The sequence below is a fragment of the Martes martes genome (genome assembly GCF_963455335.1).
Source record: "Martes martes genome assembly, chromosome: 10".
Taxonomy (NCBI): domain Eukaryota; kingdom Metazoa; phylum Chordata; class Mammalia; order Carnivora; family Mustelidae; genus Martes; species Martes martes.
Genome location: NC_137898.1, coordinates 107,900,976 through 107,973,064, shown reverse-complemented (window position 1 = coordinate 107,973,064; position 72,089 = coordinate 107,900,976). Strand labels below are relative to the sequence as shown.

At 47.1% G+C, this 72,089-nt stretch overlaps 1 protein-coding gene across 1 annotated transcript; it reads right to left on the bottom strand.

Annotated features, from left to right (window-relative positions):
- Positions 1 to 36,505: 36,505 nt before the first annotated feature.
- Positions 36,506 to 59,368, bottom strand: POU2AF1 (POU class 2 homeobox associating factor 1; the record flags this gene model as incomplete). Its single annotated transcript, XM_080816400.1, has 7 exons — positions 36,506 to 36,820; positions 39,947 to 40,212; positions 40,296 to 40,338; positions 40,766 to 40,896; positions 58,844 to 59,002; positions 59,134 to 59,251; positions 59,342 to 59,368. The coding sequence occupies 7 exons, from the start codon at positions 59,366 to 59,368 to the stop codon at positions 36,506 to 36,508; spliced, it is 1,059 nt and encodes a 352-aa protein (XP_080672526.1).
- Positions 59,369 to 72,089: the final 12,721 nt, after the last annotated feature.

Genomic DNA, 72,089 nt, shown 5'->3' with positions numbered 1-72,089 from the left:
ATGATCTCCCAAGGCGGCTACACCCGAGTAAAGTGGTATGTGCCCATAAAAAGGTTTCCTGGCAATATTCACTGAATGTTTTCAAACTGTAGTGAAGGCATCTGTGAATTGGAAATCATTGACTTAGATGATGGTCCTTGGATCTTCGAGTTCTGGAAAATGACATTAAGGCTTTGTCAACACAGTACCAAACTGTCATCCCGATAAGGGGTTTTTGTTTCATTTTGGCACTGAGCTGGTCCCACTAACCAGTGTTTTGGGTCTGGTATAGGCATGAGAACTCATCTGGGTCTGAGACTGCTACTAAAAAAAGAAGCCCTCATACTTCAGAGAATTTGGATTCTCTATTCTTGGTGAACCTCACGTGTTTGAAAATGTGGTATCATTTAAACGCAGTAAGATTTCCATTAGTAGACACCAGTTGTTTGAGATGTCTTTTAGATACTCCTATAGTTTTTTAAACCATAAAAAGTAAGCTTTTTTTTTTAAATATACATACTTTTTTCTTTGGGTTTGTCAAAAGTCCACGTAGGTATCAGACTAAATTTTCAGGATATGAGAAATTAACTCCAAGAAAATACACACCAGACCCCAGTCACCCAGCTCCCTTCTGGCTTCCAAAGAAGGCTTTCTCAGTAATAATTGTAGACCAGCTTAAGAGAAAGCAGAGGGACATTTCTCCTCTGGGGATAAGACTTCAGTGAGAGTAGTTGTGTGTTTTGGAGTCTGCCAGACACGGGCACACTGAAAAGCCCAGTGGTACCTGTGTCTGGTTCGCTTTGCTCTCCACGGTTAAGGGTGTGGAGGAACATCCAAGGTGCCACCTGCAGCTTCGACTGTGGCCCACAGCAAGATCTGACGTGCAGGTGACTTGAAGCACAATGGGATTTTGTGGTTTAAGAACAAAGCGTCCTCTAAAGTAGGGTTACAACAAAGGAAGCCAGTGAAGCAAGGCGATTTATTGTTGGGGAAGAAAAAGGCAAATATAGACTAAGGTGTCCTGAAATCATGCGGTCAGCAAATAAAATTACTTCTGCAGCCCTGGGTTGGGCCGGGTGTTTTGTTGTGTTGCATTGTCCCCTCCCCACTGTTCTTACTCTTGAGTTTATAAATCCTCTCTATTCAGCTTTTTGAATCCTGTCTAACTGATCAAGCTCTTTGTTCCCTGGCTTTCTCTAGACCCCAGGATCGTCTTCGGATTCCTCCACTCTGTCTGGTTCCTTAGACTACAGTTACTCGCTGGCTCAGCTACCTGCGTGTGCTCCGGAGAATTACAATTCTCCCCCTTCTCTGGACCCCAGAAACTGTGGCTATCCCTCAGAAGAGTACTCCTACTCGCACTTGCCCTCGTACACTCAGTACGACTGCTTCCCCTCCGCCGGCCCCTCGGTCTGCTACTGCGCATCCTGTGAGGCAGAACACGCGGACACCCTCAGAGCGGCGGAGTGCTTTTCCTACCCCAGCACAGACTATGTGAACTTGGCCCCCTCCGCAGCTGTGGCCAGCGAGTTCTATAAAAGGGGAACAAACTGGGACGTCTGCTATAGTTAGTAGCAATTACATTACATTGGAACACGGCGTGAGTATCTCGGTCCTTCGGCCACACCAAATGACAACTCGAAACATGCAGCCTGTTAACAAAGTATCACAAAGCCCCATTCCCGTGTCACATTTCCAATGTTCTGATGCTCGCTTAGGCATTAGTACGAAGTCGTCAGATCTGGTCATCGTGCCACTCCTACTTTGTATGCTTACAGTTAAAATTGTTGTAGGGAGTGTTCAGTTTTCCTTTTCTATGTAACGAACAAATTCTACTTTTTTTAACTAATAAATTTTGTATTATTAAGCGTTGGCTTATTTTTTTTAATTTTCTGATGAGAGTTTCCAGTTGCTTTGAATAATGCCAATTAATTCTGGAAATCACCAATTACTTCTCAATATTTTAATCTCACTAATTCATGAATTTTAAATTAATTTGGCAAGATGCTTGGGCTGTCATAGGGATGGAGGGTAGACACAGCTGATGTGTGGTGGCTGAAAGCGAGAGGCAGCCTCACCTCCAAATGAGGGTGTACATCTTGGAGTCACATCAGAGAAAGACATTTATGAATCATTAGCTTCTTGTATCTAACATTAGTCAACGAAATGTTAATATGACCAAAAGGCACATCTTGCCTACAGCAATATTAACCCACAGATCATTCTTTTTCATGTCCAAAGTGTTGTTTTGTAAACTTTCTGGGCAAATACTTGATCTTTTTTTCTCTTGAGAACAGCCATGCTGTTGATGGACCACAAAGTCTGGAATTCGTTGTTACCTTAGATTTCCACATTTCCACAGTAAGTCCTTAAACATGCACTGTTACTCGTTTTTTACAGGTTGGTTGAGACGATCGACCACATTGTTCGTGACTGAATTTCACAGTTCACTGCCTCTGATTAATCCATTTGAATGAGCCCAACCATCATTCAGAGTAAAGAGGAGTCACTTAAGTTACGCATGTCAGAATATACTGTTCCCCCCTGTTTGCTGAGGGCATTGAAGCACAGGACCTAATCCCTACAGTGAGTCCCTGAAGTCTTGGGGTAGGGGGCGTTTTCCATGTCCCAAGCTTCCGCACAATGGCACCAATGGTACCATTGGTCCTGGCCACAGCTACCATTTTCCGAGCCCTCCCCGAACATCGGAGTTGCCTTCGGGTTTTCTCATCGGAGTTGCCTTCGGGTTTTCTCAGTCCTCTCTCCTCTCACGCAAGCTCCACAGCAACACTGATGGCAAAATCAGGAGTCTGAGACTCAGAGAAGTCAAGTCACCCACCCCATGTTACCCAGTCAGGAAGTACCCGGGCTTGGGTCTGAAAAACACCGGAGCTGTGCTTTGTACCCGCTCTCTGGAGGTGAAAAGTCTGAGCCGTCGTTGGTGGAAGACTGCTCTGGAACCTGTGAAATCGCCCCCCACCCCGTTAAACTCCCACTTCCTCCTACAAACACAGGTGTGTCCCCACACAGCCAGTCAGAGCTCTCCAGAAGGGCCGACTGTCCACAGATAGGAAGGTGCCAAGCACGAGAGCCGAGGCCCCCGCTCTGGGGACTGAAGGAGAGAAACTGACAAACCACCACCTCTGTGGGCCTCGTTCTGTCAGGAAGCAGAGAGGCTTTCAAAATGACATGCCTAATTGTCACCTCCCTGGGGACTCCACTAAGGCTCGGGCAAACAGAACAAGTTGCAACCTGCCTCCTGGGATAGTTGTGCCCAGGAAATAAAACAATCGCTGCCTTTCTGAGATGCCAATAAAATGAAAATTTTTTAAAGAGTTTCCAACTAAATGGAAACGGGCCTGGCATCGAGAAACATCTGTTGGGACAGACGGAAACCGCAGCATGCCATCTGCCCCACCCCACCCCGGCTGTCCCAAGGGACAAAGAGCAGAGAACCCAAAGATGACCAAAGGTTGACACAAAAATATCCTTTTCCTGTTGCCATTCTTCTTTCTTTCTTTCTTTCTTTCTCTCTCTCTCTTTCCTTTCCTTTCCTTTCCTTTCCTTTCCTTTTCTTTTCTTTTCTTTTCTTTTCTTTTCTTTTCTTTTCTTTTCTTTTCTTTTCTTTTCTTTTCTTTCTCCGCTTCTGTCTTGTGCCTTCCGGATCCGGTATCTTGCAGATCTCACAGGGACTGCTTGCTCCTTCCTTCTTGTTCTTTCTTCGTGTGTCCCTTACTGTTGGCCTAAATCTAGTTTGGAAAAAGATTCAAAAAAGACTGTGCTACGCGGGCTAACATAGCTCACGACACCTTAAACTGGTCTTGAAGAACTGACCAGCTATTTGGGCCAACAGGTCGACCGCACACGAGGAGGTGAATGAACACGGCCCATCGGTCCCCCAGGCACTAGCGCTCACACGGAGCAGCTCGGAGCCCTACAGCAGCAGGGAGAACACAGCCTGCAGCGCTGGCACAAGCCAGAGGGGCTCTCATCACCGTGTACCCAGAAGGCTGCAGAAAATCCAGATGCCTGTGCTTTGGGGTCAGAGAGGAGGATTCAGTAAGTCTGTGTCCAGCAGGATTTTTTTTTAACTCTTTATTTTGAAATTATAGGAAATTACAAAAATAATGTGTAGCCTTTATCCAGCTTCTCTCAGTGGTGACTGACCCTCGAATAACTATAGTATAATATCAATATCAGGAAGGTGACATTAGTATGATGCTAACCAGACCATAGATCTCATTTTTTTTACAGCATGCATTTATACGTTGTCGGTGTCCGGAGGTTTCTATGAATAAGCATCAGTATTTTTTAAACTCCCCTCCCCCAGAAGAGCCTAATACACAGCCAGGGCTGAGAACCAGTGGTTTTGTCCAATCGACCCTTATTCTACCGGCGAGGAAATCGAGTCCAGAGTAGCTAAGTGACTTGTCCAAGGACACCACTGTCTCTCAGCGGGGAAGGCAGTGAACTTTCTTAGTCCAAAGTTCTTCACCGTACGCGCAGTTGTTACAAGTCAACAAAGTGTTAAAAAAAAGTAGATTGTCTTAGGGCTGAAGCAAGAGAGGAAGGGGCATGTGCCTCATTTTTGAGGTTACTTTAAGGGACACACACAAAACACAACCTTGGGTAGCTCTTCCAACCTCGTCAGGTTGTTGACAGGCAATTGTTTCAAAATTCCACAAAAGCATGGTTCTTGGACAATAGTCCACATCCCCCCACATTCATTATATCATCCATGGGCTCCGACCTGAAGGGATCGCAGGGTGGGCGTCACATGGAAATTCTTTGACTTTCTGCGTGCCTTCTGCTTTCTTCCTGCTGCAAAGGGACTTTGCATGTTTGGGGTCACACGCCAGACTTAAAGCCACCTCCGGCCATGCTCTCCCTCTCTTCTCGTCTCCACTTGAGGCCCTGAGCTGGACAGGTGGGAGAGGTTGCCTTTCTGCGGCGCTCGGTGTCTTCACTTTGGGTGTTTTTTGGCCTGAATAAGGCACAAAGATGTTTCCTCCTTCGCCTGCAGCCTGCTCCCATGCGGTGAGCCTCAAACTGCTCTCTGTGTCCAACGCGGCACATTCCGGGAGCAGAAGCAGACGGGCAGTCCCGGAGGTCTCCCCGCGGCTACTTCCAGGCTCTCTGCTGGGGGTTTTCTGCGCTACTTGCAGCCAAGCTTTGTGAATGAGAAGATGAAGAGGATGAGGTCTGCCCCCCCCCCCGACATTCCTCAGGGGCCAAAGGAAGGAGCAAAGCGACAATGGGCTTGCCTGCCCTTTTCTGACTCTTGTCTTCTTTCTCGTGGAAATGACTGGAGAAGCGAGCGCTCCACGGTGAACTGGAGGGGGAGCCATCTGCAGAGCACGTAACTGAGCCTTCCCCTCTGGTCAGCCGCGGGCAGCCCGAGCCCCGGTCTGCCCTCCCATTCCACAGCGGGGGGAAGGTGCAGCCCCTTCCTGCAGCTGAAAGGGGAGGAGTAGGAGTCCAGCGTCCCAGACATTGACCCCATCGTCTCCACACAAAACAGTAGAGCCCAGACTTCAGAGCCCTCGAGCCAGACAGACCTGGGTTTGAATCCTGGTACCGCCACTTACTTGCTCTGTAATGTTGGACAAGGACCTTAACCTCTTTGGGCAACAATTTAGTGACCAAAACGCACAAATCACTGGGAGTAAAACCTACTCTCATTTTTGTCCTGGGGATAACTGGTGGAATGTTACTCTCCTTGATCACAAGAGGCTCACACCACAGGCATCATCCCAGGAAGTCCAGTGACATGGCATGGCCAAGCCCTCCAAGACCTTTCCAAATCCTCCAAGTTACTGACACAAGGGCCATCCTGTCTTGGATGGAATGGGGATTCTGGGAACACCGTCAAGGGCACAGAAGTCTAAAAAGGGTCATATTCAGCCCCTTGGGAAAGCCTCTCCTGCTTTTCTGGCTTTTATGTTTTCTCTGCACTTTAGGAGAAAATCATGCTTCTGCTGACATCAGTGGGTCACAACCACAGATGGGGTTCCCCAGCTACTTTGGGTCCACCAGACCACCCCCCTGCCCCTGTCTCACTTGGCTCCCATCATCAACCAACAGACTGAGTATTGTTACTCCATTTTATAGACAAGAAAACTGAAATCCAGAGTTGGAGTGAAATGCCCACGTCAGTAAGTGAGAAGACCATAATTCAAGCACAATCTGTCTAATCCCACAGTTTATGTCCTCGTTCCCCCAAGGGAGGTCCTAGATGCTCCTAGAGCAGAATTCTCCTGAGTGGAGAGTTCACACTGCTGACGCTGTTTCAGGTGTCCAAGGCGATGATCTCCATCCATGGTCAGCATGGTCCATCAGCAGAATGAGGACATCTTTGATTCTGGCAACAAAATGCTGAATCGGAAACGTGCAGAATGAAAGAGTAACCAAGAGACTTTGGTCAGATTACCGGAGCCTCTACGGGGAAAAGCTCCAGTATAGCTCCGTTTCACGTGATTCCTTGGAGCTGTTATTTTCAATGTCCTAAAGCGCAATCAGAAGGCCCCTTTAGGAAGCATTCTTGGGAAGAGCCTGGAGTCGCTCTTCCACATTCCAAAGGCATTAATTGTGCAGCTACTGTGTGTAAAATGCTGCCCCAGGCTCTCTGAAGGCGGAAGGGCCACGAGGACACCATCCCCGTCAACAAAACCTCCCAATGCTGCGTGAAATTCTCCTCCAGAAAATAAGCCAGAAGAGACGCAATTATGGAAGTGCCCAACAAAAACATAACAGAAATACAAGTGCCACGGGCTGGCAGGAGAAGCGTTTAGTGACAGCCGCCGCCGCCGTTCTTCCCCGCAGGGAGTGCACGCAGGTGGCTAAATGCGTTGGTTGAGCTCCGAACTTTCAAGGACCTCTTCCAGGGAAGTGACCCGGGAAAGGCGAAGACTGAAAACGGGGGAAGCTCAGGGGGCGAGATACTTGAAATGTACCCAGGGATTTGGTTTCAGCTCACCTTTGCTATTCGAAGGAGGCGTAGAAGACAGGACCAGCCACCCAGGGCAGCGACAAGCAACCATCAGCTGTGGAAGGTGCCCCAGGGGCAGCTTGAGCCACGGCCAAGGAGAGCAGCCCGGAGGGTGGAGGGAGGAAAGCGGGGCCCCTGCCTTGATCTCTGCAGCACGGGCACAGGCCACAAAGGACACGGCCTCACTGAGAGCGAGGCTGACACCTGCCTCGAGAAAGTCCCTGCATGTGCCCGGTGGGGTGCGAGTTCAGACACGGTCCCTAGCCTCGTGGAGCCCACAGTTTTGTCAAGGAGGCAAGGTGTCAGCGGTAGGGACCAAAATCAATGCCTAGACAGGGGGAGAGCTGGGGACAGAGAAGCTAGAAAAAAGGGAAATAGAGGAGGCAGAGGAAGTTGAAGGAAGGAAGGGAGAGAGAGAAAGAGAAAGCAGATGAGGGAAGGGAGGGAAAGAAGAAAAAAGGTAAGGAGTCCCTTCCCAGAGCGGGTCCCCAATACAGACTGGACAGAAAGGACGGACGTGGGGACGCTGGAGCGCCCGCTGGTGGGTGCACCCTGACGCCTCCAGGGAAAGGAACCCCCTCCCACCGCGTGAGAAAGGAGGGGGGGCATGCTGTCGCCCCCCTCCTCCGCAGGGGACCTTGACACCGCGGGTGGGGGGGACCCAGGTGCACTCAGAGGGACTTGATGCGTTTTGGCAGCTTGTGCTGGGAAGGGCAGACTGGGTTCCCTGTCCCTTTCTTTTTCTTTCTGCTTAAATTTTAATGAGCATATGAATCACCTGAGGAGGGATCTTGTTAAAAGTGATTGTTCATTAAATAGGTTTGGAGAGGGGACTGAGCCGCTGCATTTCTGTTTTTCTTGAGGTATAATTGACATATAATATACCCATTTCAGGTGTCCAAGGCGATGATTCAGTATTTGTATATGTTGCAAAACAATAACCATGGTAAGTCTCGTTAATATCCACAGCACACAGTTACCAAAAAAATTTTTTCTTGGGCGAGAACTGTTAAGATCTACTCTCTTAGCAAATTTCAAATACGCACGGGAGTATTGTTAACCAAGGTCACCATGCCGGGCCCTGCGTCCCCAGGACTTACTTCTTCTGTCACTGGAAATTTGTACCTTCTGATGGGCTACCTTTCCTTAAAGGAAGGCTTTGGGAAATTCTTTCTGTCCTCTATTCCTTCTACTTCCGCCTGTGAAGCTCGGGGAGATGACACCCCCCGTTAGGGCCGGAGGGTTGGAAGGAAGAGCCAGCCGGCTCCCGAGCCCCAGCTGGATGCCTCTGACAGGGCCAATCACACCACCGTGTTTCCAGCCCTGGACCTGGCTCGTGTGACCGTCCCCCGCCTCACCCTCTCCCCGACGTCCTCTCGCAGAGGGGTGCGGGGCTTTCGGTGGCTCTCCGGGCTGGCCGCAGGGCAAGGGAAGAGTAAGCCAAGGTCTCAGACTTCCAGGAGGCCTGATTGCAGGAATCCGCCCCTCTGGGTCCCGTGCGGTCCACTGGGAGGCCCTTGCTCTCTGGCAGAGCTCACCACAATCAGCTTCCAAGTGCTGGTGCGGACAAGTGCAAGGCCAACAGGAGGAAACGGTGCTAAGTTCGCGTTTTTAGAAACCCCAGCTTCTCCAGACACACTGACTTTTTTCTCCGTTTCCTGGAGAAAAATACAATTCTTGTTCGAGCCACTAGACCACCAAGTGGAAGGGGTCAGTCCGCTTTCTGAAACTCAGAGGAGAACCTCGAGTGAACTAGAACTAGCCGCCCGTCTCCCACCCAACCCTGCGTTGTGTGCACCTGACTAGGGCTTTGGAGCTGCAGGCTGGCCAGCCAGGGGTTTGGGAATAAAGTTGATTTCAGGCTGAACTGACCAAAATCAAACCCCCAGGCCAGTGAAGACTGTTCTTTAGAGACTCTCCCTAAAGCCAGACCCACCCTCCCAAAAAATGTCTCCATAAAAACACCGTGCAGTCCCTTGATAGTTTTTTTTTTGGCAATAACTGTCCAGAGAAGTTTTACAACCCTCTGAAATCGTCAAGGTACCTCTCTGCTCCATGGCAGGAGACCAGTGGTGCCTCATATAATTAGTCAACTTCTCATAAAACGTCGGACTTTTGGCCTGAGATTGTTCTCAGAGATACACTATGCAAATATCCAGCTGGTATCACCTGAGAACAGGAATTTAGTTTGGAAAAGCACAGGGATTAGGAAGCTGAAGGATGGGCTCAGGGTCTCCACTGGCCCAGAACATCTTCATGAGGGTCCCAGGAGTCCTGGCTGAGGTTTGCAACATGGGAGGCTCCATCCCAATGTGACACTTCGTTCTCACGCTGGGTTTCTTAGAAGTGATCTTGGGCAAGTCCTCTAAGCAGACTGAGCTCGTTTGCTCGCCGGGATAATAATGTTAATGACGCCAACCTAACAGGGCTCCTACAAATGCCAAGGGGAAAGGAGGGGTCAAGGGACGCAGGCCTCCTAGCCTGAGCAAGGCTCAAAGAGTGGGGAGGGGTGCCTGGGTGGCTCAGTGGGTTAAGCCTCTGCCTCCGGCTCAGGTCAGGATCTCAGCGTCCTGGGATCGAGCCCCACATCCAGCTCTCTGCTCGCTGGGGAGCCTCCTCTCTCTCTGCCTGCCTCTCCGCCTGCTTGTGATCTCTCCCTGTCAAGTGGATAAAATCTTTAAAAAAAAATAAAAAAAAAAGAGTGGGGAAGGAACCTGCCCAGGATCCCACAGTGGCGAGCTGCAGTTAAATTCAGGGGGGCCACACACACTGAGTTCTCCCCAGTAAGCCGTGGATACGATGGGCAAGAATCGCCCGCCGGCATCTTCACGTGATGGTTGCTGCGGTTCCCAGCTGGGTCCTATGTGTGAGCTAAACCCCCCTCGAGCCCCGTGTCAGCCCAGCGGTGACCTCTCAGGGGCGAAGCTGCATCACAGTCACACAGCCTGTCTGAGCAATTCGGTGAAGCACAGAATTTCCACCTGTTCAAACGCAGCACACAGTCCTTCGGGCAGCTGTGGATCTGGAGTTGGGGTTCCTCCAAGCGTGAACAAGGCGGATAGCATCAAGCCCCCCAGCACACTCTCGTACTCATCCCTGCGTCTTCCTCGCTGAGCACTGTTTGAGAGCTCAGAACTCTCACTATTCCAGGAGCAGCTGAAACCGTTGAAAATGGTGATTATTGGGGCACCTGGGTGGCTCAGTGGGTTAAGCCTCTGCCTTCGGCTCAGGTCATGATCTCAGGGTCCTGGGATCGAGCCCCACATCTGGCTCTCTGCTCAGCAGGGAACCTGCTTCCCCAACCCCCACCTCTCTCTGCCTGCCTCTCTGCCTACTTGCGATCTCTCTCTCTCCCTCTGTCAAATAAATAAATAAAATCTTTATTAAAAAAAAAGAAAATGGTGATTATTAATTTTTTGGAGCATGTGGCAAGCTAGGTCAGGGTCTAGAATATTTGATACTCAGAATGAAACTAAAGGTAAATAAGTTTTATCCATCCCATTTTATGGTAAGGAACAGGAGGCCTCGAGAGTCGAGGTGACCTGCCCAAGGACATACAACGGGGGAAGATGGGCAGGATTCAAATCCAGGTCCTCTTACAGCAGAACCAGGCTTGTCCCAGGAGGCCCGAAGCCCAGTTGGTGCTAAAGAGCAAGCAGCCGCCGAGGCATCGCCCCGAGCACGCCCGCCACCCCCTGCAGCCAGGCCAAATTCTCAAAAATGCAAACTCGAAGGATGGGCAGGATGCAAATGTGTACACAGCTCCAAGTGGATCAGCCCCGACCGAGACACCCCAGGTGGCCACTTGGCCATGGAATGTGCCCAGCCTGATAAGAAGGCAAATGCCTGGCACCTCGTGCGCCCAGGGCGCGAGTCAGGTTTCACCGCTGGGCTGTGGCAAGGCAAAAGTCACCCGTGGTCTCCACCTGCCCGGACTGGTTGGCACTGATGCCCACAGCCTGTCAGGCATGACAAGCCCAGTGGTGGGTCCCGAGGGGGCCTCCTTGAGCCTTGGGCAGCATTCCCAAAGGCTTCCTAGTGAGGAACACTTCCACAGCCCACAACGCAGCAAACCGAGCCTCCACCTCTCTGAACCCCACCCCTCCTTCAAGGTCAGCTCAAGCCTGTCGTCCATGGTACAGACTCCAGTGCCAACCAGCCACTTCTGGCCCTATGCCCTCGGACAGGTCATTCCATGCCTCGGAGCCTCAGTGCCCTCTTATGAATAAAGCAGGAGTGAACATGTTCACCTCCCAGGGCTCTGATAGGGACAGAGCAGTCCAGCCCTATGGAGCCCGGCCCATAGTAAGTGCTCAGTAAATGAGAAGTGTTTCCTCCCTCCTCCTGGGGGCGCTTCTTCCCTGCATTTCCATTCCTCTCTCCACCTTACCGTTCTGTCACACACTGGCTGGGATCTGTCATCTTTCTCTAGTCTTACGTTAGTCTTGTCTCTCCCAGATTGCCTGAGAGCCAAAAACAAAAACAAAAACAAAAACAAAAAAAAACAAAAACACACACACACAAAATGAAAAGAAGTAACCAAGACCAACCTTTCCCTTATGTCTGCGCCCACACTACGACCCACCGTTTTGCGGGTAGGTTGGGCTGCTATCGGTCCATAACACATCTGACGAAGGATTAAGCACTCCGTGAGAGTCTGTAAGTATGGTGTACTGCACTGTGTGGTGGGAATTTCATCCTGGCAAAGTGAAACAGGTGCTCTTCTATTCCATCTTACAGGTAACCGAGTTATCTGTAGGTTAGGGATGTTTAAATGAAACGCCCAGAGTCACAAGGACAGAAAGAGGGGAAAATCAGGATGTGAATCCAGAGCGCATGCTCTTAACTATTAACTTAATTAAAATTATGTACAGTCTATTCTGTTGGACCGGAGTGTCCCACAAAGAAATCCACAGGAATTGAAGGAAAAATAGACCAAAGGAAGAACCAAAATGAGTTCTAGGGGAGCCCCAGAGTTGCCTGGCATCTTTCTCTCTGATCCAAGATGGACCCAACTATCAACCAAGCAACAGCCCCCAACCCACTCGTGCTAAACCCACACACAGAAAACAAAGTGTCATATCCAAAAGCAGTGGGGAAAAATCCTCTTACTTAGAATTTTCTCATTGTTTTCTTCTTTATCCCCTTAAAGGACCTAACCGCCTAAAGGGACCACAGGATGGAGGAGACTCAAATGATTTCTACAGGGAAAAATAATCTTGCTTTTTAGTGATCAGCTTTATGGCAGGAACTGCCAAGGAAGTGCTGGCTCTGGAGTGTTAATTCCACCTGTCTGTTACACCTCAATTTAAAACCATTTGCATATTGGCTAGAGGGCTTTGGGATTCAGAAATTCGTGTGCTGTGACTTGAAAGCCAAAATAAATCAATCAAAGCCAGCCAGGTCATGTTCCCAGGAGACAGAACTGAAATGCACAAGAATCCATCCACCCCAGTGGGTTTGGGGTGCTTTCCCTGCACAGGGACTGTCACCGCTGGCTGGGTCTCAGCCAAGTCTGGCCTCCCATCTCCAGAGTGCTGGACGGGGACCCTGGCCTGGCTTTGTCAGTCACTCTATGCCCAAGCTCTAAGCATGGGGCCAGTCGAAGGGGCTTTGGGCCCTCGTCGATGCTTATAGGCCAAGGACAATAGCAGATTGTCAGAGAAGGTAGCCGCAGGACCAACGTCTTCCTCAGACAGGAGTGATTCCAAGGCGAGACAAGAGGAATGCGCTCCTGTTCTAGACCATGATCTCTAACGTATGGGAGCACCTTTAACTGAACCAGCCAGCAGCTCCAAGATCTGTAATATTATCCCTGTTTTATAGATGAAGAAACTGAGTCTTAGAGAAGTAAAGCAATTTGACCAGCATCATGAAGTTAGTAAACGGAGTCAGGATTTGCACTCAGGGCTGCCAGCCCTAGGGCTCACTTCCTTGCACTGGGTCATTTGCCCCACAGGGGCCAGCGTGAGCAGCCTGCAGATGTGAGTGGGGGCCTTATCTGCACATACCACAGCCCGGCAGCTCCGTTGCCCCCTCCTGGGTGGAAAGTCAGATGGGACGATAACTGGGGCTGAAGGTCAAGTGAGATGGCCCCAGGGATCACGGTCTGACTGGTTCCGCATCCTCACGAGGGTGCTTGGCGCCTGGCAGCAGAGACAGGGGCTGGGTGCATGCCAAGGCCACAGTCTGGGACAAAGGATAGGCTCCTAAAGGCCCCCGGAGCCCCCCAGCCCCTACCTGCCTGCTGGCTGCAGGGCCCCGGGCTTTACAGGTCAGCCCCAAGCCCTGTTCTCTCTCTCTACAGGCTCCTGGCCTGTCCAGGGCTCGGCCCCAGTCTGGCTTGGCGACACACAGAGGCCTGCAGGAGCACCCCCCATGGCCACCAGCCCCCGCCACCCCCCACCCCCGACTTCACGAACACACATACAGCACGTGCTCCTCTGGCTCAAAATCCATTCCTGGGTACGGAGGGATCGGATTCAAAGGGTGATAGCTGGGGCCCCGTGCCTCATTTTTAATAACAAAAGACAGCAAAGAGAACAGAATCATCAGCTACAGAGCATCTCCTCTCTGCCAGCCACCGTGCACATACATACCTTTTTTGAACCTCTTGAAAATTCAACAGGGGAACAAATACAGTAACAGCCTCCCCGTACCCAAGGCCACAGATGATAGCAGTTAGGGGCATAGGCTCTGAAGAAGAGAAGAGTTTCGGGTCCACTGATGTTTGCCCTTGGGCCAGTTCCTGCACCCCTCTGTGCCTCCGTTTCCACTCTCATCTGTCCTTCGCTGGTCTCCAGCCTGCTGGCCCATGCTGCGGATTTTGGATCTGCCAGCTCCCTTCATCACGTGAGCCAATTCCTTACAATAAATCCTGCCCCTACCCCACCTCCTTCTCGAAAGCATGAGCCCTTCTGCTTCCTCTTGAGCTGGGGACAGCCAACACGGATACCATTGACCCAGCCCAGAGTTCACTCCTCAGGACAGCTGGCCCAGCCCTGGCACTGGGGGTCAAGCATTGCTCTCGTGGTTGTATTTAACTTGGTTGTCACAAAGGCCTTTATCTCCCCGACTTCCAGCCCAACAACCAGGGTGGTACCTGGTGGGGACATCATGGTTGGGGGGGCGTGCTCTCACACCGAGATCCCGTGGACTGTTTCTGGAGTCTTGTATATCAGTCCATTATCCTTCTCAACAAAATTTCCTGAGTCACCGAGACACTCAGTCACTTTCCCAAGACTCCAAGGCCAGCGGATTTCAACCCAGATTTGCCTCCAGGGGCCACCTCCTACTTCTACTTATTGTGAGCATTAAATTAGGTAATAAACCAATAACACACATAAAGGGATTAATAAGCACTACGTCTGGCACATTTTAACTGTTCCTAAGGACTGGCTTCTATCCTGGGCATTTTTGTCATCCAACTTTTACAAAGGATGGAGACTTAGAGCATTCCATGGTTTTCTCAACATTACTCATATCAAGTGAAGGTCAGAGCCAAGACTGTGCCATACTGATAGGAAAGTGAAATCCACCAAATGAAAGCATGACCACTTTACTGGCCGTCCCTCGATGGCCTCGAAGCCTACGCATTTGCCACACAAAATGTGAAAGAAGTTAGGGTTAAAAAGCTATTGCAAAGTATCTCAGAGGCAAAAAAAAAACACAAAAAAGTATTTCAAAGGCAAAAGATGACAACTCAAAAGCACAAGAGCATTTCTTGTAAATGTCTAGTTGGCATAAAAAGATGATGAATGTCCACGCTATTTGGCCTTCTCCCCTCTGAGGCTGGCCTGTCAAGGGTGAGGTCACGGCTTGCGACTTCTAGCTCTGCTCTGAAATTGGCTGCTCATTCATAGCCTGTCATCCAGTCGTCTGCCTCCAGGAGATGGCGCCTGGGTCCAGTCCAGGTGTGAGCTCGCTGTACTTAAAGATTTTCCAGGAAAGACAGCTCGGAGTGCCCCCGGTCATCATTTCTTTCCCATGTAGCTAACGATCATTGTCATCGATTCTTCATAGGTACATGGCCATACGCTATGAGCTTTTCATATATCATCTCAATTAATCCTCACAAGAGCCCTCTGAGCTAGTGAGATTGTTGGCTCCATTTTGCAGATGTGAACACTGAGACTCAGAGTGGCTGTCATCTCCCCAGCTTTGAGGCTGCAAAGCCACAGCACATATCACTCGCTGCCTGCTGCCCATTTGTGCTGTTTCCATTAAAGCCCATTTTCTCTTGCACTGTCCTCCTGGAGAGATGGTATTTTTCCCCAACATGGGCGTAACCATTGTTAAAAAGTTATTTATTGGTGCAACCACTTTGGAGAATCATTTGTCAGTATCAACTAAAGTTTTTAAATTTGCATACTTTAGCACACAGCAGTTCTCCTTCGTCTGCCATAGGAAAATCCTCAACAAAAGCACACCAGGAGCCACGTCCACGGATTTGGGATAAAACATCGCGACGATGGAAATTCGGCAACTGTGGAATGACAAACAACACAGAAACCAGACAACAAAGGCATGTAGTCCTAATAGGAAATTCCGGGCAGTGGCAGACAGCAGTGAACGAATCCGCCGTGCTTACCTGGAAAGAGAGTCAAGACATGAAGTGAAGGAGTGTCCAAAATGATGGTTATGAGCACAGCTCTGTGTAATGACAAGTACCGAGCAATGCTGACGGTTTCTATGCACGTACTCACGTGACTGTGAGATAGGAAAAGCCCTGATATTACATGAGCCAAACTGAGAATAAGGACCCCTTGAGGAGGGGAAAGTGACAAAATCTAGGGGATGTTGAGCGAATGGGACTCCTGCCTTAATCTGAGCAGTTTTAACTTGTTCACAAGAATTCCGTATTCCTGAGCTACTTGTGCAATCATAGTAAATTGCAAACAAAGTTGCTTTAAATATTTACATCAGAGGAACAGTAGCATATGGTGTTAAAGGCTGCGGTGCAGACTCAGACTCAGACTAGCTTCCGGGAGGACTTGACCACTCAGTAGCTGTGTGGTCTTCAGTGAGTTTACTGAACCTCTCTCTGGCTCATTAGCCTCATCTATAAGATGCAACTGGTAACAGCACATCGCTCAGAAGCTGTAGTGAGGAAATCAATGAGGTAAAGGAGAAAGCACTTTACGCCCAGAGCCTACAAGCTCAGTCATTATTGGCAGCTTGTGTTGCTCCTGAAGACCTGTGTGACTTGTGCCATGGAGCCGGCAGGGGTCTCCTGGGGAGCAGTAGACACCCCAACACCACTGCAGGATTTCTATCAGGGAGCTCTGGACAGCTCATGCTGCAACCCCCCTCCCCACCACACACACACACACAGAGTGAAGACACAGAAAGGCAAGTGATAGCCCACAGGGGAGCTGGGTGGAGCACGGGAGTGACAGCTCTTGTCCGTTGACATTAGAGGATGCTCATGGAAGCAGGTCCTGGGACTTGGGAGTCATCGACCATCCTACCCCTGGCATGGCTGAGCCCCTCGGCTCTTAGGGCAGGAGATTCCCCCGGGGGAGACCAAATCCCTAGTATAAGTCATTTGGAAATAGAAAGGAGGAGAAATGCTTCCTGTAAGTCCACCACTCAGCGGACCCTGTGGAGAGCTGGCTGAGCAGGGAAGCCGGACAGGGCAGACCAGGATCATAATGGGGGGCGGCAGTGGGGAAGTCCAGCGAAGAGGATGGGAGGGAACCTCCCCCAGAAAGGAAGGGCTAGGGCCCCAGGCTCTGTCCTGCCCAGCCCAGCCCAGCTCAGGCCAGACGCAGACTGGCTCTGGGAAGTGGGCTGCTTCATCTCCAACCAAATCCCGATGACTGCCTTTGGGAAAAACAGCTCAGTCATCTTGCCCTTAAAGTGAGGGGACTCTCCTTGGCACTTAGCCAGAGTTCACAAACGCAGGTCCTTGGCGTTGCTTTACAGAGCCAATCCTGTGTGCCCTGATTAAATATTGGTGCTAGTGCTACCTGCCTTATCTCGACTCCGCGCCGCCCTGGTCCCCAAGGAGCCGTGCGGGGTGGAATTCGCCTCCCACACTGAACACCAAGAACTCTTTCATGAGCCCATCTCTGCAAAGAAACTGCTCTAAAATACATAAAATCCAAATTCATACACTGACAAAATCGGTTTTCTGACTGTTAAACCCTAAATAAAAGTCTCCTTCAGCCATCTGGGTCTGGGAAGTGAATGACAGGAATGTCACCTGCGGGACTTAATACATCACTCATTAACTTTCTCTGCCACAGGTGACCTGGGGGGGGGGGCAGGTTGTGGAGGGCCTGACACGTGGGATCCCTGTCCCCTGTGCCTGAGGCTGCTGACCATCCAGGCCTCCCCCACCCAGGGGTCCGGGGCCTGCTGGGTCTGACGGAGGGTCAGAGAGCCAGGCCAGAAGTGACGTTTTGAGGGGGCAAAGGTTATCCTTGATCTGAGCTTGTCAAGTCCATCCGGGGCTCTCAGACTATTCCAGAACCCGGGCCTCTTCGCTGTGTGTTCCCTGGTACGTCCCAGACCCCTGCTTAGGACTCCTGTCTCTCCCTACCCAGCCCGCTGCAGGGGCGAGATTAGACTACGATGATCTCCCTGGAGATGAGGAGGGGGCGATCCCATCGATCCCATCGATCCCCCGCCCTCGGTCTCCTGTGAACGGAGGTCATCAGGCGCCCCCTCACAAGGAGGCTTCCCACAGCGGCTCTCGCTACGGCTAAGGAGGGTGGGCGCTCGTAACTCCCCCAAGCAGGGGTCCTGCTCTGCAGGGGTGAGCCAGAGGGTTCTCTCCCCACTCACCCACCCCCAGCCGCCCCCCCCCCCCCGCCCCGAGCGGTGAGTCTGACCAGAGGCACGAACGCACAGGACTGAGTGTTCAGTTCACGCGGCGCCCGGAGCGCGGATTCACCGCCATCCCCCGCCGGCTTCGCCCCTCCGCAGGCAGCAGGTGGCCAAGGGATGGGGTCCAGAGTGCAGTGAGAGAGAGGGGACACGTGACTCTAGAACCCTGAAGATGGTCTTCGGTTCCCAGGAGAATGTTTCTGGTGATCCCAGGAGAGGATCCCATGGGCGACAGAGAGGGACCTCTGAGAGATGGGGTTTTCCTCACACTTCTCAGGGCCGGCAGTCACCCAAGACACCAGGCCCCAGGCTAAGAGCTTTGCGTATATTGCATCATCTCCTCTAATCTTCACGGCAATCCTTTCAGAACCCCCTTTACCAATGTGGGAGCTAGGGCAGAGAGGCACCAAGCCACTGGCCCTTGGTCACATGGCTACCAAGGGACAGAATCCAGATTTGAAACTAGATCCATCCGACCTCTTAGACCCTGCTCTCAGCCAACCACCCAGCACGACTGCGGCCCTTACCAGAGTATGAAATGAGTGAATAACCATGAAGTTCTTAGACCAGAGCCTAGAACATAGTGCGAACTGTGTGAGTGCTTATTAATTAACAACAAGTCTTGTGGGACCACGGGAGAAGATGACCTTGAGCATCCGTGTGGCGAGGACAGAGCCACAAGTGCAGGAGTCATGGGACTAGAGCCAAGAGCCTCCCAGCTCTCTCTGCCCCGTTCAGACTCCTGTCTGTACCCCCAGCCCCATGTGGGGAGGAGGAGGTGAGAGTCGCCCCCAGCACCATCCCCACCCCTGACATAGGAAGTTCCACTTATACTTTACTGTCCCTGAGGCTGGAAAGGGCAAGAGTGATCTCCCACCAGGGCTCCCAGCAATGGCGCCATCAGCCCCTGAGCCTGGGACGTTACTACAGCTGGAGTTCGTTTGCATCGGGATTGCAGCTCCCTGGATCATCTGGGAGCTAAGTCTGCATTATGCAAATGACTTGTGCCAGGACTCTCCAGAAATTACCGAGCCACGGGGGATTTGCCTGACTGCTTCACCCTTTCCATCCAGCTCCAGACTGAAAACAGATACCGTTGGTCAATGCACAGTTTCAGGACTTGACAAGCGAGGTCCGCAGAGGAGGACTGCTCAGGACGGGTGTGACAGATGTGTGACGGGTGTGACGGGCACACACTCATCCCCTCCGTTTGCAGGTTTGCCCTGCAGCTGCTTTGAAGGCCAAACTCTGCCTTCCCACACCTGTTGAAGGGGAATGCCTTTCCTCCAGGGGATCCTTGGGGATCACCTACAGTGGGAGGATTCCTACAATGGGCCCTAGGGACTCAGAGTCATTTACTCTGACTGACGAGGCTGGGGGGCAGTTCTCGGAGAGGGTGGTATTTGAATTGGGCACTGGAGGTGAGTCAACAGAGAGAAAGGGCATGTCAAGGACACAGAAGCAGAAGGGTCTACAGTTTAAGAACAGCAAGTGATCGAAGCGAAGTGGACTGGGAGGCAAACAAAGGCAGAGTGCATTTTTTGTTACAGAAATCACTGTAAAGCTAGGAATATTTAAGAGAATCACAAGCTCATGTCTGTGAGTTATATAATTCACCACTTGTGCAAATGACTAACAAACAAACAAACAAACAATTGTCTAAATTCCCTAGGCAGATTTCCTTCACCAGGCAGGCATGTGGGCATTGGAGGTTTCAAAGCAAAAGATGAGGTCGGCACAAACTCAAGCTCATAACTGGTATTTGCATAGCCGAGCTCCCCAGTCCAGCTGGAGCCGACAAACCCCACGAGGACCAACAGCTTGGCCACCTGTGGCTTAGTTTGCCAGGTGAGAAGCAAGGAAAGGCTCCTTCAGAGAAGGTCAGGCTCCACATGTGAGGGGCAGCTCGAGACATCAGCTTTTCTGATGGCTTCCACAAGGAGGAGTCATAGAATCTTAGAGCAGGCAGGTGGCCAAGCAGAGAACATCTGATCCCTCCTCTATCTCCAGGCCAAGCTGTACTACAGATAACAAAATGCAAACACACAGCTGACACTCCTCAAATGCATCTTGGAACCAGGAGGCTCACAGCCCAGATCCCCTCTGAGGCCCAGAGATCTTAATGATTCCATTCACCCTGTGGTGACCACATCTCACTGCCTTTATAACCAAAATCTTTTTCTTTAGAGTCAGCCTGGAGCCTTGGAGAGGAACTGTGAGCATCCGTGTCTTAAGATGTTAGAAAATGGACCACGTCCAGTATAGGCTTCCTACATTTGCCCTCGCTTATCACCAGGCATGCCACTGGATTTTTCCAATTCTCCTTCCACTTCATCTACAAGAAAAGTGTATCATAGCTGCCAAGAGCCAGACATTGGAGCAAAATAGGAATCTGGCTCTGTTTCTACTCACTGACCACCATGCTCTTGGGAAAGTCACTTAATTCCTGCGGACTCAGTTTCATCTCTGTAAAATGCAGGTAACAGCATCATTTTCTCTGTAAGACTGCTGTGGAGATCAAAGGAGAATGTAAAAGCTGAATCCGCTCAGAAATAAGGCAGTATAAATATAAAATGCTACAGTATTAGTTCTCCTTACAAAGGAGGGCCAATACTGAGCAAACAGTAAGCACAAAGGGGCTGAAGTGGTTATATTAACATGAAATAAAGTAGACTTCAAAACAAACAGTATGACCAGAGACAAAGAGGGATATTTTATAATGATAAAAGAATCTTTTTACAAAGAAGGCATGACAACCATAAATGTGTATGCGCCTAATAACAGAAATTCAAAATACACGAAACAAAAGTCAACGGGACTAAACACAGAAATAAATACACTCACAGTCATGCAGATTTCAACACCCCCTCTTACAGCAATTGATAGAAGAACTGGGGAAAAATAACCAGTAAAAACATAGAAGACCTAAACAATACTATCAACCACCTTAAGTGAATTAACATGTATAGAATACAACATCCAACAATTACAGAATTTTTTTTTCCCCCCGAGAACATGGTATGTTCACCAAGAAAGACCAAATGGTGGTCCATAAAACAAATCTTAATACATTTGAAAAGATTGTACTCTCACAGATTATATTCCCTCACAATAGAGTTAAAAGGCAAACCAGTAATATTATGATATTGTACTCTCACAGATTATAGTCTCTCACAATAGAGTTAAAAGGCAAACCATTAATATTATGATATCTGGAAAATGCCAAAATACTTGGAAAGCAAACAGAACATATCCATATACCCATGGGCCAAAGAAGAAATCACAAGGAAAATTAGAAAATATCCCTGATTTAATCATAATGAAAATGCAATTTATAAAAATTTGCAAAACACAGCTAAGGTAGTGTTAAAGGGAAATTTATAGAGAAATATGTATATTTAAAAAGGTATTAAAAGAAAATTCAGTGACCTTAGGATATGCCTCTAAAATATAGATCAAATATAATTCTCAACCAGGAGTGATTTTATTCCCTAGGGGTTATTTGGCAATGTCTGGAGACATTTTTGGTGTCACAACTGGGTGAGGGAGAGTGGTTAGCATCTAATGGACAGATGGCAGGTTTGGCCCTAACCATCCTGCAAAGCATCAAACAGCTTCCTACTACAAAGAATTATGTAGTCAAAAATGTCAATGGTGCCAGGGTTGAGAAACCTTAATTAAATATGGCATCAAAAACATTCCCCCAAAGAAAGCTATAGCCCCAAGTAATTTCACTGGTAAATTGTAGCACACATTTCAGGTGAAATGAACACCAATCTTACACAAACTATAATAGATTATGGAAAGAAAACACTTCCCAGTTCATGTTCTGAGGCTAGCATAACCTGATATCAAAACCTGCTGAAAAGGGGCTCCTGGGTGGCTCAGTGGGTTAAAGCCTCTGCCTTCAGCTCAGGTCATGATCCCAGGGTCCTGGGATCCAGCCCCGCATCGGGCTCTCTGCTCAGTGGGGAGCCTGCTTCCTCCTCTCTCTCTCTGCCTGCCTCTCTGCCTACTTGTAATTTCTGACTGTCAAATAAATAAATAAATAATCTTTAAAAAAAAAAAAAACCTGCTGAAAAGAGTGCATGAAAACTACAGGCCAATAGCCCTCATAAATACAAACGAAAACTTTTACTAAAAAATGTTACATTTTGGCCTAGTGAGACTTATTCCAAAATAGGAGGTTAATTTAAATTTCAAAGAAACCTATCCACGTAATTCACCATATTGACAGAATGAAGAAGACTGGATGATGATTTCAATGGATCACATGGACATTGGGGAGGGTATGTGCTATGGTGAGTGCTGTGAAGTGTGTAAGCCTGATGATTCACAGACTTGTACCCCTGGGGCAAATAATATATTATATGTTAATTTTTTTAAAAAGTCATATGACAAATTCAGCACCACTATGATTTTTTTTAACTCAAAAAATTAGAAATGAAAGGTATTTCTTTAAACTTTCTTCAATCTTTCCTCAATCAAAGGGCATCCATTGAAAACTTACAACCAATATCATACATAATGGTAAATATTGAATGGTTTCTGAGATACTCATTTAATTTCAACAAAAACGTCAGACAAATCCAGTGGAGAAAAGAAAGTCTTTTCAACAAGTGGTATTAGGAAAAATCCTTGATTCCTATCTTATACCCCACCAAAAAATGGATCTTAGATTTCAATATAAAACATAAAACTACCAAGCTTCTAGAAGAAAATAGGACATCTTAACAACTTGGGATGGCGGAAGGTTAGGCAAAAGTTTCTTAGATAAGACACAGAAATAAATACCCATAAAAGAAAATTCTGAGGGGTGCGTGGGTGGCTCGGTGGGTTGAAGCCTCTGCCTTCGGCTCAGGTCATGATCCCAGGGTCCTGGGATGGAAACCCTGCATGGTATGGGGCTCTCTGCTTGGCAGGGAGCCTGCTTCCTCCTCTCTCTTCCTGCTTCTCTATTTGTGACCTCTATCTGTCAAATAAATAAATAAATAAATAATCTTAAAAAAAAAAATACTGTGTCAAATTTAAGAGCTTTTTCTCATCAAAAGATAGTAATAGAAAAATGAATACAGAAGCTACAGCTGGGAGAAAATATTCACAAAACATATATTGGGCAAAGGAATTATATTCAGAACACATAAAGATCCTATAACTTAGTAAGAAGGCAAATGCCTTTTGAAAAATGAGCAAAAGATTTGAACAGATATTTCACGAAGGAAGATAAGTGAACAATAAATATGTGTCAGACAGTGCCCAACATCATTAGTCATTAAAGAAATGCAAATTAAGACCAAAGAGAGTACACCAAATATTAGCAAGGATGTGAGATAAAATGGCACAACCACTTAAGAAAAAGATCTGGCGGCTTTCTTATGAAACTAAACATATACATACTGCATGATAGAGTAGTTTCATTCTTGGGTACTTACCCAAAATCAATAAAAGCGTATGTGTACACACACAAACATACACAAAGTAAACCAACTTGTACAAGAATATTTTTAGCCACTGTATTCATAAGTGCCAGAAACTGGAAACAGCCCAGGGGTCAATCAATAGGAAAATGGATAAACAAATTGTGGTATGTTCTTCCAATGGAATACTACTCCATAATTCAAAGAAACAAGCTATGTATATGTGCAACAATGTAGATGAATATAAACGCATCCTGCTGAGTGACTGGAGAGTTACCCAAGGGAGCCTCCGCTGTGTGACCCCACTGGTATGAATTCTGCAACAGGCAACACTAATCTATGCCAAAAAATGATTGGTGGTTGCCTCCCGGGAAGTGGCAGCAGAGAGGGTCTAGGGGCAGGAGGGAATTGGGGAGTGGTAGTAACGTTTTTTATCTTGATAGAGATTCTGATGAGTCCACGTCACGGCACTGAACTTTTCTATAATAATGTACCGCATTTCCGGTAGGTCTTTGCGTACATTTTAATTTTAATAACTGGGCTCACCAGTATGATTAGGGTTATGACAACTACATTATTTAAGTACATGAAAGATACTCTCACGTCAGACCTAGAACTGGTGATAAGCAACTGCTGTAAACAGCAAGGTAAATTATTTTGTGGTCAGGAGTTTTTGTTTAAATATTAGCTAGAAGAAAGCTAATTTACCTTTTTTATGAAATATTCCTGGCATACCTGTGAGCTGTTTTAAAATGTGAAGTGTGAGATACAAGAAGATCTTATCACCTTCTACTTAGGAGGAATGAACATTTATGGAAAGCTTCTGATAGAAACGTCAGACATTACAACGGGCACTTTAATTATATTATTACATATATTATACCCATTCCAACCTAGTTTTGTCTGCTCTACACTGTTCTTTTCACTATGTACCACTACCTCAGATGAGATTACAATGGCTTTCGATGTGTGAAAAAGTTTCTTATTCCATTTTGAAAGTGCATCTAATCGGAACACAGCCTTGAACGCAGAGCCTCGGAACTTGTCCTTGTGAGTTGTTGCTGAGTCACCGCGGTGAGCTGGCAGGTTAGCTCAAAAGCCCCTTCAGCATCATGGGACTCTCCTCTCTGCCTCCTTGTCTTCAAGTTCATACACCAGCGCCAGTGTTCCCCCGGGGTCAAGAGGGCCAAATGCTGCAACTCGAAAAAAATCTTTATCCCGACTGGCTTCCCTAAGCAGAAATACAGAAATACAAGTCTGCAGTGGCGAGTGGGCATTGTTAATGCGTCTTTCCCCAAAGCCCTTGCGCTCTTTCTGGGCTTTTCCATTTAGTAAATTAGCATGTAGATTTCTGTCTCAAAGGGGGAATGTGGATACGTAAGTCCGAAACAAAACAGAATCTCCTTCAGCAAAAGGGAAATACCTATTTCGAATTATCTCATGAAAACGTCGTATGGACCACGTCTTTCTTTCCTCTGAAATGCATTTTTTAAATCAAATCTACAGGATAGGGTACTCATAATTTGCAAGAACTGAATTCTATGTTGAAATCGACCGCGGTGTTTAATACATTTAATTTCAGCCTCTTAGATATTCTGATTTATGTTAACTATGTCAGGAAACAAGAAAGGCAAGAAATTCCTGATTTATCAAGTTACTCACTACAATACTGTGATTAAAAAAACCAAGCAAACAGAAATTTCAGCCTTCATCCTATTCACCGCACAGTGCTCCCAAAACCCTTGGAATTTCCTGAGAGAGCCGGATAAGGTGTTTTCTGTTTTGTTAATGAAGCGATTTAGGAAAGCTCCCTAGGTAACCTGAGGAGGGGCTTGTTGCGGGAGGAACCGACCTGTGATTGGCGGCTAGAACCTCCTGAAAGGGAAGAGGGCAGGAAGTTGGATTGATCGCCAGGACCTATGATTTGGTCAATCAGTGACTCTCTAAGGAGCCTCCACAAAAAAACAAAAGCGTGGGGGCGCCTTCGGGCTCGGTCGGTTAAGCGTCTGTCTTTGGCTCCTGTCAGATCTCAAGGGTCCTGGGATCTCGCCCCTCCCCCCATCAGTCTTCCTGCTCAACGGGTGCCTTGTTCTCCCTTTGCACTCCCCTAAATAATTCTTTCTTAAAAAGGTGGGGTTTGGAGAGCTTCTGGATTGCTGAACACTTGCAGGTTTGGGGAGGAGGGTGAGTCGCCCCCTCATTTGCTTTGTGCACCTCTTCCAACTGCCGGTTAAGTAAAATACACTGGTTTTCAAGCTAGAGCCCGTGGGGTCAGAATTTAGGATTGGCATCTGAAGGTGGGGGGGGGGGCAGTCTTGTGGGACTGAGCCCTCAACCTGTGGGATCCAAGCTATCTCCAGGTAGACAGTGTCAGACTTGAGTAGCGGGATCGAACCCACTAAAGCACCTGTTGAATGGGTGACTACTCCATCAAAAGGAATGCAAAAAAAGGAGCATAATGAACATGAACCATCATGGCGTCCTTCACTTTGGGAAAGCACCACGCAGAAGCTTGTGTCGAGGGCTTGCGGCCACAACCTACTAATCCTCAGAATTCCTCACCCTAAGAAATGATACTCCCCTTGACTGAGAGAGGAAACAAAGTCTGGGCCCACAGGAGCCATGGAAGGCTCCAAATCTTGACAGCAACTTTGAAATTCAAGACACCTGAGACATAGCGTCTGCTCCTCCGCGGACACACCCCTTGGACGTAGGTCAGTTGAAGGACGAAGCTTCGTGGAGCCCACAGAAGTACAAAAAGGTAAGCATTCTGGCTTGGGTCTGCGTAATCCGTGAAATATATTTAGTTCTGTTAGTCTACATCCATTCATTTATCTATCTATATCGTGTATGTACCACACATCCAGAATGGTATTATCTCATTTAGTAGCAAAAAGCCACAGGGTTTGGATATTAGCACATAGACAAGATGGGACCAGGAAGGGAGACAAACCATAAGAGACTCTTAATCTCAGGAAACCAACTAAGGGTTGCTGGGGGTGGGGGGAGCGGTAGGGAGAGGGTGGTTGGGTTATGGACACTGGGGAGGGTATGTGCTATGCTGAGTGCTGTGAAGTGTGTTCCCCTGACAGTTCACAGACCTGTACCCCTGGGGCAAATAATACATTATGTGTTAATTAAAATAAAGTACCCAGGTGAGACCGATGGAGAAGGCTCCAAACATTCTACTCTTGCCTTTATGCTTCATGCTTGCATTTGCTTAGGGGTCTACACACAGAGAAAATCTCTGGCTGTCAAATAATTGACATTTAAGATGGCCTTAGCTGCTATCTCTCAACGACCTTTCCACTTGAGAAGGCTGCTGTAGTGATAAGACCTTTGGGCTTTCCCTCTCTAATAAAGAGCTTATGCAATACGACCCGTAACACTGCCTGGTTTGGTAGGAACCCGGCTCCGATTAAATAGAAGAGCATAGGGGCGCCCTGGTGGCTCAGTGGTTAAGCATCTGCCTTCCACTCACGTCATGATCCCAGGGTCCTGGGATCGAGCCCCCTGCTCAGCGGGAAGCCTGCTTCTCCCTCTCCCACTCCCCCTGCTTGTGTTCCCTCTGTCAAATAAAATCTTTAAAAAATAAGAATGAATAAATAAATAAATAGAAGAGCGTTGATCCTAGGTGTCACACACACATTGCAGCTGAGATCTGTTTTTCAGCATTCAGGCAAGAGAATGAGGGGAAAGGCTGGATGAGCCATGGTTCTCAGCTCTGGCGCCATGTTGGAATCACCTGGCGAGCTTTAAAAACTCCTGAGGTCTGGTGCCCACTTCGAGCAATTGTTTGAGTTGGGCGGAGTCTCGGTCTGATGCAGGGATTTTTTTAACCCCCTCAGGTGGTTCTAATGTGAAATGATGTGTATTTTTTTAAAAATATAATCATACTAAGTTTTCTGTTCTTTTGTGGTTAATGACTTGACTGCCCAAAATAAGCTACCTGCAGATTTTTTAAATTTTTTTTTAATTTTTAAGATTTTATTTATTTATTTGACAGACAGAGACCACAAGTAGGCAGAGAGGCAGGCAGAGAGAGGAAGGGAAGCAACTCCCTGCTGAGCAGAGAGCCCAATTCAGGGCTTGGTTAAGAGATCATGCCTGAGCCAAAGGCAGACGCTCAACCAACTCTGCCACCCAAGTGCCCCTCCATGAATGTTTTCAATTCTTCTTTAATTTCCTGGTTGACCCATTCATTCTTTAGTAGGATGCTCTTTGGCCACCACATATTTGCGTTCTTTCTGACTTTCTTCTTGCGACTGAATTCTAGCTTCAGAGCATTGTGGTCTGAAAATATGCAGGGAATGATCCCAGTCTTTTGGTACCAGTTGAGACCTGATTTGTGATCCAGGACGTGATCTATTCCATGTGCACTAGAGAAGAACGTGTATTCGGTTGCTTTGGGATAGAACGTTCTGAATATATCTGTGATGTCCATCTGGTCGAGTGTGTCATTTAAAGTCTTTATCTCCTTGTCGATCTTTTGCTTGGGTTATCTTGTCCATTTCAGTGAGGGGGTGTTAAAGTCCCCTGCTATTATTGATTGTATTATTGTCGATGTGTTTCTTTGATTTTGTTATTAATTGTCTTATGTAGTTGGCTGCTCCCATGTTAGGGGCATAGATAATTAAAATTGTTAGGTCTTCTTGTTGGACAGACCCTTTAAGTATGATATAGTGTCCTTCCTCATCTCTTATTATAGTCTTTGGCTTCAAATCTAATTTGTCTGATATAAGGATTGCCACCCAAGCTTTCTTTAATGTCCATTAGCATGGTAAATGGTTTTCCACCCTCCACTTTGAATCTGGAGGTGTCTTTGGCTCTAAAATGAGTTTCTTGCAGACAGCATATTGATGGGTATTGGTTTTGTTTTTTTACCCATTCTGATACCCTGTGTCTTTTGATTGGGGCATTTAGCCCATTTACATTCAGGGTGACTATTAAAGATATGAATTTAGTGCCAGTATATTGTCTGTAAGATGACTGTTACCATATATTGTCTCTGTTCCTTTCCGGCCTGTTACTTTTAAGCTCTCTCTTTGCTTAGAGGACCCCTTTCAATATTTCCTGTAGGGCTGGTTTGGTGTTTGCAAATTCTTTGTTTTTGTTTGTCCTAGAAGCTTCTTCTCTCTCCTTCTATTTTCAATGATAGCCTAGCTGTATATAGTATTCTTGGCTGCGTATTTTTCTCATTTAGTGCTCTGAATATATCATGCTAATCCTTTCTGGCCTGCCAGGTCTCTGTGGATAAGTCTGCTACCAATCTAATATTTCTACCATTGTATGTTACAGATTTCTTGTCCCGAGCTGCTTTCAGGATTTTCTCTTTGTCACTGAGACTTGTAAGTTTTACTGTTAACGTGATGGGGTGTTGACCTATTTCTGATTTTTGAGGGGGTTCTCTGTGCCTCCTAGATTTTGATGCTTCGTCCCTTCCCCAAATTAGGAAACTTCTCTACTATAATTTGCTCCAGTATACTTTATTCCTCTTTCTTTCTTCTTCTTCTGGGATCCCAATTATTCTAATATTGTTTCATCTTATGGTATCACTTACCTCTCGAACTCTCCCCTCGTGGTTCTGTAGTTGTTTCTCTCTCTCTCAGCTTCTTTATTCTCCAACATTTGGTCTTCTATATCACTAATCTCTTTTCTGCCTCATTTATCCTAGCAGTAAGAGCCTCCATTTTTTTATTGCACCTCATTAATAGCTTTTCTGATTTCAACTTAGTTAGATTTTTGTTGTTTTATTTCTCCAGAAAGGGATTTTATTTCTCCAGAATGGGATTCTCCATGCTTTTTTCAAGCCCAGCTAGCACCTTGATAATTGTCATTCTGAACTCTAGATCTGACATATTACCAACGTCCGTATTTATTAGGTCCCTAGACATCAGTACTGCCTCTTGGTTTTTTTGTTTGTTTGTTTTTGTTTGGTTTTTTTTTTAGGTGAGTTTTTCTGCCTTGTCATTGTATCCAGATATATGTATGTATACACTAGATGAACATATATATATATATAAATATATATAAATAGAATATATATAGAATATATATAATATAAATAGAATATATATATATATATATATGTAGAATAGATGAATGAGAGAACAAAATACTAAAAGGGCAGCAACAACCCCAGAAAAATATACACTAACCAAATCAGAAGAGACCCAAAACCAGGGGGAGAAGAAAGGAGAAAAAAATTATTTAAAAAATATTTATGTGTGTGTATGTTAGACTAGTTAGACTAATGAATAGGACAGAGCCACACACTTGATTTTGGGTGTATTTCAGTCTGTTAGAAGAAACTGCCTCCCAAAATTTTAAAGAAGAACTTATATATATACACATATATGTGTATATATATGGAATATATATATTCCATCCCTTCATCGTGTTTACCCTTATTTTTATATATATATATATACACACACATATATGTATATGTATATGTGTATATATATATGTATATGTGTATATATATGTGTGTGTGTGTGTGTGTATATATAAATAAGGGTAAACACGATGAAAGGATGGAATATGACTATAAAGATGAAAATTTAAAAAGATTCTAAAAAAGGAATTGATAAGAAGTTGGTTGAAAAAAGAAAAAAAAAGAGAAAAGAATGTTATCAGGCTGGAGACTAGAACAAAGCCATATGCTAGATTTAGGGTATATTTTGATCTGTTAGAAGAAACTGTATCTGAAAATTTTAAAGAAAGAAAAACCTATATGTGTACAAAAAATAAGGTTAAATGCAATGAAGGAATAGAATATGACTATAACAATGAAAATTTTAAAAGATTTTTTAAAAGCTATTGATAAGATAACATAGTTTAAAAAGGTTAAAATGAGGAAAATTTTTTAAAAATAGAATAAGAAAATAAAATTTTAAAAATTTAACTTTGAAAGACTGAAGAATCATGGGGGGAAAAGCCATGAATTCTATCTACTCTATTCCCCTAGTGCTGGAGTTCTGTAGTTCTCATTGATCTGTGAACTTGGTCTTGGCTGGATGTTCTTGTTGATGTTCTGGGAGCTGGGCCTGTTGCCGTGATTCTCACATGTCTTTGCCCGAGGCGGAATTGCACTGCCCTTGCCAGGGGCCGGGCTAAGTAGTCTGCAGCGGTTTTGGTCTCGGGAGCTTTTGTTCCCTGATCGCTTCCCTTACCGCTTTGGAGGACGGGAATGAAGATGGCGGCCGCCCAGTCTCCGGCCTGGAGGCGCTGAGAGCTCAGGCCCCACTCCTCAGTGCGCCCTCAGAGAAAAGCCGTCAGTCCCTCCCCTCTCCCTGGTCTCTGGCCGCACCCCGAGCTCACCCGGCCGGTGACCGAGCGTTTCTGTCTCTGGCGCACGGCCCCGTTTGGAGTCTCTAAACCCAGCGGATTCCTACAGTACCCTCCGGTGCCGCGTCTCCCAGAGGAGGAAGGTGAGTCTCCCCAGATCTGCCACCTGTAGGTTCCCTGTTCCAAGGGCAGTGGCCCGACTGTGCCTCGGATCATGGTTTAAGGTAACCCTGAGCTGAGAGCCCCCTTCTTGCCTCTGTCTCTGCAGCAGCTTCCCTGCTCTGATACCTGGGAGCCTCAGGTCTGATACCTCAGACACCCCCAGTCATTCTGTGTCCCCTGCAGGTCCTGAGACCACACTGTCCCCGCGAGGGTTCCCCGCCCCCCGCTTAGCCGGGGGAGGATGTCCCTCAGTGGAGCAGACTTCTAAAAGTTCCGATTCTGTGCTCTGCTGATCTACCGCTTGCCGGGAGCCGGCCCCTCCCCCGCAGTCTCTCTTCCCGTATGTCGCCTCGGATTCACTTCTCCACACATCCTACCTTCCAGAAAGTGGTCGCTTTTCTGTTCCTAGAATTGCTGCTCTTCGCTTCAATCTCCTGTTGACTTTGTCGGTCTTCAGAATGGTGTGATAACTGATGAGGGAGCAGGAGGCTGGCTGAGGACAGAGCAAAAGCTGGCACCTTGCACCCCCTCTCCACCCGCTCCCCTCGGTAATATGTGTGACATTCCTCAGGCACCCCTGGCTGCCCTAAAAGAAAAACAAATAGTTGACTTGCTGAAATCACAATCCTGCAAGACAGGAATCTCCCTCGGTTTACAAATGTCCCAGTGCTACATCGCACTAACAAGGACGCTTGATGGGAGGAATGTGACATTCCACCAGGAATCTCCCAACTGTCTTCATGTTAGTGCCTCATTAGAGGGAAAGACGGCCTTGGCTTGATAATAACAAGGCCTCCAATATCCTGACAGTCTCTTTACCCTGATAGCCCTTCTGAACACCCCCTTTGTCCTCACCTACCCAACTCCTGTGTATATAATCAGCCACTCCTCAGGATAGCGGGGCAGCAGCTCTTTCTGCCCACGGGTCCTGTCCCCGTGCTTTAACCACCATTTTGCACCAAAAATGTCTCAAGAATTCTTTCTTGGTCATCGGCTCCAGACCTTATCCCACCGAACCTCACCTAGGTTCTAGAACTTCATCAATAACTATCTCGCTGAACTCCTGGGACACGACGATATTTATTCTCCTGGTCCTCTGCCATCTTGCCCCTCCCCTTTCACTTCTTTTTTTTTTAAGTACAAGCAGATTATTTGAGCTTGTTTAAGAACTTTCCAGATAAAGATTTTGAGTAGTTTTATTTCAGTGTGTTAAAAATATGAAAAGGCAATATCTTCAATGAGTTTGTCAGTCTAGTTAATGTCAACTAAGATGGCGTTCACTTTTCAGATTTAAAAGTAACACTGTGGTGCTTGGGTGGCTCAGTCATTATGCGTCTGCCTTCGGCCCGGATCATGATCCCAGGGTCCTGGGGATTGAGCCCTGCATCGGGCCCCGTGCTCAGAGGGGAGCCTGCTTCTCCCTCTCCCTCTGCCTGCCATTCCCCTGGCTTGTGCTCTCTCTCTCTCTCAGTATCTCGCTCACTCTTTGTCAGTTAAATAAATAAAATCTTAAAAAAACAAAAATAAAAAAATATTTTACAAAACCAAAGGAAGGAGTTAAGAAATGATTTTTGTAATTCATTTAGCACAGCCAACAATATACTATTTTTATTTGGATCTCAGGATCTTTGCACAGTATCTTTTTTAGTTATGACGTCCACTCAAAGTACTTAAGTCAGTTGAACTTAGACCCAGATCTTCAAATTCAAGTATCACAAAGATGTGAAAAATCAATTTAGAAATATTCAACAGTACTTCTCCTTCTAAATATAGTTAATGAGGTTAAAAGAACTTTTATACCTGTAATAAATGAAAATAATTAAAATATTATCTATTTTATATTCATCTTTAAAATTTCTATTATTGTGACCATTTTATAACAGATACTCATAGACTAATGCAGAGATATAATTTATCAATAACTACATATACATGTGTAGGAATGGACATGCATACCAAAAAGAGATCACTGGTCTTGTCAACTACTTCAGAGTAGAAATCTACAACAATTCATGATGACTGCCTAGCCCAGAGTTGCCACTCAACGTGGATTCAGTGAGTGAGTAAATGAACCCCTTTATCAGTGTTGTCATGTATTATAGGATTGCCCTTTTTAAGGCTGAATAATACCCACTGTATGTATATGCCAATTCTCTTTCTCCAGAACATTATGCTAAGTGAAATGAGCCAGTCACAGAAGGACAAGTACTGTAGGATTCTACTTAAGTTTTTTTTTTCCTATTATAGTCAAACTCCTAGAAACAAAAAATAGAATGGTGGTTGCCAAGGGTTAGGCAGAGGGGGAAAAGGGAGTTGCTAATCAGTGGGTATAAATTTCAGTTATGCAAGATGAGTAAGTTCTAGAGATCTGCTCTGTAACATTGTACCTGTAGATAACAATACTCTATGATACACTTGGAAGTATGTTGAGTGTTCTTAATGAAATTAATTTAATGAAAAATTTTAAAGCCCTTCCACAGAAGCCATAGCGGTACATGGAAGAACTAACAAATAGATTAAGAACACCAGCTTCTGAAAGTTTCTACGCAAGCATTCAGGGGGGAAAAGGGCATGTGAGACGCATCATGTGTTTATGAGTCTAAGAAAGGAGGCTTCACTGTAATCCACTGTCTCATCCATATCCATATTCCTTCAACGGAATGTCATTAATTCAATTCAGTGAGGAACTACTGAGCACCTCGTATCTGACTCACAAAGGAAGTTACTACAAAGTAAGTTATCTACAATTCCTGATTTTAAGAAATTCCTGTTTTAAAAAAAAAAGAAATTCATGTTTAGCTTTAGAATAAGTCTCTAACTTCCACTTAGAGGAAGGATCAGAGAATTTGAGCCTCTTGGCTCAAATGACCGCTCATTTGTCTTAGCACATATTCATCTTCTCCTTGTGGCCTCTTTCCGGCTAGAAATGGGCAGCTTCGTGGAACACCATCTGGCAGAGCTCCCACCAAGACCAAGCTAGCCTCATCTTCCGCACTGCAGATCAAGTGGCTCACACTTCAATCATGAAAGCTGGTAAGAAATGCAAAATGCATTTTTAAAAGATCTTCCTCCTTGGTCAAACTAGAGGGAGGGACCCTAAAAGTACCCTACTTTCATGTCTTTTTTCTGGATTATGATCTACATAGAGAGTAAGGAAAGAAGACAACCATGGAGATAATCTAAAGTAAGCTAAGTAGCTAGATGTACTATTATCCCTCAAAATCTGGAAACAAGATACATGGCAAAATAAAGTAGACTGTTGGGGCACCTGGGTGGCTCAGTAAGTTAAGCATCCGTCTTCAGCTCAGGTCATGATCTCAGGGTCCTGGGATCAAGCTCCGCATCAGGCTCCTTTCACAGTGGGGAGTCTGCTTCTCCTTCTGCCCCTAGTCCCACATCCAGCTTGTGCATTCTCTCTCTCCCTCAAATAAAATATTTAAGAAAAAAAAAAAAAAGCGAACTATTAAAAAAAAAAAAAGAAATGAACATTGAAGGCAGTGAACTCAGAAGTTGTTAGTAACTCAGAAAATCACAGGAAAAGGAGATCTTTCCAAACTGTTACTCACTCCGAGGACTCACGTCAGAGGGGACGGCCAGGTTTCTTGAATTTCCATTTCACTGTATGACTGGCCCTGCGAGACAGCTTCCTTTGGGCGTGGGCTCTGCACCGTGTCCCAGGCCCCTAGGTTCTGACAGAAACACCAGTGGTCGAACTGCCCTCTGGACACCCAGCATCGTGGGACTTTACGCACGTCACAGGAATAGCACCAAGGGCAATAGTGTTAGAAGTTTTCCTTCACTGCCTCAAATCCCTGCTGTCCTGGAGACCCAGCCTCCTGGCCGCACGTGTTCTGCCCCGGGAACCGAACAGTGGGCGAGTGGGGCCGGTTCCATCTTCCCTTGCCGTAGATCAAGTTCCAAGTCAACAAGACTCCTGTAGGCTCCTGCCTACACTCCCCCTGCCTGACGTGGGACTGTAAGCTAAGGGGGATTATTTTGATAAGAAATAATACACTCCAGCAAAGAAAAGTCTGAGTGAATCTTTATTAAAATGTTTCCATCTTTGCAGGAAAAACCAGAAAGAAACCTAGAGAGACTATTACAACCAAGACCTTGTACCCCAAGCTAAGGAGGGAAAAATAGTCATCGTATAAATCTTAGCAAATACTTAAAGCACTTTATTTCTACGCTAGTTTGTCCCAACTGAGATTCCCTCATCGAGATTGCTTCTGTGTCATCTCAAACCCTCAAATAATAAGCTGAAAAATCTTGCATAGTGTTTTCTTTAGGAAACGAAATGGGCCTGAGGCCTCTTCTTCTTTGTCTACTCAACATCACTACTAACAGAGATGTAAATTTGGTATCAAAAATTTTAACCTTTTAAATCTAAATATTAAGTCCAAATACAAACAATTCAAGATATTTGTAATAGGATTTTAAAAGGCAGATGCTGAGAAATGTGGGTCCCAATAATCCCAAAGCAGGAAAAAAATCCAATAAAAGGCAACTTCCTGGAGTTTTTACTGAAGATGGGAAAGAAAATGTGCCCATGAAGCCATCATTTCTGAGAAAAGTTTGTCACTTGGACGTGGACTCCACCAACTAGTGTGTCTGCCTGACGCTCACGCTGGTATTGGTGGACGGACGTGCCGGTTCTCAAAGCACAGCGCCCCTCAGTAGCCCTGTACCCCCAGCGACACCTGTGCCCAAGCACCTGCAGATCTGCGTTTCCCCAGCAAAACAATAAAAATCTAAATGAAACCTAGCAGTTCTTCCAGCTGAGGCTCTAGGAGGCCCCAGGAAGGACGGTGCTTAGGAAGGAGGCCTTGGCTCCACATAGCGGTGGCTTATGGAGTTTTTTAAGACACACAAGAAGCACAGTGAGGCAGCGAGGATGCAGTCACCCCTGGGCTTGGGGGGTCTTGGCTCCCCGCCCTGCAAGCACCACAGAGGGTCTGCCCGTAGGAGGAGGCAGTCAGACCTGTGTATCCTGATTACAGGAGCCCGGCTCTCCTTGCGTATCCTCAAGGAGAGCAGCAAAACCATCCATTAAGCCAATATTTTTGTTGAGTTTATTCTCCTTAATAACCCAGTAATCTGGAGCTAAATGGGTCCTCAGCCTCTTCTTTCAACCCAACCCAACCCTGCCCTCCACCCCCATATACACACACCTCGTTCCCCTCCCTCCTCTGTCCCTTGACCCAGCCCTGACCCACTCTGATGTTCCCTTTTCTCCCAGGACCACCACCCGCACTGCCTCACTGAGCCCCAGGCCCTGAGACTCTGCTGCCTGAGACTGTAAGTCTGGCCGGCCCTGAGAACAGCAGAGGAAGGAGCAGCTGTGGGAACGGACAGCTCAAGGACTCTGGCATTGGGTCTGCCCGTGCAGGTACAGTAGGACACCCCATCCATCTCAAAATGACAGAGGGCAGGGCAGGGCATCACAGGCCCAAGGACAGCTCAGCCAGGCTGCTGCTTGCTCCAATGAATGAAATGAGGCGGAAAAAAAAGCACCTGGATCATAGGTTTGCAACAGTGGCATCAATATCATCACTAAAATCCCTATAATTCCTTCTCTGAAAGGAACAGAAATGAATAAAGAAGTGAGAAAGGATAGAAGGGAGGGAGGGAGGGAGAGGGGAAGGGAAAAGGAAGGAAGGAAGGAAGGGGAGAAGGGAGGAGGGAAGAGGGAGGAGGGAAAGTCTCTCCCTCTAGTTTGGGTGCGAAGTATTGTCATAACGTGACCATTCCAAACAGATGTGACTCCTGTCCCCTGTTTTAAATCCTGTTTTAAATCCTAGCATCAGGGAACAGGATTCCCAGGCAGGAGTACCCCCTAAAAGCCTTCCACGGAGAGCGTGTGGTTGAGTGTGTAGGCATCACCATCCTCTTCCTCCAAAAGCAGCTTGTCGATGGTCAGGGAATTCATGGCTCTCCTGGGGTCCTCCATGTCCTGAAGGACCGGCTCGGGGATGGAGATGGGCAGCTGTACGAACTGGGGCCCAGGCAGGGCTGGGGCTGGAGGCTGGTACTGCAGGGTGGAGGTGGGCAGCGTGGACAGGGGCTGAGGCCACGGGAAATAGGTGAGAGGTGCCTGGTGCTCCGGGCCATCCAGCTGGGGCCCCACGGTGGGCGCAGCTGTGCTCCTCGTCTGTGATGGGGAAGACACAGGACCAAGGGTTAGCAAAGCGGGGGGGACCCACTTATCCTTGCCTGCCTTTGTCCTCACAGGGGTCTCTCCATCCCCCTTGCCTGCTGTCTCCCTCCAGGGGCTCTGTCTCTGCCTGCTCAGAGTCTCCCCCAAGGGAGAAGCCACACAGACTTCAGCTGGGTCCCTGACTCTGTCCCCCACTAGCTACGTCCTCGCTCATGCTCCCTCCCCAAGCATCCGTTTTCTCCTCTGTAGAGAGAGCTATGAATAAGGCTGATGCCATAGGGCCGAGCTGATTAGAGACACTTTTCCAGATTTTATTGAATATACATTCCATCCCAACTTCAGGTATACTAAAATGTGGGTGGGGGGACATGTACATCTTAAAAATCAGTGAAAACAAGCCTGTCCTGTGGCATAGTAACTGTGTCCCAAAAGTGGTCACTGTCCTGCCTAGACACAAAGACAGTCCCGGCCCCATACGGCAGCTCTGACATCCTGGGGTCCACCTGGGCCAACACAGCTCCACTCCCTTCCTTTGTGCTCTGAGCCAGACCTGGGTGCTGGGGAGGCACCACTCCGTTAGTAGACAAGACTTTCCTTAGAGGTTCCAGCACCTTCCATGTCCTCATCCTCCTCCGTCTCTGAGCTGGGCGCCCCCCTGGTTGTCCCAGGGCCATCTTCTCAGGTGCCCTGCAAATAGTGCCTCTCCCCTGTGCAGCAACCTGAGGTCAACCCTGCACGAGAGGCAGGGCCTGGATCCCTACTGTCTCCTACAACTGAGGAAACAGGTGGAAGAGGAAGGTCCCTGCATGAAACGATGTGAGCGAGGCCCAGATCTCCCCCTGCTGCCCCTAGTTCCCCCGTCCGGTTGCCGCTTCTGAGAGCAAGCCATTAGAGGTCACTTTAACGTGATGAGCTTATTTCAGTTTCCTGGGAATCTTGTGACAATGCAGATTTCGGTCCAGGGGGTCTGGGGTAGGGCCTGGGACTCTGCATGTCCAGTCAGATTCTTGGTGATGCCAGCATGGCTGGTCCAGGGGCTGCAGTGTGAGTAGCAAGTCTCTAGGGTATTTTCCTAGAGAATGCTGGAGCTGGGAATGGTCCCCGAGGCCTTCCAGCCTCCCAACAAAGCCTTACTGTTTCTAGTACTTCAAAAATGCACAGGGCAATCCTTCTTTTGAGTCATAAACCCATGCGGGTCACTGTGACAGCACGGTTTCTTGGCTCAGAGATGGAATTCCGTCAACCCAGTGGTACACAAGGTCTTATCTCCTGCTCCTCACGAGTGCTGACTGGTAACCTGAACCAGCTTTGATGAATTCGTTTACAAAGCAATAAAGCAAATAAATTATTTCTTAATAAATAGAGATACAGAGAGGCTTTCAAAGTAGGAGGTGGGGCTAATGAAAGATAAATAATGAAATCCTTGAGATACTTGGGACTGAAATGACTGGGACCAGTTAGATGGGCCCCCCTACCACCTCCACCCAAGGCTCCTGATATGGAAATGAGTTGCTTGGGAAAGGTGTTGAATTCACTCCTTCCTAACCAGCATCATGTAGGCCCCACAACTGGTTCACTGGGTAGCCAGGGGACATGGGGTAGGAGGGCTTCTGGGGGCCCTTGCCTGGATGGTGATGAAAAGGTGGGAGCGTCAGAATGATGCTGAGCCCTTGAAGGAGATGAGTGGGAGTCAGGGAACCCAAGCAAGCTCCCGTATCAATGTGGGCTTTGCAGCTACTCCTGAGTCTACCTGCCCCAGTCTTCCCTGACCTGAAGCTGGATACAGCTGTACCTGCAGGCCTCTTCTCCTCTCAACACTTGGGGGATTCCCATTCCTTTGGTCAAACAGGTACCACTCACGTAAAAGTATCTCTCGTACTTTCTTCATTCCTTTCCCATCTGGTACTTGGAGGCCGCACTCGGTTAATGTCACTGGCTGACCTTAGCCAATCATAATAACATTTATGGAGTGTTTTCTGTATGCCAGGGATGATGCTAAGTCCTCCATAAGTATCATCCCAGTTGATCCTGACATCAGCCCTCTTGTTAGTATTCCCAACTCACAGATGAGGACACCAAGGCTCAGAGAAATGAAGTCGCTCAGTCTCGGGTCTCATAGCTCCTAAGTGAAGGCACAGTGATACGAACCCAGGCAATCTGATGCTAGAGGCAGCTCTCAAAATGTTGCCCTGCGGGTGGGTCTGACTTCATCAGCAGTAGTTTTCTGTGGGGTCCCTGGGTGCCTCAGTCAGTTGAGCATCCAACTCAGTTTTGGCTCAGGTCTTGACCTCAGGGTCATGAGATCGAGCCCCGCTGAGCTCTGTGCTCCGAGAGGAGTCTGCTTGAGGACTCTCTCTCTCTCTCCCTCTACCCTTCCCTCCACTCACATGCGTGATCTCTCTCTGTCTCTAAAAATCTTTTTTTTTTTTTCCCAAAGATTTTATTCATTTATTTGACAGAGAGGGACCCAGTGAGAGAGGGAACATAGCAGGGGGAATGGGAGAGGGAGAAGCAGGCATCCCACCAAGTAGGGAGCCCGATGCGGGGCTCAATCCCAGGACCCTGTGATCATGACCTGAGCCGAAGGCAGACACTTAACGACTGAGCCACCCAGGCACCCCCCTAAAAATATCTTTTTAAAAAAAAAGGTAGTTTTCTGAAAAGTTGTGTCACCTGTTGTTTAGCCTCAAGCTCACCTGGAAAATCCCATTGCTAAGTGAACAATCACCCCCCACTCCAAGCTACCTGAATAGAAAGAGAACACGGACTCTGGTCCAAGGCCCCGTGCACACCTCCCTGATACCCCATTCACTGAAAACTTAAACTTCTAACCAAGACTTGCTGCTTTGGGGGCAACAGAGGAGATTGAGGGCAGAAAGGCTGGAGAACATCCCAACCCTGAGGTGCCTGAGGGACAACAAGTGTGGCCCTAAGCCTTCATTGTGGAAGCTCTTTTAGGTCACTGGGAACAGGAGCTGGCCTCCCTGCAGGACAGGGTGGGCTTGACGACTCCATTATCCTACAGATCAGTAGCAGGAATGATTGGGGTCAGGAAGTCAGCCCACGTTCCACGGGGGCCCTTGGCCTGGGTTGGTGCAGCCCTGCGCTTGTCAGACCTACCGTGACATTGGTGATGAGCGGCTGGGACGCGTAGGTCAGCACGGAGGAGGGCCCCACCACTGTGTAGCTCGGGCACATGGGCTGCACGTACATGTCCGCTGAGTAGGGGCAGCTGACAGCTTCGTGGGACACATATTCCGTGTAGGGTGTCCACGGGGCCAGGGGTTGGAGGGTCGCCGGGGCAGGCTGGGAGAGCCAGCCGGCACACAGGGCCCCCTCCTCGGTCACCGTGGAAGCAGAGACCTCCATGTCAAGGCAGGAAGGACCTGTGGGAAGAAGGAAATAGCAGAGCTGCAGGTGTCACCCGGACGGGCCTGCAGGATGTCCCCAGGGCTACGGGAGCGCTTACCCACTGTGGTGTAGGTCGCCAGGGGCTGATGGGGCAGCACCACCTAGAGGGAGAAGGGAAGACCCGGATCAGCTCTCAGCTATCTCCAACTGGCCCTCCTCCTTGGAAAACTTGCCTCGAGGAGCAAAACCCACCCACCAACCGTCACCCCGTACTTAGGGGGACTCATGTTTCCATTTAGCAAGAACCTGTGCACTTAGGGAACTGGCAGGGTCCTTTTCCCGTGGGGACCCTCCAGCCCCCTGCCCCCGGCTGAGCCAGGCAGCCCCTCCCCTTCCTCCTACTTTTACGGGGATCCCTGACTTGTTCCACTCCAGGTCTGCTCTTCGTCAGCCACACCATGGTAATGTGTCACCTGCCTGGCCTCAGAAAGCATCCCACAGTGCAGGGAAGCACGCTCCCATCCCACCCCGCGGAGCACGAAGCCACACATGCGTGTGCACACACACTGGCCGCGGTGGCCCGCTCACCGCCGTAGGTGTGACAGCCGCCCCGCTGCTCGCGTGGCCACGTTTCCTCCGGAGCAGTTCCTTCACCGGCTCCTTCACGCGGACGCCCTGGTATGGCCGGGGTGGGGCTGGGGCTTGTTCTGGAGCTGTGGCTGTGAAAAGCAATGTCACTGGTGCTCATGTCCCTCTGGGCCAAGCCCCCACCCCAGCGCACCCGCTGCCCTCAGCTGTACCTGAACACGGAGGACCCGCGAGACTTCCTGGACAGTTTCCCCCAGTATCGCCCCTCCTCCTGCCCCAAACTTTCTATGGCTCCTTTTCATCCCACCGATTAAGGCCTGCAAACTTCATGTGCAATGGATAGTCCTGGGCTGTGTTAGGTCAACCCGTTTTCTAACCACTTTGCACACGAAGTGCTACATACACCCTGACTCTGGCCGGGCGTGAACCCCGACTTCTCTTTGTGTTCCTTGCATGTCTCATGTCCTCGTCTTTTTTTTTTTTTAAGATTTTATTTATTTATTTGATAGACGGAGATCACAAGTAGGCAGAGAGGCAGGCAGAGAGAGGGGGAAGCAGACTCACTGCTGAGCAGAGAGCCCGATGTGGGGCTCGATCCCAGGACCCTGAGATCATGACCTGAGCTGAAGGCAGAGGCTTAACCCACTGAGCCACCCAGGCACCCCTCATATCCTCATCTTTACTTAAGATTTCCCATGGTCAGGATTCCTGCTTACACTTCTCAGCCTCCTGACCGGTCCTGGCTGAAGACCTAGCACAACCCTCCTGGGCGCCCACGGCTGCCCACAGAAGTGGCTTCCCCCTCCGGCCTCTTAGACCCATGTGGAGGTCAACATAGGGGGCGCTAGAGACTGGCCTAAGAGCAGGCACTCTAAGTCCCTATGGTACAGGCCTCAACGTCTGCCCCTGCCACGTTCTAGCTGTGTGACCCCATCAAGTTACTAACCCTCTCTGTGCGATTTCCTATAAAGGAATGTCATAAGGAGTCACTGGCCTAGTAAATGAGAAGCATAGTAGGTGCTTAGTATAAAATCAGGTGCAGAGTGAGCATTTAATAAGTTTGCAGTCTGCTGTATAATAACGAGTAACCCTTTCGTTGTACATTTCTTATGCCCCTAACTAGATTATGAACTTGTCAGGGTGAGCTATTATACCTTCTTTCTGGATACGCTCCCAGGTAGCATGTCCATAGTAAGCTCAGTAAGGTCTTTGTTGATTAATGGGTTGGATGGTGATTTGGAATGTGCTGCCCTTTAGAATGTGCCCAGACCTTTAGAATGGGCTGTGGTGAATGGTTCCTGGGGTTCTCTGCAGCCCGCAGGACAGAGATGCTGAGCCACATACTTGGGACCAGAAGGTGTCCAGCCTTGAGGCTGTGAGAAGGTTCGCTGTGCCTTTTGTCATCAAAGCTGGGAAGCCAAAGCACTGGGCTGGAACAGGGCACCTCCTGGCTAGGGAGAGCAAGCCAGCAGCAGTCATGGCTGGGAAGTGACCGTCTACCCACCCAGACGGCCCACAGTCTAGGGCCCCGGGCCTTTAAAGGGCAGGCTTGGGTCAGCCAAGAAGAGTGAGTACCACTGGCCCTGGGGACTCACATAGGGAGTCCATTATCATCCACCGATAAGGGCCCCAGGGACCTGGGCTCTGATCAAAAGCCTGAAAGCCTGGGTACCTATTAAACCCGGAACCACAGTGCGGCTCTGGCTGAACTTTGCTCGGTAAATACCCAGCTGATAAGAACCCAGGCCTGACCCAGCACCAGACCTCCAGCCATGCTCCACGCGCACACACAGCCTGACCTGGAAGCCTAGCGGGCAGAGAGAAGCAGCAGGAGAAGGGAAAGTGTGCGTGCAGAGCCCTAGAGACACACGATGCAGAGAACCCCTGACTCAGATGCGTGCAAGGTGGCTTCCTGACCTGGGCAAGCAGCAGAACTGACCAGGAAGGGATGCACAATGCGGTTACCCAGGTTCCCAGAGAGTTTTCATTTTGGGGGATGTTGACGTGGGCCTAGGAATCTATATTTTCAAAGTCCTTCAGATTCTGAAGCTCTGCTGGGTTAGAACCACTGATGATTCATCCCCGATCTCATACAAGAATCCCCCTCTAACTTCCTAATACACTGATTATCCTCTTCTTGATTCCCCCCTTGTAAGGGATCTCTGCTGATACTCATTCATTCTCTCAACGATCCTAGGGCACTAAGAACACATTACTGAACGGCACCACAGTGGGCCCTGCCTGCGTGCCTCTTGCATCTACTGGGGGAGACAGCAACGGAACAGCTGTGAGGACGTGTGAAATTGACACGGAGGCCAGAATGTGGAGCTGAGAGATGCAGCCTGGGGCCAGAGCCCCAGGACCGCCTGTGAGCTGGTATTCCTACCATCAGTATTAACAATGGACTCGAGAGCCAAAAATAACCTGGATTCAAATCGGGCTGTCACTTACAGGTGGAAAGGTCTCAGATGATTTTTTAACGCCCCTGGGCCTCGAGCATTCACGTCCCACAGTGGTGGCGAGGACTCACTGCCGTAACACAGGGGGTGCTCCCAAAGCCACGTCCACCTAGGTTATGGGTTCTCTTCCTTCCCCACCCCCAGCCACTTCCGCCTTCCCCTGGGGAGTGACACCATCTGGAAGCGCTTCCTACGGCTTGACCTGCCCCATGGTACAAGTACCATTTTTCCTTGCGTTTGCCTTCTGATGCTGCTCGCCATTCATGATCGTCTACAGCCTTCTCATCTGCGCAGTGAGGATCCTAAAGGTACGTGCCGGTTAGGGTAAATGCTTAACACAGAGCTTGCACTGAGGACGCATTAAATAAATGCGAGCTAGTATTATCATCCGTGTTGGTAGTAGCATCCCTTTCCAGCATCTGAAGACAGATACCAGGTCTCCTGGAGAGTCTGAATGAACATCCCATCCTTTCTGCTATTTCTTAATGACGTGTTCTGAATCCTTGTAACTCTCCCTCTGGGTGCCTCACCCCTGCATACGTTCCATGTGCCACTTCCCCTCCTGATCGTGGATGCCCAGCGTTGGCCCCAGAACCCACCCAGGTGGGGCCTGACGGCCCAGAGAACAGGGCCACCTGCCCTCCTACACTCTGCTCACTCATTCTCGGTCGCACACAGCCACATCGGCGTTGTTCACACCGATATCACTCAAGCTGTGTGCCCGCGATTGGGGTTCCAGCTCTCCTGAGGCACAGAGTACAGCCTGAGGCTGTACTTGGGAGAAACTTGGGAACAGGGTTATTTGGGGGTCTCAGCAGTGTGGTCACACTCCTGATTCAGCTGGGGGACAAGAAAGGCTCGATCCCACAGGCAGGCATCTCAGACCAGCTCAAAGACAGGTATGAAGCTAAACCCCTCTGATTTACATGTACACTTCTAGGGAAGGGCCCACAGGACTCCCGAGCCCACTCCCTCCCATGAAGTGGACACATCAAACACTTGGCTGCAAAGGTCCCAGCTGGGCATTTCCAGGATCTTGTCAAGTGTCAGCTTCCTGCCTCCTGTTGTTTTCGAATCAATGAACAAAGAGGGCTTGGGGGAGGTGCTGTGAGCAGAGGGTATCGGCCTCTGATGTCTGGACTTCCTCAGAACCCACAGTGTCAACAGGTGTGCCCAGCACAACGGCCATATGGAGACTAGTTTCTAAGTCCCCACCTCTTCCTGCTGCAGTCACAAAACTCCCACATCTCTCAAGGATCTCCTGCCTACCCACCTACAAGTCTACAACCTGCTGTCAGGGAATCCTGCAGCTGACAGCAAGTGTGCAGGCAGGAGCGAGGGTGCTTCCGACAGTGTCTTTGCAAAGTGGCCATGACCCATCGGAATCAGAAGCCCCAGGACAGTTCCCAAAGGAGCCCCATGGCCAAGTGTATTTGGAAAGCCAAAACTTGGAATCAGTTCCTTGCACACCGACCTTTGGGAAGCAACAATAAACGTTTCTAATTCTACAGTAAACACTGTACTCCCTACCACCACCAGCCTGAGGAGCCAGCCCACAGATACAAATTTGGAATAGGAAAAGAATTTTGTCTGAAATGATGATTGCTTTGCTTCAGGGCTTCTGGATCCCTGAGCTGAGCTAGCTTAAAGACAACTGAACTAGAATATTTAAAAGAAAAATTTTAAGATTCTTGAAATAACTTCTCAAAGTAATAATAAGAGGCAAAGAAAATAAACCAGAAGGTCAAAGTGATAATACACGCCCAGAGAGGATGAAAGCCCAGTGTCCCAGAGCAGAGTTGACCAGAGGTTTTAACAGCCCGTCATCAAACCGCAGCACCAGGTAGCGTGTCCTCCAAGACTGATGCCTCCTCACCATTTCTCCTGCGGTTTGAAGGCCCATTAAGTCTCCTGGGAGCATCCAAGTGTCCGCCACTGAGAAGAAGTCTTTCCACCTAAACGTCAGCCTCGCTAGGAATCTCCTTTATCACGGCGAGAAGTTCAGCCATGTTACCTTCCCACCACTGGAAGTCAGTCACCAGTGGAGTTTGGATGAAAAACAACAATTAAAAAAACCTCACTTACAGAAAAACCTATACATTTGGCCCCAGTGAGGGCTTCCCTTTTCCAAAACGAGCGACGAAAAAATCTGAAGGTACAAAAAGTCAGCAGATGACATTTCAGTTCCCCCTGCCACACACCCAGACACGCTCCACATCACAAAAATAAGAGCCCAGCAGCTGTTGCTCCTCTGGAGAGCACAGACCGTGACAGACCTGGCCGACTGGTCACTCTGCTTGTGCGTCTTTGCACTGAGCTGAGGGAAGGTATGGATCCTACTGATTTAAATAAATGTGGCCCTCCAGTTCCTTGAAGAAGGTATAATAAATATCACCGAGCACATATGCAAAATTGTCGGTACTTGTTTATTTAATGACCCCATGCAAACCACATTCACACCACAGTGAGGGAGCTACTCGGCTAAGGACATATGTCCCTCCTAATGGCTCCTAGTGGAGCCAACACCCAGGCATTTTCACTATAACTTCTCCAGGCAGCTTTCAGAGAGCCTCTTCAGCTGGGTGTTACCTAGAACAGCCTCCAAGATCCTCCGGAAAGAAGACCCTTCTCCTAGCCGCTGTCCTGTTGCAGGTTTCCCACGAACCACCAGGGCCCGGCAGTAAGTTGAACACCAGTTAAGATCACTGCTCTAAAGGCTAGTTGGGATTCAGGGTACAACCTGCATTTCTCTCCTCAGGGAGCCAGGAAGAGGCACCCATCCCACCCATCTTGACCATCTAGCGCACTGAAAGGGCTTTCCATTTATAACGGACTGGGTGAGCTCAAGCCTGGAGCCACACAAGACCATTTTGAAAGACAAAATCTTCCTATAGCCCAGAAGGACACATGACACACTGTGGATTCCTCCACGTAACCACAGTTAATATTATTCTCTTTTGCTGCTGAAACTTCAGTATTATTTAAAAAAAAAAAAAAATCGACTCTAAGGAGAAAAACAAATAATTTTCTCCTTACGTGTAGCAAAACCAAAAACAAATAATTGAGCACTAGGAATTCAAGCCTAGGGCTAACAAACTTGTCCTAGCTTCTAACTGGAAGCAAAGTCGTAAAATTGCTGACAATTTTCACTTTAATGTAAAGAAGTCTGTTTGTGTTCTTGGCCCAAGGAAGTTGAGGGCACCTGGAGAAGTTTAGCTCGGGTCGGCCAAAGGATTATCCACATCCTTAACTGAAAAACTAATGTGAGCATTCGTCTTCTGAAGGTCTCGGAGTTTTCAAATTTGTTCTTTGCGTTCGTGGACAATGGCTGATTTTTTTCCAGACAGGAAGAAAGAACTTGGGCTTTGGCCAAAGACCGGACTTGACACGCTACAGAAAGGCTCTCCCGTCCAATTTACACTAGATTGCAGTTTACTTTTTTTTTTAATGGAGGCCAACAAAGAAATCTCATATGCATGTAAATGCGGGCTTTCCATCCGGTAATGTTTAAACTGCAAAGGCTCTGCAGCCAGGAAGTATCACCACGTCACTCATATGTTCTAGCAATCTGGATAACACCCAGGGCAGAGTGGAAAAAGATAGCTCAACAAAAAAGTGCCTTTAAATGTGCTCAGAGGAATGGTGCCTGGGTGACTCGTCGGTTAAGGGTCTGACTCTTATTTTTGGTTCGTGTTGTGATCTCATGGGTCCTGAGATCGAGCCCCTGGACATCTCCATGCTCAGCAGGAAGTCCGCTTGAAGATTCCCTCCTCTGCCAATCTCCCCTTTTGCGCACGCACACTGGTGCACACGCACTCTCTCTATCAGATAAATAAACCTTAAAAAAAAAAATAAGGGTGTTCAGAAGATGCAAGAAAGTGGAACCTCAACTGAATTACAACTTGATGTTGCTTGTAAGACTGCTGGGCAGCCAAAAAGGAACAAGCCATGGGGTCTTGATATGTAGACTCGTATGTCTCCATCAGGAGAGCTCCAAGATGGCGGGTGATCCTAGACTCTCTGGTCTGATCAGAGAAGAGAAGGGGAAAGTGGTGACATTGTCCCCATCCTAAGAGCCCCAAGGAGCTCAGTGTCAACCATCATTTGATCAATCATCATTTGATTAGAACCATCGAGTGACTGATCTGCCGTGATCCCGGGTGGTCACTGGGAATGGATGGAGAAGCGCTACAGACCTGGGTGGGAACAACCTGAGAAAGAAGAGCTAGGGGAGGATCCTCGAGTACATCTGGGGTGACCACAGAGGCTTTTTCAGTCTTAGAACCACAGAGCCCCAGAGCACAAGGTCTAGGAGCCAAGCGATCCCTATTTAAGGGAAGTCCCAGCCAGCCTGGAATGGCCACCCAGGGTGGTCACACACTCCTCTCGGATTATGTTGGGTTTAAATAGCCAATTTGCTTATACCCCACTTGTATCCACCAAGTTTCCACTCCACAGCCTCAGGATTGCCTGGATTAATCGAGTGAGGTCAGCGAAAAGGCCGCTAGAACCAGAGCCTTCAGACTGTCTTCATGGGCACTGCTGCCAAGACAGCCTTCCCCCCAGGGGCTCTCAGTGCATTCCACACCATGTGTCCACCTCCCTCCAGACTTCCTGCAGAGTGAGCAGAGCACACAAGGCTCTTGGATTCCTCTCTCTACTCCTGGGGGTGTAGATTCCTCTCTCTACTCCTGGGGGGACAGTGTCCGTGTTCTGCCTCTTCTTTGTGTAGACTCAGGCATGGTGAATGCATGCATGCTGAAGGTCCCTGTGTTTCCTGGTCACGACCTTAACCCCCAGGAACTCAGCTTTGCACAATTTTCTATGACTGACACGAATGATTTCGTCTGAGGCCTCACCACAACTTCTGAAATAGGCAGGGGAGGTCTTCACCCTCCTTTCCACCGATGAGGAACACGATGCCCAGAGACGTTAAGTGGCTTACCCAAGTCCACACTCATAAATAGGTGTATCATCAGCTAAACTCAAGACCTCTGATTCCAAGCTCAGTTCCTCACCACCTGCCTGACCCCAGGCTGGGCAAGTCCATTTGTTTCTCTGGATAACCCCAGAGGTCAGTCACCAAATGTCCCCTGCCCCATTCTGACCCTCATTCCTCATGTCAGAGTCCGGGCTTGGACCACCCTGATCCCGTCTCCCTTGACTGCCAGTTTCCCCAAGAAATAGTATTTCCCATCCGAGAGAGGAAAAAGAAGTCAATGAGAAGGTTACCAGCAGTCTGCTCACATGAGTGACGAGAACTGAGAGACCTGAGCAATTCCCCGCAAAGTTTTATTTTTGGTACTTTTGACTGAAATGACAGTGGATAGGTCCACCTGAGAAACCAGCTGCATCTGCCCTTCTCTTACAGAAACTGGGGTCACCAGAGCAGAAAAGCCTCCCATCTGAGATACACTGACTCCCAGACTAGGGGACAAGACTCAGAGAGCCCTGGCAGAACATGCCCTGAACAAATACTGGCTAAGCAGAGTAAACCAGGTCCCTGCCATCGTGGAGCTCACCGTCTAGTCAAGTGGGGGATAGACATTAATTAAATAAATGCATCAGCAGACCTAGAATCACAAACCGTGACAGAGCTCTATCTGCCTCATGGCTCAAGGGTCCTGGCTGGCTGGGCTGGTTTCCACCTCCACTTGATTCAGTGAGACTTACATGAGCAGCAAGCAGGGGTTCCCCAGTCTGTGGGGGCTGCATAAAGAGGAGAGTACACAAGGCGCAGTCTCTCCACCCCCAATGCAGGGAGTCTGGTTTGGAGGGAGGCTCAACCCACACCGTGAATATAAGTCTTGCCCAACACATACAAAGTAGTTCCAGATGTTCAGGGTTCACCCCCAGCGTAGGGACCCTAAATGAACCCCAAAGATGTTTCACCAGCCGGTCCTTTCCTATCTTGGCCAATTAGCCCACTAGAGGAAGACCAGCCTAGGAACTCCAATTCCAAGATGGAAATTGGCTGGCTCCAAAGTTCTGTGCTGTCTCAAATCTAACTTCCTGAGATTCATATTTGTAGGAGCGTTCGAGTCAGGCTTCAACTGCTCTCAGGGAAGTAAGAACCCACCTCCATCTAAGGGTGGACTTATTTCAACTGGGAGTGGGGAGAAGCATTTAATGGAACTCTAAAATCCTTGGCGTTGAAAAGTGGTATGATGTTGTTGGGACTCAAGCAGACCTAGTTTGGAAAGCCTACTACGTAGCTTATCTCTGTGTGACCCCTGGCAAATCGCTTAGCAGGTATGTGCCTCAGTTTCCCTGTTTGCTAAATGAGAGTAATGATACCCATCTCATGGGATGATCGTGAGGATTGTTTGAAATTAACATAGTTAAGCACCTAGTATATAACGGGTACTCAGCAAACAGGTGTATTTCCTAGGATCTCAGCCTATCACTCATCAGAGAAGTAGCTAGCCCTGGTGGGATTCTAACTTGCCCTTGTCCTGCTATATCCTCATACTGAATTCCCTATCAACACACCCAGAGCCTTCTGCTACCAGCAAGGCCTGTCTCAGCCTGCCTTCATTGTGCTCTTAGAAGTCATCCCTCAGGCCTGGGCTTGGTGTCCCCAGGCAGCAGGACAGCCATGTTTAGGAAACAGGGGACCCATGATGGTGCAGAGAAACTAGGCAAGGACCTCATTTACAAACAAAACAAGCCTGGACAGGAGACATCAGAATCCTAGCACTGGTGTCTTACAGAGGTATCATGAACTGAGCAGAAGGACTTCTTTCTTTAGAAGCCAGCAGAGGAGTAGGTTTGGGGCAGAATTAAATTTTTAAAGGGCAACTCCAAGAAGGAGCAACTTAGAGATTTTTGAGAGGCAGAGTAAGACAGCATGCCTTTGTCCCTGACCTCAGATGTAGCCCCTCAGGGAACTTTTATGTATCTCCCAAAGGACAGGGACAGAGCCATGACTGAGGCCATAGTCATGGTACTTCTCCAAAGGCCTAGAAACCTAGGAGCACATATCCCATATGGGATGGAACATGGCAGTATACACGGGAAGGCTCTTTGGCAGTCAAGGAGGGAATTTTTATCGCCCATCCGAGTAAGGCAGAATTCTGGCTGACATATTGGGCATTGCCTTTACTTTATCAAGAGCAGCAGGAAAGAGACAGACTACACTAAGAGCAAAAGACCTTATTGGGGGTGAGCTCACCCTAAGGTGCCCACCCAAATTCTATAGCAAGTTAGCACCAGGGTGAGGACACTGAGCAAAGGAGACAGAATATCTTTCCTTATTAGATTAAGACCCAGAGCCTGAATCTAGAATTGCCAGTCTGATCGCGAACAGGAAAAACCTACGGTCAGGCAGCTGGATGAGAAGAAACGCACTTGTTTGTTCCTTGATTTAAACAATATCTAGTTTGGGATTTTCCATACCAAAGAGATTCTTAGTAAAGAAATCAACTTTTTCCTGATACCAATTCCTTGGAGGAAGGAGAAGACCCAGCACCAGCTCTATATTCGGGGTCAGATCTAAGTGCTCCGGCCCCAAGGCTTGTGGCGACCTGGGGCATAGACTCTGTGGGTGAAGTCAGCCCTCATGACTGATTCATGATGTAAGATAAAGTGCCAATCAAGATGAGCTTTTTTGCCAAGTCTCTGGGTACTAACCAATGGTCTCAGAATGTGGGGACATTTCCTCATGAAGGACCGTGAAGAAGTTGTTAGACTAGGAAGCCTGGGAAAGGAGTCACCAGGTCAATCTTTGAGGACCATACCCCTTTCTTTGTTCACAAGATACTGACATAGACTGAAAACCTCCACAGCTTCAAAGCTTTATGGAGCCCAGTACAACATGCTTCATGGTGACTCACTTTGCTCCAGGCGTGTGGTCTTGACCCCAGAAGCATTTAAACCAAGGACCTGTGACCGACTATCAGGGATCTGGCTGAAGGAGTAGAGGACTGGCCCGGGTCACGGTTGTCAAGCTGTGATCTAAAAACCCTGGAATACAGTGGAGGCACCTCTACTTGCCAGTAAAGAGAAGGAAGCAGGGGAGTCTGGGTGTCAGTGAGCAATCAGAGCTTCAATATCCCCCCCAAACTGCTCCATTTTTATTTTTGTATTGGAGTTCTACAGCAGGTTTGGCTTGAATGAAGACATTTGTGTCAAAAAATGTTGTAAACACCAGCCTAGACATCCTTGGGTTTCCTTCCCAATGCTCGTATGTTATGTCCTAACATGCCTCTTTGTCTCCCAAGATCTAAGCAAGAAGTCTAACTATCATTTATTCTTGAGTGTCTATATCCAATGCCATATGCTTCGGGGTACCGTCCCTGATTCCATCTTCCCCTCCCTCCTGCTGAAGACAATGTATGTCACTGCTTGATTTCTCTACTAAGAATAATTCCATTATCAGGTCGTTGCACACATGCATGGGACAACAGAGGGATGATCAATTTTCCTTCTATGCCTTTCTCTCCTGAATCAGTGTTGCCTTTATCCAGCATTAAAACTTGCTCCTGCTTTCAACTCTCTTTCCTCCCTTTTTTCCCTCTCTTTTCTATCTCCCCAACATTTAGCAGTCTTAGGGAAGTGGTAGCAATCTTTGTACACTTCCCATCTTCCTGTTAAATCTAAGAGTCTTTCTAGAGGATTAAAAAGTAATTCAGCTTTTCTTAAGGGTGGTCAAATCCTTTTTGGTCCCAACACCTGGTCTGAGAATGACTCTGGTTTATAATTCTTTGGCTGACGGCGCTTCCCAGAAAGTGATACTAATGAAACCATTACTAAGAAAGGCAGCACATTGCTGTTTCAGTTTTCGGTATCACTTGTGCTATTTCTTGCAAAATTCAAGGGTCAGTCTCCTGACACCTAGATTATAAACCTCAAGTCCAATCTTGTGAATTAAAAGAAAGCAAACACAGTTTGTCAGTCAGTACGAGCCTGCTGCCTTATGAGGCATGGTAGAAAATGGTGGCCCAAGTTCCCGGTTTGGTCCCAGAATGGCCATCTCAGCCATCAGCCTTAGCCCTGATCACAAACCCCACCATAAGTTACAAGACTGGAAATGTGTGCCCTGCCGTTTCACAAGAAATGCAGAACTCAGAGGCCGCACGAATCACCATCTATAATTAGCTGCATAAGTTTTATTCTCAGAGGTAGAGAGAGAGAGCGCGGGAAAATTAAGAATAGTAACTAATATTTATTATTGAGTGTTGACTTCATGCGAAGAGCAGTAGTAAACACCTACCACAGCCCCATGAAGCAAAGAAGTAGGAACTGTGGTCCTGTTACATATTTAGGAAGTGGCAGCAGAGTGAGGCAGAAGGGCTTGTCGGGGCCGTGCGACCAGTGAGGCCTGGGTCTAGTATTCAGACTCAGATCTGCCTGCCCCAGAGGCTCAGCTTTAAACCACTAACGGCACAGAAAGAACAGAGACGTCCTTCTGGTTCCAAATAAATCCCTGTTCTCTATATGTAGCTTTCCACACCACACCACTCACATGCACACACATGTGCACGTGTGCGAAGGGATAGTCTGACTCTTCCAAAGTCTAGACAGTTCAGAAGGAAGGAAGCACCGCAGAGGCCGAAGCCTTGAGGGGTCCCAGCTCAGGCTGCCAGACGGGCTGGGTTTGGGGGGAAAGATTCTAGGTTGCTCTCTCGCCTTCGAGCCCTCCCACCACAGCCGAAAAATCTGCGAAAGAGCCCAGTGGAGGAGGGAGAGACGCAGAGACCTTATTCCTTGCAGTGAGTAACGTGAAACGTCAGACCGAGTCTGGGCAGGAGGCCCCGGGACGCCCCAGCTGGCCACTTCATTGTTGCCGTTGGGTTTCCGCTCCTTTACCTGACGTGGGAGGCCTGTGCCTTCACCCGGAGCCCCCTCCCGCGCCCTTGGGGTGAGCCAAGGCCCACAGCAGAGACACGGGACAGCTTTGCGAGAGGATATTCAGGCTGACTCACTAACCTAACCTTCAAGCTTCCGTCTTGCCATCTGTGAAATGGAGCTTAGCCCAGAACCTACCTTGTGGAGCTTCTATGAGGATTAAAGGAGAGCATCCATCCCGAGTGTGGTACACACGGGCAGCTGCCGCACCCCACATCAGCCCTCACCTCTCTTACTACCAAGCCCCACGTTACGCGTGGGTGTCCGTGTACCCACGACACAATGACACGATCCTCCCCTGCAGATCCAAGCGGCCGTTAGATGTCGGCGGTCGTGGTGGGGTGGTGGGAGGTGTGACCTCCTTGCCTTTCTTTGCTCTTCTTCTTCCTTGTCCAAAACATGGATGTGTTGGCTGGAGCTAAAGTGGCAGCTACGAGACAACTTGGAGAGCAAGAGCCACGTGCCAAGGACAGCCGCCCAGAAAGACAGAAGTCTGCACGCAGTCCTGCCTGGCTTACTGGGGACTTCGGCGTGAGAGAACATGCACCGCTGTCTAGTTTAAATCCACCTTGTTTCGGGTCTCTTCACTAGCACCAAATGCAGTTAAACCAATGCAACAGATCACTCGGTGCCCTGTGGGGTGCCAAGTGAGTGCTCGTGCCCCACAGTTGGGATTGTCCCCATGGAAAGGATTGAAAGGGCTGGGCACACAGCCCTCAAAGGTGTATTAGAAGCCCTTCCCTGCAACTTCTAGGTCAGTAGTTCTCACCTTGGCTGCACATTCGAATTGCCTGGGAAGACTGGAAAATCTAATGCCCAGGGCTTTAATGAGAACCTTTGGGCTGGGACCTGGACATTCGTATTTTTTAAATTTCTCAGAGGACTCCAACCTGTCGCCACGGTTGAAAAGCACTGCTCTGTGCAGAGGGAGGCATGCTTTCTGTTAAAGTCTCGTGTTTGAAACTTGGATTTATTTTGTATAAGCCTTCATGAAAGCTCAGCAGTTATAGCTGGAAAAGAACTTGGGTCAAGTTCGATCTCCCTGCCTCTTAGCCACGTAAGGGCAATTCCCTTTCTACAGCCAGAATGCTGAAGCCCAGGGTGGCTAGGTGGTTTGCCGGGAGCCCTGCACCTAATAACCTGCACCTAATAACATTGGAAAGTAAACTCATGTCTCCCGCCTCCAAGAACAATGGTTTGTCCATAGCGTTACACAACCAGGACAAGAAGATTCTAGTAAAGGCCTCTCCATCCCTGGCAGGGCCGCTTGTATCAAACAATTGTTCTACAAAAATGAGAAAACTAGAACATCGATAAGTATTTCATAACTGTGAAACTTACGTTGATAATCAATCAGCCGACTTTGGTTTGGATGGGTCAAAGTCAAATTGGTGGACATAGTAGGAAAATAAACTTCTTTAGAAAGAAGTCAGAGGCGGGGGAAAGAAACTCATACCTTTATTTTGTAATGGAAAGGTTTAAAAGCAAAAATCCACAGAACTTCTAAGCAAATTAAATGAGCAGATTTTTAGCCAGTAAGTATAGACCACCTTAGTTCTTTTTTGTTCCTCACCACAGAACGGATTTGCAGATGGGAACTGGAAGAGAGATTTCCAAACTTCTGACTTGTGGAGAAAAACAAAGTCGGAGATAAGAGAAAAACACAGTTGGCATTTTCCTTTAGTAAATACAGGGAGAAGGAAGTAAAGTGTCCACCTTGAAAATTACTAATCTGTGTGCCTGGTAGATGTCATCCCTTATTTCACTTTCTTCTGGGCTTATGAGTCTGTGTCTGTCCTTTAGACTTTACTTGTCTTTATCAGCAAGAACCACTGAGTCAGTAAATAAACTCGGTGAGACGGAAAGATGCTTACGAAGGGGACAAAGGTTGTGACACATGATAGAAATGTGATCGGTGCTCCACAGAACCTGTATTACTTTTCCCTGAGTTTCTGCAAGAGATGGGGTTTCAGATATTACAGGGTTATTATAGGTTTTCCTTAGGTTTAACTGATTTTTTAGCTTTCCTACAAAAATTGGCTATTCAGTGGAACCCTGGAGTAAATCCCGAGTTCTACATTCGTGAGAATTTTGAGACCCTAATTGGTCTGTCTGGGAACCTCTGCTCCATTGACGTTGTCTGGGAGCAAAGGCACATCTGTGCTGTGAGAGTTCAACAGTTACTGTTTCGTGTTCCTGTCGCGTCTCCCTCCCCGCACACTGCAAGTGAGTGCTCATGCCCCAGAGCTGGGATTGTCCCCATGGAAAGGGTGGAAAGGTCTGGGCGCCACGTCTGCGGGACATCAAGACAAACAGCCAATTCAGAGAAAATCAGTCAGCCTGCCTTTCATGATCACGTTAAGTCTTTCCCTTACACAAATAACAACAATAAAAAGCAAGGTGTGATTCATTCATTTTCTAACAAATGTTAGAAATGTGTTGAGTTTATTGTACACAGTTCCATAGCTATTACAGAAGAAGTCAATCAGATCAAATTTTGGCTTTATGCAAATCATTTAATCAATGGACTACAAATTTTATCTCCCACTGGTGTTGGCCCTGTGCATAGGATACAGAGAAACCTAAGGAAATGAGCATGTAAAGTATGACCCAAGTCATACTTACTGTATACTTAGCCCAGAGGACAGTGAACTTTTTCTCTAACTGACCAGATAGTGAATATTCTTGGCTTTGTAGTCCATATATATATTCTCTGTGGCACCTACTCAGTGCTTCTGATGTAGCAAAAACAGCCCTGGGCAATATTCGAACAGAGAGATGGCCAAGTTCCAATACAATTTTATTTGCAAAAACGGGTGACGGGGCCAATTTGGCACTCAGACTGTGGTCTGCAGACCTCTGATTTAGACCCTTGGAACACCGTTTGAAAGATTCTATCACTCAAGAATATTTTGACCAGGCCTTTTTAACTGTTCCAACCAAAGCGTTTGGAAAAGCATAGACCGGAAGGAAGTTAGCAGAACTCTGATCCCTCCAGATGGGCACAGGAGACGTGCCGGACGATGGAAGGTGCACCCTCCCCACTATCCAAAGACTTGATGACACTACCACATTCCCTACTTTTGCTCCGAATAAAACCTAGTAAGGCAGGCATGAAAGCCTCCATTTTGCAGATCTTTTCAGAATCAGCTCAGAATGACTGAGCTGCAGAGCCAGCTTTCAAACCCAGACCTGTCTCACTCCATCGCTCCTGCCGCATCTACTGCACTGTGACCAGGTGGCCTGAACGGGGGCCTCTGGTTGGAGCGGCTGTGCCTTCACATCCACGCGGGGCTGCAGGACCAGGTCGGGACCCAGAAGGAGAATCTGCCGGCCAGTGAGGCAAAGCTCAGAACCACGAATGGGGCTCGCAGATTTCCACCTCTGTGTGCCAGCAGGTCTGAGCTGATCTGAATCAAAGTCAATGTTCACGTTCAGTCCACAAATGGGGATCCTGGGCCAGGTAGGGAGGAGGCAGCATTTACAAAGTGGGTGTTTTCTTAACCCTTTCCAGAACGCCATAGTACAGTCATTTCAGATCATGGCCCGAGGGTGTTTTCTCAAAAAAGAAAGTGACTTTTCAGCACTCTTGGCGTCTGATTTCAAACTGTGCCCTTCCACCAGGTGATTCTAAGTGGGCTGGTGATGCCTCCCTTTTTTACTGGTTCCCCACAGGATCCAGGCACCCAGGTCCCCTCAGTGCCCCTGGCCAAGGGTTTTACTTGGATCCTGGGTAAGGGGATGGGTCCAGTGCCCGGGCCCTTTCCTAATTTCTTTTAAGGTGCCAAAGGACAATTAAAGGGAATTTTGACGGTGTGCATCTGAATGTGTAGAACTATTCACCCCACTTATTCCACAGATGAGCTTACAACGTGGTCTCCCAAGGATGGAGTTTTGCTGGACCCAACTGGCGTCCAGGGTGTGAGCAGGAAACATGCCTCCAGCATCTCTTTTGAAACAAAACAAAACAAACAAACAAACAAACAAACAAAAAAAAAAACTGCTACTCTCTTCAGAGGAATTAAGGAAGGAAGAATGTAGTGCATAACCAAGAGTGGGGAACACGGTAGCTCATGAAGACAGGAACGCAGCCGGTATATCTCAGACATTGAGGGAAACCAAAGCCATCCATACCATTGCGGACCAGGGTAAGGTTGGTCTTACCAGGGTAAGGGTGGCTCTGAGGAATGGATATAATTTTTACCCCACTTTACCCATGTGAAACCTAAAGATTTAAAAAAAAAAAAAATAAAAAAGGAAAGTGACTTGCTCTGAATAAGTAGGAACCAGGGCAAAAGTTCCTCAAGAGCTCACATAAAACCCACCAATTCAGCTCTTAGGGTAAGGGCATACGGACACTTAGCAGCTTCCAGTAAAGACAGGCGAGCCCACCTGCCTTCAGCCCTGTAGCTGTCCCTGGGGCTGGCCGCTGTTCCTCTCTCCTTTAGGTAGCCACTGTGCCCTGCCCATGTCAGCGTATCTCTGATTCTCTTGGAAGGAGTCCATAGCTCTCAAGCCCAAATTAAAGTTCATCTCTTTTTATGAAAAAAAAAAAAAAATGCATCTTGCCAGTATCAAACAAAGAGACTTCACAGTCGGAGAAATTTTGAAATCGCTCCTCGGAATTATATATTAACAAGCTTAATTCCAGAGAATTTACACAAGAAATAAAGGAAACAATGAATTGGTGATAAAGTGGCTGTAAGCTACGTTTTAATCAGTGAAAGTATATTTTCAGAACTTGAAGGCCCCCAAGAGAATATCTTTTTCTAAAATAAAGAAACACTCCCCAATTTATCTTTTTCTGTAAATCTAGATTCTCTTACATTAAGTTTGCTTGAAGCAGGGTGTACATAAACTCATTAAGAGGCATTTTAAAGAGCTAAGCCCCTTTGAAGAGTCAGAGCAATTTTTTGGTAATATTTCATTCTTGAGGAAGTACAGAACCGAGCCCCCCAAACGTTCGACTCTCGTGAGGCTGTTGAGTTGACTTTGTTATTTCAAGAAAGGAATGTTGTAGATACTCTCTGTATGCTTTCAAATATTAATAACACGAGTCTCTGATCCCACATAATGGAAAATAAAGTTCACGGTTGTTCCATCCAACCCCAGGGATAAACACGAAGGTTAAAGATAAACCCGCTGCCCCCTTACACGGGGACACACCAGCCTTGCCCCAGAGCACAAAAGAAGAATGACAAGAGGCAGGGCAGCGGAGCGAGCCAAGACATGCCTGGCGAAGCCAACTTTCCACACGGCCCCAGGGCACTCGCAGCGACAAATCCTGCCCTCAGCAGAAAGCCAAGCAACCCAGAGAGAAACAGGCCCAAGGAGCGGCACCTCGAGTTCAAGAGCAGCTGTTTGCGAAAAATAAAGCCAGTCATGGAAAGGACTCCACGGCTTCCCCCTCTCGGCCCCAAACCGGTGTCACATTTGGCTTTTCACTGTGTGAATCATGAGCTGGCCTTTCCTCCGCGCGGTGATTCATGCCCCACAGCGGAGACACGATGAGCTGTCCCACCTTGGAACACTCGTTCGTTCCCCTCCAGCCTGGAAACTTAGCATCACCTCTGACAGGTTGGTTTCTCCATCGGGCTCCGTCGCCCACCTCACCCCTGAGCTGCCCCCCGCCCCCCGGCCGGGGACCCAGACCCCGGTGGCCTCCATCACGACCACATCCTCTCCGTCCGAGAAGTCCCAGGCTCGCTGGGGAGCTCCCGGCTCCTACCTGTGCTGACAGGGCTCTGACAGCCACGGCCGAACCACTTACGTTTTTGCCAGAGCATGGCCTGTGACAGGATGTTGCCTTTTCTCTTTGAAGCAGACAGTTTGGCTTCTTGAATGTGAGGCCTGGGTGTGCTTTCCTCCAGTGTAGCCACGGCTTTGCTCACAGGCTGTTTCCTCAGCTTTTTAAAGGCCCGAGTTCCCGCTGCGCGGGGGCCACCGCGTCATCACATCCTCCCACCTCAGGCACGGGCGCACTTTTTCTTCAGCAAGGCTGCCTGTCACCCCACTGTGTGCGCCTTCGGAGGCCCCCCGGCTACAGACCGCTGGACTCACGGAGCCAGCCAGCTGGATCCGAACAACAGCTCAACGCGCAAGGCCGTGGCCATCCAGACACGGCCCCAGAGTGCGGTGTGATGCGCGTGGGGAGGGTGAACGTGTCTGTGGGCGTGAGCTGTGTGAGCACGCGTGTCAGGTCTCGGGCCCCTCCACACCCATGATGAGCCCAAAAGACCCCTGGACACCTCTGGGTTTCCTGTGGTACCCGTTCAGCCTTCTCTACCACAGGCATGTCAGCAGGACTCGGTCCGCCATGGGCCCTGCTCAACAGGAAATGCAATTCCCAGGGGCCACTGGTTCTCAACACAGGAGGAAACACCTGTCGTCTCTTCAAGCCTCACTAAACAACCTCTTCATTCTTTTAATACTGCTTTTCTGTTTATTCCATTTTGAAACACAGTAGTCCCTCCCTTGTACCCCAGCCACTACCAAAATGGCGAAGCTTAATCATGCCTAAATATGGGGGATACTGGTTCCAGCGGTCATACGCCCGTGGAGAAAGAGGCCAACTCACTCGGGGAAGAGAGGAGAAGACACCCGTGCTCTTTAATGATACAGTATGAACAGGGCCTCCTTCCTAGTACCCAACCACCTGCTAGCACGAAGCTTCTCAAAGAAAAAGTAGTGAAGCTCACCACTTTATAGCAAATGGGGGTTAGGCTCCTTACCAGTTGGGAAGCTTTCTGCCACTGCATATCTGACTCCACATGCTCAGGCCCCAGTGACCCAATCATCTGACCCCCTGACTATGGCCCCCTAGCGCGGGCCCCCTTGCTGCTCTGCCCCCCACACTGCTTCAGAGCTGTCTGACACAACTCTGTCCACTAGAAACCAAGGCACACCCATCCACCCTGGCTCAGTCATAGGAGGGGTGAGTTCCCAGCAAGGCTGTGCCACTCACTGGCTGTGTTCTCTTCGCCAAGTCCTATAACTCTTGAGTCTCTGTTTCCTTGTTTATAAAATGAAGAAGCAGTTCTCTGAATGTCTCATGGGGTTCTTAAGAGGATGTGCAACCTCACTGGTCCTGCCTCACATTGTTCTGCGTTTTGTCCTATTTTTCCAAGTTCCACGAAATTAAGATGTTTTTCTTATTTATCTTGGTCTCTTCTCATGGCCTTGCATAATAATTTCCATGAAGCAGTAACAACTACTTACTAGGCACCAAGTACTGTGTGAAGCCTTGACTACATCATCTGATCGAGTTACCACAACTCTGTGAGGAAACTTCTGTCCATATGGTTCAGAGAAACAAATGCTCAGGAAATTTAATTGGCCCAATGTCACGGGGCTATTAGGTGATAGGCCGGCTATCAGACCCAAGTTCATCTTACTAGAGCTGGAGCTTTAAAGAATCACACTGACAGATACTTGTTAAGTTGAAGTCAATGAAAGCCAAATGTCAGCCATGTTTAAAACCTAGAACAGATCAATGGAAAAATCTGGGATAATTCTCTGTCCTCTGGAAAGAAGGGAGGAAAAAGACAAATCTAGAGGTATACTGACAAATCAGAGCTTATACAGCAGCAGGTAAAAAACAAAGGTCAGGAGATAAGCCCACCGTCATGCCCAACTCTAAGCCATGTGGCCTCTGACAGCTTTGAAGCTTGGGAACCAGATGCCAGTTCAGTGCTTCCAGCAAAGACTCTGGATATCAGTGACTACATAGAAGCAGCTCTTCGGGAACCAAGACTTGGTCAAAATCTCCAATATTTGTTGGGAGGACATTTTGGGTTGCTGAGAATCCAAAACCAAACTGCATGGCATAGTTCAAAAGGGAAGGAGGTGTTCATGTGTATGCAATGCTTCAAGAAATTGAAGAAAACATTCTTTTAATGCCTCTAGATGTCTCAAATTGAGGTGTGCTTACATTTTTTAAAAAAGTTTCATAGATCAGAATCAAAACATCTAAAATAATTCAGTAACGAGCACTGATTCATACTGCAAAAGAATCCTTAGCTTTGCAAAAAGGACTCACGACAGACTTCGTCCCTTCCTTCATTCAACATTTATCTACTTGTACTCACTAGGTGCCCTCATCCAGACTAGGCCTTATTTTCCCCCTTTCCATTTGGGCCTTCATCATCCTTTTTGGCCATGGCATTTTATCACCATGGGTCTCTTATTCTTTCATTTACTCATTCATTCATTCATTCATTCATTCATTCATTCCCTACCCACATCTTCCATGCCTAGTCTTTCTCTTGTCGCCACTCAACTCCATTACATGCCAGTCAAAGCAGGTTTTCATCTGGTTGATGTCAATCCCTTTATTTGTAGACATTTGTACCTGTCCTTACAAAATGTGTACTGTTTTGCATGCATGGATTTTTTTATTCATGTTGATTTATAAGCACTTGCACTGTTCCCGAGCTTGTCATTCAGCACCATGTTTAAGGTCCATCCACATTGCTGTGTAGACATCCCATCTGTCTCTTCTGATGTCTTCACAGAAGCCCATGGAATGCAAACACGGCATTTTACTTAATCAGATCGTCTCCAGCTTCTCCCTCCACAATCAAAGTATCGATGAATAGTTTGACGTATCATTTTACAGACATGAGTGCTTTTGTGGGTTATATGCCCAGAGGTAGAATTACTATGTATGCACATATTTAAGCTGACAAAATACAACCAGATTGTTCTCCAGGACTCCCATCAGCTTCATGGTTTTCCATCTCACAACCAAATTTGGCACCATCCAGCTTCCCAATTTTTGCTGACCTAACAGGTGTAGTGATAGTTCATCGTAGTTTTGTTCTCCATTACTAATACTAATACGTAGTAATACATACTCTTCATATGCTTGTTTACCTTCTGGACTTCCTCCTCTCTAAAATGACTCTTTATTCCTTTGTGAATTTCTCCAGTGGGGTTGCTGTCATTTTCTTGTTGACTAGGAATTCTTTGTATATTCTACATGTAAAATTCTAGATATTATCTGTTTTACTCAATATAAATTTCTTCTCCTAATCTGGCATCTCTTTTTTTTTTTTAAAGATTTTTTTTTTTACATTTGACAGAGATCACAAGTAGGCAGAGAGACAGGCAGAGAGAAGGGGGGAAGCAGGCTCCCTGCTGAGCAGAGAGCCCAATGCAGGGCTCCATCCCAGGACCCTGGGATCATGACCTGAGCCAAAGGCAGAGACTTTAACCCACTGAGCTACCCAGGCACCCTGGCATCTCTTAACTTTATTCGTGGTGTCCTTTTTTTTTTTTTTTAAATAGAAATACCTAATTTATATATATGGATCTGTCTTTAAATTCCATTGTATTTCATTGGTCTCATTGTTCTTGTCCTAACACTTGAAAGTTTTCGTTATTATTTATTATGGCATATCTTAAAATTTTAGAATAAGTTTATCAAGTTCCTCCAAAAAAATACAAACTGGAATTTTTATTGGTTGTTCATTGAATTTATAGAATGCTTTGAGAAGGACTGATACCATTATAAGATTAATTTGGCCCAGCTAAGCAGGGGATAGCTCTCCATCCATGGAGATCATATTCCATATCCTTTATTATTTGAGTTTTAAAATTTTCTCCATGGAATTCTGGTGTGTTCTTAGCTAATAAGTTTATTCCTACTTGCTTCGTACCTCCTGTTGACATTGTGAATGGCATCTTACTTTCTGTTGTATTTTTGAGTTGGCCATTAATGTTAGTGAAACATTCTAATAATATTTGTGAGTTTATCTTACCTCTAACAACCTTGCTAAAGTCTTGTACTGGTTCTAAAAGTTTGTCTCTTGGTTATGATGGTCTTTCTAAGTAGATTATCATTTCTTCAGGTAACAATAGTAGTTTTCTCTTTTCCCTTCCAATCCTTACATCTCTCTCTTTTTTAATTAAAGATTTTATTTATTTATTTATTTATTTATTTGAGAGAGAGAGCACGCAAGCAGGCGGAGCAGTAGAGGGAGAGGGAGAAGCAGACTCCCTGCCAGGTGGGGAGCCTGACACGGGGCTTGATCCCAGAACCCCAGGATCATGACCTGAGTCGAAGGCAGACGCTTAACCGACTAAGCCACCCAGGCACCCTCAATCCTTACATCTCATTCCTTTCCTTATAGGGTTAGCGAGTACCATGATGAACAGAAATGGTGAAAGTGGTTATTCTTGTCTCATCCTTGTCTTGAGTATGATGATAAATTCTTAAAATTTAAAAGAAATTATGAAAGATCTAAGATGGAAAGACCGATGGACAAACCATAGAGGTGAGGACAACCTGACACCTGGACACATTATAAGGAAGTTTAAAAACAACTTATACAAAGAGGAAAATCTAAAAACCCATGGAAAAAAAGAGTATGTTAACAGCTGAGGAACAAGAATCATATTAATAGCATTCTTCTCAACAGCAAAACTAGATGCAAACAATGAAGAAATATTTTTACAGTATCGAAGAAAAGAGCGTGGAACCTGTAATTTTAAATCCAGCCAAACTATCAGTTAAATATTGTAGCATAACAAAAACATCCTCAGATAGACAAGGCCTCACATTAAAGTAGCTCTTTGAGGAAGCACTCAAATAAAAAGGGCAACTGGGAGAACTTCAAGAAATACAAGAGCAAAAGTGATCAGATCCATGGTTAAAGTTTATGATAGGAATTTTCTTTAAGCTGAAAAGAAGGAGAAAATACATCCCAAACCACCCAGCGCAAAAAATCTAGAAAATATCAGCATGATTGCTCAACTGCAAGAGACATCATTCACTTCGTATTCGGCTTAATTTGCAGAGGCATGTAATGTGTGGCCCTGGAGAAATTAAAGAGATCAAAGAGAGAGATCAAAGAGAAATTAAAATATGCTAATGTTTTTGTTTTACAGAAGGGAAAATATAAGTATTGACAAATTTAAGAAATTGACAGGGGAAAATATAAACCCAAGTATGGATTAGAAGTAAGGAGTGATGGCCACTTTTGTTCTTACTGTAAGAACAGATATAGAATGTCACATTTTTAAACCAGCTGAAGAAAACTGGATTTTTTTGGGTAAAACAGGAAGGGGGTATTTAAAAAAAATACAGTGAATGGAAAATAGAAACAGGCTAGCAGGATAAGTTCTAATAGCATAGTAATTACAGTGAATATAAAACACAGTAAACTCACCCATAAAAAGATACAGACTCCTGTATTGAATTAAATTCTGAAAAAACAAAACAAACAAACAAAAAACCGACACTATGTTGTCTCTCAGATAGAATCAAAACAAAAAAGTCACAAGTAGCTTAAAAATAAAAGGCTGATGTAATTCTTGACTTTGAAATGAGAGAAGTCAATACAAGAAAAGATTACAGGCCCGTTACTTGTGAACAGAGGTTCAAAAACCCCAAGTAACATGATGGTGATAGAATAATAATAATAATAACACATCATGACAAAGTAAGATTTATTCCAGGAATACAAGGGTGGTTTGTTCTTAGAACCTTTCTCACTGTAATTCACCACATTAATAAACTCTAGGAGAAAAATTATGAAATTACCCCACTTAATGTCTAAACACTTGATAAAGTCCAGCATCTGTATGTAATCTTAAAAAAAATAGTAGTAACTCTTAGAGAATTAGGACTAGAAAAGAACTTTTTTAAAAAAATATTTTATTTATTTGGCAGACAGAGATCACAAGTAGGCAGAGAGGCAGGCAGAGAGGGGGAAGAAGGCTCCCTGCTGAGCAGAGAGCTCGATGCAGGGCTCGATCCCAGGACCCTGAGATCATGACCTGAGCTGAAGGCAGAGGCTTTTAACCCACTGAGCCACCCAGGCGCCCCTAGAAAGGAACTTTCTTAGCTTGGTAAAGTTTATATACCAAATATCTACAATGATGTACATAATGGAGCAAGTATAGATAAATTCTTTTTAAGACCAAGTTTTTCTGGGCTGCCTGGGTGGCTCAGTCAGTTAAGTGTCCAACTCTTGATTTCAGCTCAGGTCATGATCTCAGGGTGGTGAGACTGAGCCCCATATGGAGCCCCCTATGGGCTCTACACTGAGCATGGATCCTGCTTAAGATTCTCTCTCTTTCTCCCTCTACTCCTCCCCTCCCAGTGCAACCATGTGCATGCCTGCATTCTTTAAAAAAAAAAAAAAAAAGTTTTCCTATTACATGTATGTGGTTAACTTCCAAACATTTTCACACAACAATTTTTAAAGATGTATATTCAACCCAAAAATAAAATATACAGATTACATCATGTAATTATGGTAAGAATTGTTCTAGGCTTCAGGGATACAGCAATGAACCAAACAGAGAAATTGTCAGCATCGTATAGCCAGATATGTGGTGTTGCATAGACAGAAAAATTCATATGTCCTTCCAGTGAATGATTTATCATCAGTGCAGGTGTGGAGGACTAGAGATAGACAAAACTGATGGCCTATAGGTTGAACAGTCCTTAGACTATGAAGATTTTCTGTGGCCCAGAAAATCAGAGCAATTTGTAAGTCATATCTAGAGAAAGATTTCCTGACCTTAGGGATATAACAGGAGGGGGTGGGCCGGTGTTTTTGAAGTGGGGGGTCCTATGTGCATAAATACATTTTCCTTGGGAGACAACCTGTAGAGCTTATGAGAATTCCCAGGTTAAGAATCACCATTTATTTCAGAGAAATACTATCATATTAAAAATTTAAATACATGAAAGGTATATTGCCTAAGTCCAGCTAAAACAACAATGAACCCCCAAGTGAAACGGATAATCCATGGATATAGTATCAAAGTTCATTTCTGCCTACAGAATCCCCCATGTTTCCTTTACACACTGAGTCAGCTAAGCCCCTTTCTCATTTCTCCTGCAAACAAGAATCATTGCATTCTTCCATAGAATTTGCCTCTGGGCAAGACAGCAGAGCATAGTGAAGAGATCATTTAATTTAGAGTCAGGAAGCCTGGCGTGGAATCTAGCTGCATTGCTAGCCCGGTGGCCTTGGGTAAGGTGTTTCACCTCTCCTAGCTCCAGTGTCCTCTTCCAAATCAAGATAATAGGAATAGTAATAATAAGGATAACAATTGTTATTGCAATAATGAAATGCAATAGTAGTGTAAAGTCTCTACATTCACTAGTTTTCATTGTTTTCTTCTGACCCAGAGACTACATAACTGAATTCCTTTTCATGGTTTTGTTCTCAACCTTCATGCACACTAGGGACCCTCCAAGCTTCGACAGTCTGCACTTTTCCAAGATAAGAGCAGTTTGTGCTACCTCTGCCGAAGAAGCAGTGGGATTCAGACCGTATCTTGTCAACCCCAGCTCCCAGCCATCATTGGCAAATATGGCTGACAGCTGCATGGCAGGTTCTTATCTGGGAGTAGCATTAATGGTTGGGATTTCCAGGTTTATTATGCCTTAAATAATTAGATGTTATGACTAGGTACAATTAAAAAGGAAATCACATTCATTCTGATCAAATAGAGACTGCCTAGACCCAAGGCAAAGTGGTCTGGATGTATGCCAGTATTCAGAAGTGAGGACTTTCTTGTATATAGCAGCCTGGGGTTCGTGAGAAATTGGAGGGTGTCCCGCTCTTTTTATGGCTCTCCTGAATGCCCCCTGATACTAAACAGATGGCCCCCAGTCCTCCTGACGTCTCTTTGACACAAGAAGCTGGCAAGTGTCCCTGCCCCCATTTTGCAGATGAGAAAACCAAGGACCAGGTGGCTTTAATTATTATCTGTGGCTGAAGACTGCAATAAATAATCCTGGAAGATAGTCAAGAAAACTGGGTGTTTATTACCTTCGATTTGCTTGTTACCCTGGAGCTTTAAACATAGCCTTTGCAAAAGAGAAAGTCTCTGGGCTATTCTACCCACACGTGGTGCTTTCAAGGCAATGGGATTTTTTCTTATTTTTTTTCTTTTTTACTTTTTGTGCTTTGCCATTATTTGGCATCGCACATTGAGTAATAGGTTCAGGTTGATAGTTTCATCTCTGAGTCAACAGTACCCTCCCACACTCTGCACAGTTGATGGCCACTGTTGAGAAACAACTCCCATTATGCTTCTACAAATGCTTTTTGAGCACTAACTCTATACTTGGAATCATGCTAGACATTACAAATTCTGTCTGAGGAAGACACAGACCCTGTGCCCAAGCAATTATCATTGATATGAAAAAGCAGATTTCTTTTTAAATGAAAAGTCTTACAAGAATCCTAAAGAGTGGCTTTCATCCGAATTATGCAGGATAATTATTATAGAGAAATATCCTTGGGCCCCATCCTCAGAAAACCTGACTCAGTAGGTCTAGGAATGGTCTCTGACCCTGTTGGCTGTTTTTTGTTGTTGTTGTTGTTTTGTTTTATTCAAATTTCAGGAATTCAGGTGACAATCCTTTGGGATTTAGGAAACACTAACTTGGGCAATCAAAACCTAGTCCTTCCTGAGGCTCAGAACCCCCTGCCAGCAGCCTCTGCCCTCACTGCTCTGTCCAGCCACAGCCTCACATGACTGACCCCATTCCAGGGAGGATTTTAATTGACTGGACTTCACACATGTGCAACGGGTCCTGCCTGGGGTGGCTGTTGCCTCTGATTGGTGACCTGTTTGACCATTTGTAGCTCAAGGCACTCTAACAATATCTCTTATGGGTCACCTTCTCCCCTCACCCTCCTGGGCCCAACAAACCCAAGCATCTCCCACTTGAGTGTGATGAGAGAAAGCAGCCTTGTCAACTTCCAGATCTCTTCTACCATTAAGTGTGCTCTTCATTGTAGGTTTTATTAAAGATGCAATTTACCAGATTATGGAAGTTCCCTTCTGTTCTGGTATGGTGAGAAAGTACATGATGATAGGATGTTGTGTTCTGTCCTATCCCTTTCCTGAATCTACTGAGATAGTCACACTGTTTTTCTTACTCTGTTAATATGAATACCATTCAACGTTAGAATTTAAAAACACTAGTCCTTCCTTTTTTTCTCAAGATCTCTTTTCCTATCTATCCTCTTTCAGACTCTTACTCATTGGAATGCCCCTAGAAAGCCCTGATTAAGAAAAAACAAAAAACAAAAATCTCCCGCTCAAGTGTAGCGTGGAAGATCCTTTGTCCAGGAAAGCACATAACCATCGTTTCCCATGTACAGAGAGGAGCTTGGCACCATGAAAGCTGTGCACCCAGAGAAAACCCCTTTCCTTTAGTACCCCCACCAAGGAATAGTATCAGGTGGCCCTGTGACCTGGCAAAAATGCCCATGACTTAGACCATTCAGTCTCTCTTTTCTGTGTACTGTTGAAAGGCTCCCAAGTGACCAGAGCTCCCCAGGCAACAGACATCAGGGCTGCCATTGGTCCCTGTTCCCCTTGAGCTAACGACTCAAAAGAGTAAAGGGAAGGGAGTTTGTCCAATGATGCTTGTCAATCGTTTTTCCTTCTCAAGTGCATTAAAAAAAATCTCCTCCAGTTCCTTGTCCTGTAACACCAAGCCCTCTGGTGAGTCAGGATTTTCACCAGGTGTAGTTCATGACTTGTGCACAAACACTATGGAAATCGGAACTACAATAAATTCTGTTTCCTTGTGAAACAGAGGTTTAGTTTACTACAAAGGAAAAGGCTGCAGCATGCTGGGACAAGTCTATTTGCATATGTGCCATGCTCTCGGGCAACTGTCTGTCGTGGGGGAGCTGTCGTGCAGGCAGCTGTAGTCTGGTGGGAGAGTAACTTGAACGAATGAGTGAAGAGACGGAGAAGTTGAGAAGGAGATAGAACTGTGAGTGGAGATAGAAGAGAAGGAGGAAAAAGATAAGACAGAGAGAGAGACAACTCAAAATTTTAGACATCTCAAAGGTCCAAGGCGGAAGAAAAAAAGATCTGCCTTCAAAGACAGAGCTGTTAATTCAGTCAAGCAGTAAGTGTGTGAGGTACGTGTGGCCACAGTATGACCAGGAGAGACTAGTGAACCAAGTAAGCTAAGTGTGTGCTCAGTGAACCCAGAGACAAAGTCAGACCTGAAGTCAACATCTACACATCATCATCCCTGGTCCAGGCTAAAGTGTACAAGGCCCAGCACATAATAAAAGTCATTATTGTTGATAATATTTTTAATATGAAATATTTTAATTAATATGAACACTTTTGACTCGAGCCCAATATTTCTGTCATTACCTGTGAGAGCAGATACGGAAAACAAAAGTGCAAACAGGGTTAGAAATGTAACGGGAACACAATAAGTATAAATTGATTGACATGAGTATATTTAAAAAAAACACAAACCTTGCTTAGTTAATATGTTCCACAAATAGACACAGTCACACCATGAAACAATAAATAAAAGTGGGGGTGGGGGCAGAGATCAAGTGTTCCTCCCAGTTGCAAAGCCAATGATAGCCAAGTTTCTGGACATTTACTGTATGCCAGGACCTGTTCTAAATACTCTGCACATATTATTTCATTTAATCCTCATAACAATGCTTTGAAGTATCCGCCTCATTTTACAGATGAGAAAACAGACAGAATGAGGTTAAGAAACTTGGCTAAAACCCACAACTCCTAAGAAAAGCCTGGGATCCCACCTGGGCACTTGGATTCCACAACTCTTTTTTTTTTTTTTTTCTTTTCTCTTTCTTTTTTTCTTTTCTTTTCTTCTTCTCTTCTGTTCTTTTCTTTTTTTCTTACTTGAGATGCAATTGACATATCAAATGATTTGATGTAAGTATATACCGCAACAATGATCAGTACCTTGTCTCGTGACCATCCACCCCCATACAAAGTTATACGTTTTTTTCTTGTGATGAGAACAGCTCAGAGAGTTAAGTTTCAAACAGCCAGTCATTCATCTGTCTGTTCATTTAGCAAATATTTGTTGACCGTCATTCTACTGCTCTGCAGGCTGTGTTTAGGACTGAGGATATAGTAGTGAGCAAAGAAAGTCCCTGACTTCAGAGAACTTGCATTCTCGTGGGTGTTGGGGTCGGGAGGAGGCGGAGGAGAAAACCCCACAAATATCCTCACACTAGAACAAGCAAAACAGTGGGTCAGAAAGCATCTCCCCCAAATAAACATATTTCCACAGAAATATGCACATGCAGAAAAGCACTTTTTAAAAACCCAGCTAAGGGAGACAGATAAAAATCACCAATGACGTTAAATCCAGATGCTCTACCCTCAACAAATTCAGCAAATGTCCACTGAGCCCCACCGCTGCCCTCACAATGGCGAAGGAGAGACTAAGTTCAAGGAGGCTGAAATGCAGCCAGTTAGCGGGAGGTGGGGCAAGGGCTCTGGTGGGTTTTCCACTCTGCCACAAGTGGCTAGAGAAGTCTTACCAGGGGAAGGATGCTGAGCCTAGAAGCCAAAAGTCTAATCAGACCCAAGTATCTTTGCCTTCCCTCTTTGTGCAGAGGTTGCCAGTCCTGCTTGCTCAACCAAAGATGCTACTCAGACCACGTCTATCTCTGCAACAGGGCGACCATTTCGGCACAAGAGAGGTGGCCTTCATAGGCAGGTGCACAGACTCTTGAGCAAGGTATAGACAGACGGCTAGGCAGTCCCAAAGCCACCTCGGCTAGAGTGTGGGTGGCCCAACGCATCGATGGCACCAAGGTCTGGAATGCAAGCACCATAGCTGACTGCCTCTTCTGGTACAAGAGTGGATTCCTTAAGGAAGCATCTTGGGTTTCTTTTGTATCCAGAAAATTGGACACGATGCCAGTTACAGAGAGTGTGCTCAAGAAAGTTTCGTGGATGGGTTGATCACCGGCCATTTATCTTTTTTCAGAGTGTGTGACAACCACGTGGAGAGCAGCAGCGGCCCTGAAGTCGGAGAGCAACCTCCCCAGCCCATCAAGGCCAACCACCATCACAAGCACCGGGAACTTTACTCAGGTACAATGTCTCACAATAGACTCAAATTCGTGCTGCTGACAGTGTTCCTGAGTCTTGAACCAACACATCCACCCATCTTGGGCAAGCTATCTTCTCTGGGCACAGAGATTTTAACATTTTTGTAAGGATTAGATTAGTTAATACGTGCAAAACACCACAAGTGCCTGGCAAGTAGCAAGTCTCTAAAAGGGATAGCAGTGACTCTGCCAGGGCTGTGGCTGGGCTGCACTCGGGCCCCAAGGGGAGTCCTCCAGGACTGCCTGCCTCACAGGGAGGCATGAGGACATGGAACAGAGTGATGGTAGGTGACATGATACAGTCACCCGGAGTCACAAACATCCATACCAGTGAGTGGCTGGATGCACAGAGATCACTGGGCTGAACCTACGTAGAATCTCCCCGTGGCCTCCTCCAACTCCACGGTGGCCAGGGAGCTCTCTGTTCTTTCTCTGGGTTGAGGAGCCAGGTTACTAAATCAGTTTATAACTGACAGTGAGTCACATAATGTAATGTAGATAGCCCTCTGCTCTCACCTGCCCAAGAACGGGTTGCCCGCTCGGACTGATTAGATCAGCCAGAGCAGTTGGCTGGCATCGAAGACTTGAACACCTGCCCTTGTCTGGCTCTCCAAATGCCCCCAGGCAGCCCGGGCAGCTGCCTGTGGCTCTCGGTCCCCGTGAGAAGTACGTGCTGAACCAGGGCAGTAGCGGAGTGCGCGTCCCTGGGAGGCCGGTCACCCGGAGAACTGTATACTTGGAGATCTACTTTAGTTCTAAATTTCAGTTGTACCTCCTGAGCTTTGGGGGGCCACCGGGCAGGGGTTACAGAAAGCTGTGGGGGTCACTAACCTAAAAACAGAGTCTAAGCTGCAGCGTGGGAAGGAAATGCTCTCGGAGGGAAGGTGAGTGACCAAGGGACGCAGCCCACACCCCAGGACCCGCCTCACACTGCAACGCTGTCCTCCCAAGAGCTCTGCCACCCTCGAAACCTCCCTCCGAACTTAAATCAAACTCCGCCCCCCCTTGACTCAGCACAGTGGCTGGTGCTGACCAGAGGACCCCACAACAAAAAGCAGTGAAGAATTTGATCTCTGGAATTAGAGAGGTCCCGGTTCCAGTTCCAGTTCTGCCCCTCAAAACTGT